Below are 70,139 nucleotides of genomic sequence, written 5' to 3' on the forward strand. Positions count from 1 at the left end.
TTTGCCCCATCTCTGAAATGGATATCGTAGCCTCCAATCTGCCCACCACGTAAGGTGGGCCTGGGATCTGATGAGATGAGGGAGGCTGCTTTTGGACTTCCAGTGGACACTAGTGGCCTGGTAGGAGCCAAAGTACTCTGTCTCTCCATTCTTCCTCATTTATTTGTGGAGTTATCCAACTCTGAAGGAACACAGGCCTGCTTTGCCCCCACCCCCACCCCCAGAACCCTCCTGCACAGCTGGTTGGTGGTGTTATGAGGGCTGGACAGCCTCACCTACTTGGCAATTGATAGCCGCTCTGCTGCTGGGGCAGGGATGCTCATTGGGGTGCTTTTACAAGTTATTGTCTGTATTGTCTATAATTCTGAAACCAGCTACAATTCTGCACCCAAGTCTGATGTAGGGGTTTTTCCTCAGACTAAGCAATTCTCTGACACCAGCTTGGGTGTCCTACAATTCAACATTGACATTATCTGCCTGGAGATAACGTCAGATTCCACAGCTTAAAGGTTCAATCTTACAAGCCTGCCTCTGCTTCTGGCCTCTTTAGATGCCAGTCACAAATTTAGGTTGTTACCTGTGTTTCTGACCAACTGGCTATAAGATCAGAGGTTCCAACAACCCCCTCCTTGAGTTTGATTAATTTGCTAGAGTGGCTCATGGAATTTACAGAAACATTTTACTGACTAGATTACTAGTTTATTATAAAAGGATAGAACTCAGGAACAGCCAGACAGGAGAGAAGCTTCGGGCAAGGTATTGGGAAAAGGTGCAGAGCTTCCCTGACCTTTCCGGATAGCACTACTCTCCCCTAATCTCCCTGTGTTCACTGACCTGGAAGCTCTCCAAAACCCACCCTTTGGGGTTTTAATGGAGGCTTCATTACTAGGCCAGAGTGACTAAATCAGCTACTGACGACTGAACTCAATCTTGAGCCTCCAGTCACAGGGTTGGCTGTTCTGGCAACCAGCCCCCAACCTTAGATGCATCCAAAAATCACCTCATTAACAAAAGACACCTTTATTGCTCTCTTCACAGGGAATTCCAAAAGGTTTTGGGAGCTCTGTGCCAAGATAAGGAGACAAATACCACATATATATTTCTTATTATGTCATGATAGCACATCATTTTATTAGAAGGGTGCACTAGACTTCCATCCTCTCATTGCAAATAGGAAAAGAACAATGTTCTGGATCTCTCTCTCCATCTAAGGTGCCAAGTGCCATGACAAGGTCTTCCTCAACATGGATCTGACATGGAATCTTTTCTCCAAAGGAAAACCTCCTCAAAACACAGCATCTGAGTACCTTTTGGTTGAAAAGTACCTATAGACAATGGAGTGTCAACCCAGGAGAGAGGAAAAGGAGGGGAAAATGGAGAGGTTGAGAGTGGGAGACACCTGAGAACCCATGTCTTACAACTAGGTTTTTGTACAAAGAGCCTTTAACATCCAGCCGAAAGCATGAGGGCTGGGAGTCCCTCAGGCAGACAGGGATAGGCACAAGATGGGTTCAGGCCATAAGGCAGACCAAGCAGCATGTGAGAGGAGTTGCTGGTGGGCTGAAGCCCAGACAATAGTGCAGGGAAGAAGAGCAGGAGAAAAAGAGGGGGAGGAACTGACATTTATTGAGTACCTGCTATAAACGAGGCTAAGCAAAAAGAAAATGACAGGTTGGGGAGAGGTCACTGCCACAGATGACTGTTGGCATATCCCCCATCTTCATCATCCTCCACAATCAATCTCTCAGGTTAGCCATGTCCCTGGGGCTGGGATTACTGGGAGCAAGTTCCTGCTGCCAGTGGCTCAGTCTCCTTGGGGAGGCAAGACCTAAGGAAATGACAAGTGAGCCACAGTAGCATATGCTCTGTCAGTGGATGCCAACTAGTGAATGTCAGGGACTGAGGGAGGGATTGCAAGGAAACCATTTCCTAAGGTTTGGGTAGGGTCGCCAGGGAGAAATCTGCTTGAACTTGAATGCTGGATAGCACACCAGTGGAAAGGAGGGATGAACCAATCTGGACAAGGAACAGTAAAAACAACACAGGTGGTGTGCTCAAGGGACCACGACTAGCAGTTTATTCTTCTATTACTTTGTATTTGGGGCCCTTTCACATACCTCACTCGGGAAATGACTCTGTTGTCCTCTATAAGCCCAGCTAAGCCCTGAAACAGATGGCCTTCAGTGAGTTCAACAGAATGAAATGAACTCCTATGTGTAAATCATTATTACATATTGCAGAGTATGTAGAAAAGTGTGAAATATAGTTCCTGACCTCAAGGGCAGGAAGGATTTTCCTTCTGTCAAATGGCCAATGAGTTTTGGGATGACTCTGCAGCAGTGATGTCTGATAAATGGAGAAGGCTCTGGGCAGCATGGACAAGTCTAAGGAAAACTGGATTAGCCATCTATCAAAAGATGCTCTGTTTGTGGGTGGTCCAAAGGTTTTCTGGTGACTCTGCAGTTTGCTTCCCAGAATTAGTTACCAGTCTCAGTCTTGTATCTTTCATATTCCTCCCAGTATACTCTTTCTCAAGCACAGAAGCCTAGATGCAGCCAAACACTAGTTCAGAAGCCAAAGCAATTGCAGATGTACCTATAACTCACACATGGCTGGGCCACTGAATAGCACCCCAATCAACTGTCTCAGGTTCTGCAATTAATCCTGGTAAGGAAGAGGCATCAGAACAAGAATGAGAGAACCAAAATAAGATAACACATGTGGGTAACTTCTAACCGAGTCAACCTTGGACAAAGGAAGTCTGAAAATCTTTATTTGGCCTAAGAGAAACAAAGCAACCTCATCCTGGCCCTTAAAGCACTAGTTAGGGCTTAGTGGGAGAAAGCATAGGTGAGCATCATCTGAAATAAACTGAAACATGAATCTATCTTGGGCATCCTCACAGTCTGATGATGTAGCTACTGCCATGATAGAGCAGATTAGTTTCAGAACTTTATAAGTTCATGGGCAGAGGTGGCAGATGCCTGTCAATCATGTCTCAAAAAGTGAGTCATGGGGATATAAAGCAGAAAACTAGCTACCTGGGTCAATCATAGGGCATAAGACTGAAGATTCTAGGTGGCTGGCACTCACTCTGGCATATTTGACCTCCTGCTTCCTCAGATGACTGAAGGTCAAATACATGGTAAGAAGATGTTCTCTACCTTGAGGTTCTGAGTTGGAAAAACTCTTTTCAAAGCAAAAACACACCAAAAGATGTTTGGAAATATTTTTAAAGAATAAATTCACATTCAGCCATAGAAAAGAATGAAATCTTGCCATCTGCAACATGGTGGATCTAGAGAGTGTTATGCTCAGTGCAGTAAGTCAGTCAGAGAAAGACAAATACCGTATGATTTCACTCATATGTGAATTTAAGAAACAAATGAGCAAAGGAAAAAAAGGAGACAAACCAGAAACAGACTCTTAACTATAGAGAACAATCTGATGGTTACCAGAGAGGAGGCAGGGAAAGGGTGAAACAGGTGATGGGGATTAAGGGGTAAGCTTGTGGTGATGATGCATAGAATTGTTGAATCATTATATTGTGCACCTGAAATGAATAAAACACTTTATGTTAACTATACTGGAATTAAAATGAAAACCTTAAAAAAAATAAAAATGATTTCACATGTCCTGACTCTGTAACAGAAGTTTACAGATCTTACTTCCAAGACAGGTAAACATGTTTGTTGCAGGCTGAGCCTAAAGTAAAGAACTGTACATCCTGGATCAGATTCCTCAAAACTACCAAGTAGTCCCCCAGAAAAGCTAAGAAATAGCACATAATCTTAAGACTCTTTATTTAAAGGGAAGATATCTGAGCCAGGCTGCCATAACCAAGCAGAAAGATGCTATTGAAACTTGGCAGTTTGACTGAAGACATTTGGTCTTGGATGTCATTGTCATTGTTTTTTAACTAAGCAGTCTGTACCTATACCTTTATGTTTAATTCAGAAAATACCATTTCATGAAATTTCCATTTCATGTAGAAGTGAGCACAACCCTTATGCATTAATACTCCCAAGGCAAAGGTAAATGGAGCTGCCCAGATAGGCCACAGAAAGGTGTCCCAAAGGACAATACCATATAAGGAATCTGGTTGTTGAGAAAGCGGATGACTGGTCTGCATTATCACTTTTAAAAAGAACTGAGCAATAACTTTCCAAGGTTGCTAAAGCTATCAGAAGCATTTGGATCTAAGAGAATATGGCAAAGCTATCTGAGTCGACACCAATTTTTATCTATTCTAAATGTTAAGATGTATTTTTGAATGTTAATTTAGAGATATTTGTACACCCCAAAAAAGTATCTGGTGAGCAGAGTTGGCCAAGAGAAAACAGATTAGCTAAGAGGCAGGTGGTGGTAGATCGTGAGTCTGTGTATACCTTAATAAAGTATCTTGCTCCCTCCGCAGTGTACAGAGCCTCCTAGGACAGATGTGTGACCAAGCTGTTGCAAGAATGTTTCAAACTCCCCAAGTCATACTGTCTGAAGGTAACTCTGGAGATAGAGCCCCTGCCCTTTAGTTCTTCCCCAAGGAAGAGTAAATATTTTCATGGTTTCTCCTTTATGCATTTTTAAGCCAATTAAGGACATTTTTTTTTTTAGCATTTATTGATTCCCCCCAAGATATTTCAACAGTCACATCCCTAGGGTTGCAACGGTTTTCAAGAGAGCATCATTTACTATAGCACCAGGTTGGACCAGAGAGTCAAAACCTCTGGGCTGTATTCCCACTTCTTTCTCTGACCTACTGAGTACTATTTCCTCCTTTGCCCATTTTTTTTTCATTCAAAAAACATTTACTCATTACCTACTATGTGCCAGGTTCAATTCTAGGTCCTGCATCTCCAGGACCAATGAGATATCAAGTTCCTCTCACAAAGCATACATTCTAACTAGGAGAACAAATAACTTCGGATAGACTGAGCACTAGAGAGAAAATAAGCAAAGTGACAGGATTCCAGTGATGGGGGTAGGATAGACAAGAGGGGATGAAGAGCCCTACTTTACCAGGAAAGAGCTCCAGGAGGGGTGACCAGTCAGTAGAGATCTGAGTGGTAAGCAAAAGATCTGAGGGAAAAGTTTTCCAGGTGAAGGGAACAAATACAAAGCCTCTGAGGTGGTAGAGTTGAAGGAATTGAAGGGTTGGGCAGCCAAACTGTAAGAAAGGGAGTGATGGATAGAGACAAGCAGGAGAGGCGACAGGGGCTGCAGAACCATGGGCTCTGCCTGTTGGAGGAACAACACCATATTGAGCCCAGAGCAGACATCATTGGGACCAAGCATATGAAGGACAATACAAAGAGGATGAGGAGGGGCCTCAGGGACTAAGACATAAAGCACAGCTTCAGGTCATCCTGGGGCCAAACATTACTGAGCTGATCAGTCCTTATGACCTCCTCTAGCCCAATCCCCTAGCACTGGAATCCCTGGCAATATCAGACTTACTCTACTTGGGCTGTTCCAGATATGGAACTCATGCCTCTCTGACAGCTACACTTAAGTTCTCCCAAAATCTGATTCCTTGTGAGTTTTACTCTTCTGCCTCCATATATCCTTCTAGGCTCTACCAACAGCTAATAACACCCCAAGAATTCCCTTCTCAGGCAAGTCAGACCAGTTTCCCTGTTACTCATCTGACTTTCTAAACTTTTTAACTTCTTATTATAGAAAATTTCAAATGTCCAAGGAAGCAAAGAGAATAGTATGATAAATCTCCATCTACCTACAACCAACTTCAACATCAATCAACTCATGACCAATTGTGCTTCCATCTATCATTTTGATTTCCTTCACCAACTTGGTCATGACATTTATCTCATAGGTGTGGTATGGCCAACCCAGAGTACTAGCAGCTGACTCCCTGGTGACATCCCATTTCTACTACTATAGCCTAACAGTCCTATTACATGTGTGGCAGCCACGCTGTTCCTTCATAATGTGAATTCAATCAACTCAAACTCTTCAACCAGAAATTGTGAAGAAGGGTTTTTGGAACTCAAGTGAAGGAATTTACATTACTCCCAATGATTTTCATCTTATCAGATTCAGCCCATTCCTTCTGGCTATCATGATCTTTTTTGGATCTAGATTCTAATATTTATTTACCATCCCTCCCAGCTTTTATGATTCCCCTAAAATTTTGGAAAGTAGTGAGTCATCTCTATCCCGAGTTTTAAAAAAAAGTATATGAAGTAGAATGAATGAATTAGAAAAAGAGCAGAGCCAAAATGGATCAGGAAAAAGCCTTTAGTTCAATTTCTTACTCTACAGATGAGAAAACTAAGGCTCAGAGAGTCTATTTATGGTTCAAGGCTACCCATTAGGTAAAAGCAAGACAAGCTAGAGGCTAGGCCTGATGCTCACTGCTCCCGCCAACCCCTACCACTGTTAAGATCTGAGGAGAGAAAATGTGGGTCATCACCAGCTAGGTTAGTGACAGGGGACTACTGCAAACTGATTTCTAGTCAACTGCCCATAATAACCCACTCATCTGGCAAACAGTTATCAGGTGTTGCTCTCTGCCAGGCCCCACTGACCTCAATGACTTTCCCAGTCTCTTCTACTGGGAAGAGATTAGGTTGCAAATCATTTTTCTCTGTTCTTACTTAATTCCTGCATTATGTAGAACTATGTTAGGAATGTCAAAAATGTTCATAAATAATAAAGGATTCACATCTATTAGAAATGAGAAATAGTTTGTTATTTAAAAAGCCACAAAACAGCTCATTTAGAGGAGACACTTAACAAAATATACATCTTAAATATTCAGCCCTCAAGAATCCTCCGTGCAATTGTTTCCATTTCTAAAACAGAGGACTGAATGGGTAATAATTATAGACACAATTCACACAGTAACTTGGGTAATACACAAAAAAACATCATGATGTTTTTCTGAGATTTCTCTTTGTGGTTCACTAATCACACACTGGGAAGGGCCCAAAGTTCAAATGTGTGCAGCCCAGGGGACCTCCCAACAAAGTGGCAGCACACTGGGGAGGAAAGGGGGTGTCTTTCCCTCAGAGGGAAGCTTGACAAAGAATCCAGCTTCTTATCCAGTCCGCTGCCACTATCAACTGTCAAACCATTTGCTCCTCTTTGCAAGAGGTGCTCCTTTTGAAGGTCTCAGTAATTTCTGCTTATATTGTTCGACCAGCTGGTTGAAGCGGATTTCAGTCTTATTTCCCTTAGCTTTCTTCCTAGGGGCCTATAAATGAAAGGTAAGGAAAAACAAGATAATCAATTTCAAGCATTGACTATCACCTCACGTTGACACCACTCAAGAGAGAAAATAACGAATCCTGTTTACCATAAGAGGTGGATTTCCAGAGAGTTACTCCTACCAAAACCCAAAAGGAATCATCCGCTGGCAAGAAACCGGACCAGGAATGCCTAAGAGAAGGGCCGAACTAAACCACTATGCAGGTGCTTCAGAGCTCTTGCTCTCAAATGCTCCTGCGAGTCTTCTCACAGGTGAGTCAGCCCAGAGTTTGCATCTTCTTGCTGGCCCTTTCCCTCAACAAGAATACTGCTTATGGGATTTCAGAAATAGAGCTCTATGATATAGTATGGTACGGGTCAGAGACACAGATTCCTTGAGTAGGAGAAGCTACTGCTTCTTTCATCCTTGCAACTTAAAAGAAAGGCATTAGGGAAGGGGAAAAGAAAGCTTGACCTCAAATGTTCAAGAATGTAGAACCACAATTTTCTACTAAAAGGAAATAGGGCTGCTTGGAAAAATGGCTAATGCCAGGACCAGGGAAGAATTATGTAAGATGAGGTGGGACATCTGGTTGTACCAGAAAGCAAGGACACCACCAAAGACAGGGTCAGATTGGAAGGACTCAGGAGCCATCCTGTAGGGCCTTCTGCTGGCCTAAGATGGGACAAGAATAATAACTGCGTTTGGTTGCAACACATCAAATATATAAAAACTCAGGAATCTGTAATACTAAAAAGATCTTACTGGTCACCATAGGAGGCTGGTAGGGTACCAACTCATTGCTCTGAAAACTGATAAACAAAAATGAAATCAAGCATTTATTCTGCCTTTTCTATACAAATGGTATTTCATTTGTATAGTTGACAAGGGAAGATTCTTTTCTTTAGAATTCTCCCAAAACAATGCAAAAGAACTGAAAAAAAGAACCAAAAAACAAAAAACCCAAAACCCTACAAAATCACCATTCTGTACCTTTTATTGAAATCATGGATCTAGATAGTAATCATCAATGGGTGCTAAAACCATTAAGTGAGAGGCTGATGGAAACTTCACAAATGGAAGACAGGTGGACAACCTTCAAGCCTGCAGATCTACCGATTAACCTGAACATCACTAAAAATGGGGCAACCAAATGTTATGGGCCTTAGGATGCTGACACAACAGAAAGCACCACCCATGAAATATTCTTGCCAAGAAAACTGAACTTGAGGGGCAACTGGCTAGCTCAGTGAGTGAAGCATGTGACTCTTGATCTCAAGGTTGTGAGTTCAAGCCCCACACTGGGTGTAGAGATTACTTAAAAATAAATAAAATCTTAAAGAAAAGGAAAAAGAAAAAAAAGAAAACTGGACTTGAATCTAATCAAGCCTATACATCTAATTACCAGTTTATAGGCAATACAGGGTATCACAGGCATCAATTAAATGACACCACAAGGCAGCAAGCAACTAAACTGAAAATGTAATGCATTCTAAAGGGCAAATGACTCAGTTTCTCCAACAAATTATCAGCATGGAAAAAGGGGGGGGGTGATGAAGCAGAGTGAGTATTATAGGGAAAAAAAAGATTTAAGAGATATAAAAACCAAATTAATGGGTGGACTCTGGATCTTAATTTGTACTAGCCCAACTACAAAAGAACATTTTTGAGTCAACTGGGGACATTTTAAAATGGGCTGCATATTAGATGATGTTAAAGGCTTCTTACTCATTTCATTAGATATAATAATGGCATAATGTACACATACTTTTAAGACCTAGTCAGTTAGGTCTAGTCAGTCTAGTCAGACCAGCATTCTGAGGTACTTTTCTGAGCAATAAACCATATTTTCATCTAAGGCATATTTACATCTGAAGCAGAATTTAGCTTACTATATATAATCTGGGCAGGGGGCAGTATGTATGAGGAATAGGTAAAATAAGATAATTGTTGAAGTAGAGAAACTAATATACAGGTTCTTTCTACTTTTATTTTACTTACCTATTTATTTATTCCTTATTTACTTTAAGATTTTTTTTTTTTGAGCAAGCTCCATGTCCAGTGTGGAGCCCAACCCAGGACTTGACCTCATGACCCTGAGATCAAGACCTGAGCTGAAATCAAGAGTCTGATGTTTCGGGGATCCCTGGGTGGCTCAGTGGTTTAGCGCCTGCCTTTGGCCCGGGACATGATCCTGGAGTCCCAGGATCCTGGAGTCCCAGGATCAAGTACCACGTCAGGTTCCCTGCATGGAGCCTACTTCTCCCTCTGCCTGTGTCCCTGCCTCTCTCTCTCTCTCATGAATAAATAAATAAAATCTTTAAAAGAAAAAAAAAAAGAGTCTGATGTTTCTATTTTTAAGTAATCTCTACACCCAACATGGGGCTCAAACCTAGGACTCCAAGATCAAGAGTTTCAAGCTCTACCAACTCAGCCAGCCAGGTGCCTCTATTTTTTTTTTTTAAGTTTATTTATTTTTAAAAATGACTTCTACACCCAACATGGGGCTCGAACTCATGATGCCAAGATCAAGAGTCACGTGCTGTTCTGAGTCAGCCAGGCGTCCTAGGTTTTCTCCACTTTTAGAACTGTATACCGCAACACCCTCTAAAAAGCTGTGGTTTGCATTAGCTGCAATCCAGAAGCCCTTCTTTTTGCTTAACTAATCAGGGCACAAAAGTGGCTGCCAGCTGTGGCAGAGCCCAGCCATCCCAAAGCCTCGTGCCCTACAGAACTCACCTGGTTGGAAGGTAATTTTTGCTTCTCTTGCTTCTGCGAGTTTATCTGGGGCTTTGGCTTTTTGGGAGGGAGAGACTTCACTCTGCCTTTGTCCCGCAGCCTGAAATAAGAGGTCAGGTAAAATGTCACTCTGAATTCTCCGGCTAACTGGCACCTCTGAGGCTGTCTCACCCACAAGATAAAATTCCTCTTCTCACACTGGCTCTTTCTTAGCCCAGGAGAAGTCATTCTAAAAAGGAATACTATAACAGAATACCCGAAGGTTCAACATTTATATACCTTTTAAAAAGTTTTGGCTTAAAACTTCAAGGGATTCTCAAAAACCTTCATTTGTTTCACAAATATTTTGTAAAGATTAACTTGTTGATAGCACTAATCTGCTGCCTCAAACAGGATCTGCAAGATAACCCTCAGTAGATAGGCCTCAGCTGACAGAGACAACCCTCTGGACTGGAGGGGGCTTTCAGGAGAAGAAAATGACACGAAAGCCGCCAGGAGGAGGATCCTCTGTGACCCCTCCGCTAGTGCTATTCCGGCCTCCAATTGTTCCAAGAGCCACATCTGTTGGTGTCAAGATGCCTGCACATTAGCTCTTTCTGGGGGACCAATGCAGTACTAAACATATCTTTCATCCAAACAACAGCCACAAAGAAGAAAAGGGCTAAGCAAAACCAAACCCTTGTAGAAGCAACCTGCTGTTCTATACCATTCTGCATCTCACCTAATTTTGGGGCCTCGGTGTGAGGGGAGCACCAGGACCTTTCTTCTTTTCTTTCCATCGGGCAGCTCCACCTGTTCCACTTCAGCCTTGGTCTGGAACCCTGTCCACGAAGTAGAATGCACCTTCCCCTTTTGCTCCAGGGGGGTCTTGCTTTGTTCCCGTTTGTGGTTTTGAGCTGCTTTCTGTTGCTGGTCTTTTCCAAGTGTTGGTTGTTCCTGCTGGGGCTCATCAGTTGCAGGCTTGGATTTCACTTTTTGCTGCATAAAATAAGACACTGCCATCTGTTTCTGGATGAGGTTTATCTGCTGGAAACACTCAGCAGAAAAGGAGCTTCATGGAGCTTAGTCAAAGAAGGAGAATTCTTCCCTTGAATAGTTACAAATTATAGGAAAATGAATACAAGTTCACAGGCCCTGACATGGTAGCAGACAGTTACCAGGCTGAGGGACACAAAACCACCACTTCCCTTTCCATATGCAGGAACAGAGGAAAGTATATGCATGCCCAAGACTCGAAGCCAGTAGGAAGAAAGAAAAAAGAAAAGCCAGTTGCATGGGGCAGCAATTACTAAACAAATGTGTGATGGGAATCCTAGAGGGAGAAGAAAGAAAAGAACAGACAAAATATTTGAAGAAATATGGGGTGAAGGCAGCCCGGGGGGCTCAGCAGTTTAGCACTGCCTTCAGCCCAGGGCGTGATTCTGGAGACCCGGGATCGAGTCTTGCATCGGGCTTCCTGCATGGAGACTGTTTCTCCCTCTGCCTGTGTCTCTGCCTCTCTCTCTCTCTCTCTCTCTCTCTCTGTGTGTGTGTGTGTGTGTGTGTGTGTGTGTGTCTCATGAATAAATAAATAAAATCTTTAAAAAAAAAAAAAAGAAAAAGAAAAGAAATATGGAGTGAGAATTTACCAATCTTAGTGACAGACACTAAACCACAAATGCAGGAAGCTCAGCCAAATACCAAACAGGATATATACCAAAAACAGGTATATCATACCAAACTGTAGAAAATCAAAGACAAAATGAAGATCTGGAAAGAAGGGGCGTGGGTTAGGCTAAAGAATACCTTATCTACAGAGAGACAAAGATAATATTACACTGAATTTCTCTTCAGGAGCCATGTAAGAAATAAGCGAACAGAGAAATACCTAAAGTTTTTGGGAAAAAAGACACCAACCTAGACTTTTGTATTCAATGTGATCATCCTTCAAAAGTGAAAGAGAAATAAAGACTTTCTCAGACAAACAAAATTAAAGGAATTTGTCACCAGGGGATGGGTCTTGCAAGAAAGGCTAAGTGAATTTCTGAGAAGGAAGAACGACATAGGTCAGAAACTCGAGTCTATATAAAGAAAGGAAGAACATTAGAGAAGGAATAAGTGAAATGAAGACTAGGAAAAGATGCTATGAGAAGGAAGGCACAGGGGAACCTGGGTGGCTCAGTGGTTGAGCATCTGTCTTTGGCTTAGGTCATGATCCTGGAGTCCTGGGGTTGAGTCCCGGATCAGGCTTCCCACAGGGACCCTGCTTCTCCCTCTGCCTGTGTCGCTACCTCTTTCTCTGTGTATCTTATAAATAAATAAATAAAATATTTTTAAAAAGAGAAGGAAGGCATAAAGTATGTTACGGATTTATATTGCACTGTAATGGAAGAAGAAACAGAAGATCCACATTAAATTAGTCTAATTATTGATACAACAAAGATTATTCTATGCCTGTAATATGCCTGTCTCAATTTCTAAGTAAGGGTACAGAGGGAAAGAATAGTGACTACCTTTGAGGACTCCTGGTCTAATGGAGGACAAGAGACACACAAATAACGCAAAGTGAAAAACTAGAGACCTTAAAGAAAGGTTCATGAAAGTATAAGTAATGGGGTCTTACCTCTTTTGAGAGAGGTGGGAAAATGCTTCTTGAGGAAGCACATTTGATCTGATTATGGAAACTGTAGAAGTATCCTTGAGTCAGGGGAAAGGGACACTTTTACACAGAAAGAGCAGTATGTACACAAGTATAAGCAACAAATAAAGCCATCTGAATAGTTTTTATTAAGCCACTAGTTTCAGAATCACTCTGAAGCAACAGCTTAAGGCTGTAAGTAAGTGTATTCCTAGAACAAAGCTGTCTCAAACAAGAACCAGATCCCAGATTTTCGTACTCAGAACCACTGTATTAACCACTGAAACTGCTCTTCTATTGGTCAGGCCCATGGTACACACCACAAAGAGTGCAGATGTTTGATATATAAGCAAATTAAGGTATATTATCAATGAAAGCAGTAGGAGTTATGGAATCAAGAATAACCCAGCCTTGGGACGCCTGGGTGGCTCAGTGGTTGAGCACCTGATTTTGGCTCAGGGCATGATCCTGGAGTCCCAGGATCGAGTCCCACATCAGGGTCCCTGCATGGAGCTTGCTTCTCCCTCTGCCTATGTCTCTGCCTCTCTCTTTGTCTCTCATGAATAAATAAATAAAATCTTAAAAAAAAAAAAAAAAAAAGAATACCTGGCCTTCTATATCTGAGGGCTAGAGGGGTAAGAGAAAGAGTGCTGACTATGTGCTGACCATGCACTGTTACCATTTAATCCTTATCAATCAGGTGAGGCAAATCCTGTTAATCCTATTGTACAAACTAAATTGAAGCTGAGAGGTACTAACTTGCCAAGGAACTCAGGGGTACAGCCTGAGTCTGAACAGGAGCATTTCCATTCCCATTCGTTCCTTTATACCACACTAGATTAAAAACAGTACTAAAACTATCAGGCATCATACTCCTGGAGCCATCTAAGAAGGAAGAATTATGGAAGAGAGAGCTGAAATTTACAATGTAAAACTTTCATCTGGGCCATTCCCTTTGACATGTACTGTCAACCAAACACTGTACTGGCATTGCTCATTGCTAGTAACGTCAGCCTGATTCTCCTCTTTCTTTTCCCCTCTGTGGAGCTATCACAAGACAGGCCAGCAGAGAAGATGGCCTGGAGAGTTCTAGGGAACTAAGAGTAAAGTGTAAAAACCTAATGAGATAGAGACCTACATCAAGGGTGCAGAACCACAAACTCAATAAAATAGGCGTTTAACATAGCCTGAAAAAAAAAATTGCTTTAACTGAAATATACACTTAAAAATAGCAAATTTCATGTTATGTGTATTTGACCACAATTTAAAAAAAAAAAAAAAACAAGCAAAAACAGAAAAACATTTCAGTTCTGTACCAGGCTGCGCTGAATCCTCAGTTCCTTTATTTTAAGTTTCCTTCGATCCTCCAACGAGAACTCCACTATTGGTCTCTGTGTCAGAAAGAGAATGTCATTCATTAGATTTCTTAATTTCTGAGAGCAATGAGCTGAGCTATCCCCCACCACTGCCCTCTCTCCTGCTCACTTACTCTACTCAAAGGTAAGGGGCCATTCTGCAAGCAGTCTATCCAATTTAGATTTCAAAACCTTCTGATCATCTTATCAGCTGAACCACTGCTTAATTCCCTCACTAACTGGCTCCTCTTTCCTACCACACATAAGTCAGAGGACACTGGACATAAAGCAGAGAAATGGTTTTCTGCAAAGGGCCCTCAGAGGAATAGGTCTCCCCACAGGATGAGGCTCACCTTCAGAGGCCCAAAGATCTCTGGATTGTTGTTGATATGGCGAAGGGCTGTCAGGGCATGCTCGTGCTCCTGGAACTCTGCAAAGGCATAGCCCAGGGACTGACCCTTAACTTTCCCATGCACTCCTTTGAGGTCTCGCATCACCCGACACTATGAGTAGAACAAGAGAAAGAAGGCATGATTACAGGATGAGAGCATGAACAGACTCACTGTGAGATCAGGTGGCTGGGACAGAATCCTCATCCACATCACTGCCACAACAGCCATATTATACTGGACTAACATTTACCAAGGTCTTATTAGCATACATCTACTGAAAGCACAAAGCCAATTAAATAGATACTTTCTGGCTTTCTAAGAGTTTACAGAGATCAACAAAAAACCTGTAAATAAGCATGTAGATGAAAATACCCCCCAATTAAAATAGCCAACTGTGGACAATACATACAAGTTCAAAAGTATATGGTACTTTAAATTGTGTAAGTTATCACTGAGGATGAAGCGCTGTCCATAGATCTCATCACTGAAGAAGCCACTCAGAAAGGAAATTACTGAAGAAGGAAAAGAGGCCTGATGGCTTTAGTTAAGAAAGGCACTGAGAGGGATCCCTGGGTGGCGCAGCGGTTTGGCGCCTGCCTTTGGCCCAGGGCGCGATCCTGGAGACCCGGGATCGAATCCCACATCAGGCTCCCGGCGCATGGAGCCTGCTTCTCCCTCTGCCTGTGTCTCTGCCTCTCTCTTTCTCTCTATATGACTATCATAAATAAATAAAATTAAAAAAAAAAAAAAAAAAGAAAGGCACTGAGGGGTGCCTGAGTGGCTCACTTGGTGAAGCATTTGACTCTTGATTTCAGCTCAGGTTATGATCTCAGGGTTGTGAGATCGAGCCCCATTCAGGCTCCCTGCTCATCAGAGAGTCTGCTTCTCTCCTTCTCCCTCTGCTCTCTCTCTTTCTCAAATAAATAAATAAATCTTTAAGAAAGACATTCAGGTATGGGGAAGGGCCTGCCTAACATATAGCCTAAGGATTACAGCTGAAGCTTCAGCTGGCTTTGCTCAGAGCTCGGATCTTCTCTGGCATGATTTGCCTTAAATCCATAAGCTGAATGTAATAGGTGTCCTGGGACATCAAAGATACCATACCATAGTAGCATATCTTGGAAAAAGCTGTGGTTCTCATGTAATCGAGAAATCTAGGTATTAAGGATACATGGATGCTGCATTTAGTATACTTCCAGTACCTACATTGTCCTAAGAACTGTGCCATGTACTACACGGAAGTTAAGAAAAGCTTAAAATGAGGTTCCTGTCCTGAAGAAGCTTACGATTTTGGTGAGATGCTATACCAACACGTATTAAAAAATTAAAGAGAAAATTCAAGGGGTGCCGGGGAGGTACAGTCAGTTGGTTAAGTGTCCTTTTGCATTCAGCTCAAGTCATGATCTCAGGATTGTGAGATCGAGTGCTGCATAGGGCTCTATGCTCAGTGTGGAGTCTGCTTGAGATTCTCTCTCTCCCTTTCCCTCTGCCCCTCCTGCTCATGCTCTCTCTTTCTCTCTCTCTCTCAAATAAATAAATAAATAAATAAATAAATAAATCACTCTTGAAAGAAAGAAAGGAAAAAAGAAAGACCCCTTAAAATGACAATAGTGGGATCAAAAAATAAAATAAAGAGAAAATTCAATGCAATGCAAATACAGTAAAACACATGAATTTCTCTGATGACAGGTTTTCAATGTACAAGCACTTATTAAATATTGTAGATGCTGATATGAGAAATTACACAACTGACCTCTATGCCAGTAACACTTTGAACAGTTTTACTAAGAGTGGTGTCAGATATGTGCTGATATGTTCACATTCTCTCATGTATTTCCCCAAATACCAATGCCATACATTTTGAAGAGATTTTCCAGGATTAGGAAAACAGTTTATAGTCATAAATCAGAGCAAAGTAGATTTCTAATATTGGCTGTGTTACTTATTCAATAAATATAGATTGAGAGATTACTATGTTCCAGGTACTCTGCCAAAGACTGGGAGCAATGAGATACCTGCTCTCAAAGAGCTCAGGAGAGCTGGTCAGGAGAAATGACTAGCAGACAACGACAGGACCATGTAATCATAAGTGCCAGGATGAAGATTTGCAGAGGGTGGGGCAGAGAAGGCTCTGTACTCTTATGGAGTCTCATCAAGTTTTGGTGCAAATCCAGTGTTTGTCTAATACAACCGCTGAAGACCCACATGACTCTTTGTGCTTACCACACAGCACCGAGGACTCTTTTCGTACAGTAAGAGTACTGTGAATGGAAGTAAAATATTCTTCTAAAGAGCAAACTAGACAGATTATTTTCTCTGCAAGAAAATTAACACTATAGCACCTGCTATGATGCTGAGCACACAGCAAGAATTCAAATTAATTCATGAGGACAGACATTTCCTCACATTGTGCTACAATCTGGACAGTGTGGGTGAAAGGCAGTTCTAAGAAGAGAAAACAAACAAATAAACATGAAAACTGCCAAACTCAGCCTCATCTGTTGACAATGCGCCCAGAAGAAATTCTGTCAATCTGCTAGCACCAAAGCCTGGAATAAATGCTCAATCTGACCCAGGACAAGTACCAAACTTCTAAGTGGACGGGGCCAGCTCTCACCTCCTTGAGGCGCACTCCCTTCTCCCCTCTGGTGGCATTCAGTAGAAGCTTCCGAAGTTCTTTGTCATCCACACCTTTTGGGAGGTTGTGCAGGCACAGCCTGGTCTGGGAGACGAAGATATTCTGGTCCTTGAGTTTCTGATGCTTTAGCAGCTCAAACTGAAAGAACAACAAATTGTTAACAAGACAATCTACCCTTTAAAAATGCAAAAATAAAAAAATAAAATAAAATAATTAAAATAAAAAATAAAAATGCAGGTTCATAATTCTCCAAAAGGAAAGAACTGTGGCCACCACCCCCACCCCCCCACCCTTCAATAACCACACATATGGACAAAAGAAGGGAAATCACCTATCTACCACCTTATGAGGCCTAGCATAGGGAAAGAAAGGTTCAAAGAGGTAAAATGGTGGGTAGGTGGTAAGATCTTGGGCTCTAGATTCAGACTAAACTGGAAATTCATCCTTAACTGGAGAAGTTACGTGAAATTTTTTAAGCCTCAGTTTTTCCCTCTACAAAGTGAAACTTTAGCTCAAAATACCAATCTCTTAGCACTAATGTAAGGCTGAAATAAGGTAATATACAAAAAAATCCCGAACTCAAAACCTGGCCCAAAGCAAATAATAAATAACACAGTGGTTAACATCTATGCCCAATCCTTGTCTGCCCACCAACTCAAACTAATTATCTAGTCCTTCCAAAAGGAAATGGAATTTATTTAAAGAATACTTGCTAGAATGTTGTCTCAACTCTGCCACCTTGAGGAAGAAGAATGTCCATGACCACAGAAACAAATTTTGCTTCACACACACAACAGAAACGAATTTTGCTTCTAGAGCATTGGCCTCAACTATGCTGCACAAAACACCAGTCCCAGGGCAACATTTGCTGAAGTGAGAGGATAATAGTCTTCTTCTGGTGTGTTTTTTAAAATCAGTTAGTTGAAAAAGTTTTAATTTTTTGTCTTTTACTAAGTCTTATTTCTGCTATTCCTTATTTAGTAAAGGACTAACAAATCACAAAATAAACAGATACTCTGGAAATGAATATTAAAGGGTTATTTGAAGAGACTTTCATACCTGAGTTCAACAGTATGATTTTTCTCCCAGGGAAAGCTCCACCTGCTGTGAATTATGCATATAATCTACAGAGCTTTTTGCTACAAAAATTTGTTCTAAGGGAAAATTAAATGTGTCATTATCATATTGTGATCAGAAAAGGGCATACAGTGCCCCCTAAATACCATGATTTCCAGAAGATCACTACCAAAAAACGTGAACCCAAGTCTAGAAACTGTACATAGGAAAAACACACTGCCTCTTAGTGTCATTATATTCTCATCTCTGTTCATCTTCTGTACGTTCAAGCTCCAAAGCTCATTCTTTTAATGGTCATGCCTCTTTATCATTCTAGGCTGCCTTAACTTTTTGAAAGTAGGCTACTTGGGCAAAAGTTAAAAATTACTAGGAATGAGGGGCACCTGGGTGGCTCAGTGGTTGAACATTTGCCTTTGGGTCAGGTCCTGCATCGGGCTCCCTGCTCATGTGGAGCCTGTTCTCCCTCTGCCTGTGTCTCTGCCTTTCTCTCTCTCTCATGAATAAATAAATAAAATATTTTTAAAAAATATTACTGGGAATGAATACTACTAAGCAGCAAAAAACTCAATGTTATCAGTTATCAGTGGAAACTCCCATGATGTGGAGTTTTCCTAAGATGATTTTATAATCTGGACATAACTCCCTACCACAAAAGGACATCTTAACTCTTCCTTCTAAAACCCACATCTACCCCTTCCCTATTAACTCCAGCTCATTCTGATCTTCCTTTCTTAGGTTACTCTGCCTTCATACTGATACCTAATTATATATAGCCTTAGCCTCTAAGTGTCTACTCCGTGATGTAGAAGCATACTATTTGGCAAACATTTACTGCTGAGCATTAGGAATTAAAGAATAAGACACAGTCCTTATAATGGCATACAACACTCATATAACATGATGTACAATGTTGGGTTATTTGCTGTTTCACCAGTGTGCTTCCCTGTAACAAGAGTGTAAGCAAGCAGGGTCTGTGATTGATGCTTGGCTCTCTGACAGGCACCTCCAGCATTCAATAGTTATTATTTATTGATTTATAATAAGTCATGCAGAACCTGAAGGCTGGTGCCTAATCTACCCACCCGTTCTCTTTTGGCCATATCAGCAGCACTCACACCCTCCGCAGCCTTAGTCCCAGCACGAATCACTGCAAAAAGAGGGAAAAAGGCCAAGACATCAGCAAGGGAATTTTCACTGAGCAACAAGAGGAATGTGATTTGAATGATGCAAGCTCTTTGTACAGGGCCCAGAGGACTATGCTGGCCAGGACATAGTGGCATTTGGGTAGGTCCAGAAATAGGCTACAGGGCTAAGTTCTCAGCTCTGAGCTGCTATCAAGGACTAAAACTGAACATTTTGTGAATTTGTTCCTCTTTTTCCTTCCCCACAAAAAGCTTCATGTATATGCCCAATGTCAGATGGAAAGGCCTAGAAAAAGTTCTGAAAATATGTACATTTTAGGTATTCCGGATACAAAAATGCTCCACCTATAACCTGCCCTTGGAATTTTGCTGTTACTCATGTATTTGGAGGCCAGTGCTAAGCAGTGAATTAAGCCAAACTGAAAACAGCCACCTGGCCATACAGAGGCCTACAGCCAAAAGCTAAAGGCCTTACATCACTAGTCCAGGCTGTGCAGCTGTGCAGTAGTAGGCTGACAAATACTGTATGACCTAGAGGAAGGGATTCTTCTGGGGTTTTTTTGTTGTTGTTCAGATTTTATTTATTTATTTGACAGAGAGAGGGAGCACAAGCAGGGGCAGTAGCAGGGGGAGAGGGAGAAGCAGGCTCTCCACTGAGCAGGGAGCCTAATGCGAGGCTCGATCCCAAGACCCCAGGATCACAACCCAAGCTGAAGGCAGACGCTTAACCAACCGAGCCACCCAGGTGCCCCTCTTCTGCTTTTTTTTTTTTTTTTCACTGAAGCTAATTTCTGATTACCTTTTTGACATTAAGGGAAAGGTACTGAGTGCAAATTTTAAATCTATGACTAATCAAGAGTAATTTTAGTCATAATTTTCAACTCCTTGAGAAAAACTATCAGAAATCATGACAAGCAAAGGTAATTTGAGCTTTTCCTCCCTCTTTGCCCTGCTAATCCTCCAACCTAAAGATCTCAAGGCAAACAAGCAGAAAAGAGAATGAGGGCAGCTCCAGTGGCGCAGCGGTTTAGCACCGCCTGCAGCCCAGGGCGTGATCCTGGAGACCCTGGATCGAATCCCACGTTGGGCTCCCTGCATGAAGCTTGCTTCTCCCTCTGCCTGTGTCTCTGCCTCTCTCTCTCTCTGTGACTCTATGAATAAATAAAGTAAAAAATCTTAAAAAAAGAAAAAAGAAAAGAGAATGAGACTGGTTAATCCAAAACCTGAGTGACGGTTTCCTAACAGAAAGCCATATTTGCTAAAGTGGAATAATGATGTAACACTGTTGAAGAACACATGTGGGTTTTTAATTTGAAACATGCCCCCAAACATACTGTTGCTGGTCACTGTCACAGAACAGGGCCTGCTAACTCAAAAGCCTGGTTCACATCTCCCTTCCACTACTCACAGCCTTCTCGGGCCAGGTAGAGGTTCCGCGTTCCAGTTGGCTTCTTCACCTTCTTGGTCTGGAGCTTTGCAGCCTCATCACGGGTCACTGCCAAATCGACCCTCAACTGCCGGCCATCCAGTTTAAGTCCACCACCCTGTAACAGATTGCAATTGTCTCTCTTAAAATTAGTTAAAAGGTTAAAGACTAAGTAAGTACCTGACAAGGAATGCCAAGGAAAGGGAAAACAGCAAACCCCAATTATGCGATGGAACCAACCCACAGGATGTCTTAGCCTAGGTGGCTGCAAGTGGATCACTTAGCCTAATATTTTAGAATAGCTGTGCAAAAGGCCATGTGTATACTTAGGGCAGTTAGCAGTAATTTATTTTATGGGAGTTGATTAGGCCCAAAGTAGGGCTAAAGTGAGGAAAATGGATCTATAAATAGCCAAATTTTTAAATTCTAAAGAAAGCTAATGAAATGATAGTGTTAACTCTACTTAAGAGAATTTAAGAGATAAATGGGCAACACAGGATACCTCAAAACAATATATACTTGGTTACAGAATATACAGAAAAATCCATCACCCCTACATTGTCTCTCATTTATTCCATTTCATAGATAACCTTAATCCCTTCTTGTCCCAACTTTCATGTCATCAGGCTACAATATGGGCTGACATACAGTGATCAATAAATATTAGATACATTATTACACCTGTTTCCACACTTATAAAATATGTATAATAATTGATCTTTTTTTTTTTAAGTAGGCTCCATGCTCAGCGTGGAGCCCAATGTAGGGTTTGAACTCATGACCCTGAGGTCAAGACCTGAGCTGAGGTCGAGTCAGACCCCTACCAACTAAGCCACCCAGGCACCCCAGAGGTATAACTGTAATTACCTTATATACCACTGTAGAACTGATATTAAGGATTAAATAATACATGTAAAGTTTAATGCCTAACACACACTAAGTGCTCAATAAGCATTAGCTTTATTATTATTACTATTATTATTATTATTATTATTATTATAGTATTGACAGTACTAATAAAGCTGTGTATAAACAGCAAATGCTGGCCTTAGGAGTCACTATCCCCTAAATTATGGGATAGAAGAAATGTTCTCCTTACCTCAGTCTCTGGAGAAGCAGCTTCAAGGCATTTCTGAGCTGCTTCTTGAGTCATGAACTGGGCAAATGCACAACCTACACAGAGAAACAAAATTAAGTGAGATGCCAAACTCCCATGGCCCACCAGGATGCCAAAGATGACACGACAAATGGTGCCAGCCTAATACAGAGTGGAAGAGCATGTCCTTTTGTTAGACGCTATGAGACATGCACTGCATCAAGTACAAAGGTTCCAAGACAGATAGGACATGTGCTTACAATGGAATTTTACTATTACTTCATCTTTTCCAATGCTTCTTAGAGCTTTAGTCTCACTAACTGCTCTCCTTAGTAACAAAAAGCCACAAGATATAGTAGAGAAATTCCACTTAAATCAGCATTTCTTAATGCTTGCCTTTTAGAAGGCTAAAAAATGAGGCAGGAACCCTGAAATTAATTACAGATCTCACTGTTATCAACTAATTAATCACATCATCTCACTGCCACTTAGGAGACATCAGATATGGGCAGACTGGTCTCTTGGAGTCAAAGTTCCTGGCCTCTATCACATGAATACAGCAGTGAACCAGAAAGCCAGAAGCTCAATTCTTGACTCATACTCTAGAATTTGCACAAACTCACCTATCGCTGGTTAGATGCAGAGCCAATCAACCCATCCTAATTTCTACTATTGATAAAAAGCAGTTTTTATCAGTAAAGAAAAAAAGTTCACTTTATAGTAGACTCCAAAAATGAAATACAAGTTTCATAATATTTTGTTAGTATCCCTTTATACAAATTTAAATATTCCCTCATATATGAAAAAAAATGTCATATTTCCTAGAGCTACTGGGGCATTGACTGAACTTTTGTCCTCTATGAGAATAAATGGCAGCAGACTAAGACAACACATGGTAGGCCAACCCAAGAGTCACCATCTAGGTGGGGTCTTCCCTGCCTCCTCCAGGCAGAGCGAAGTGCCCCATCTACTGGTCCTCCAATCACATCTCTTCTATTATAGCGCTGGTCAGGTGGTATCTTCCCAAATAGGACAAATGTCTCAGGAGTAAGGGCCATGTTTTTAGGCTGCTAGCACCTACTATAGTATCTGGCATTAATAGACACTCAAGAAGAAGAAACAAATGATACAAAAAGAAAGGAAGGAAGATTGAGAGGGAGGAATGTTTCTAATTGACAGATTAGCTTATTCATCCAATATGAAGAAAATAGGTACTTCTCTTTGAATGGGTAAGAATTATAACACTGGGTCAGTATTGACTTTAGTCTTAACACTTCCCTAAAAGTCCACAGATAATTTTTAGCTCTCCTAGACAGTGAAATGGCATGCTAACAGGGACAAATGATAGGAGGCAGCCAAGGCTGCATGAGAAAGCAAAAAAATTTATTAAGTGCTAGAAAAAAACAATGTATTTAAAAAATAATAATGAAAACTACACTTATTAAGATCATTAACTCTCAGCTAATATTAATAGGACAAGAAAGATTGAGAAAGTCAACTATTGACCACATTCTGAAAATACCAACCCAAAAGACTACTGTATCATAAAGAAACAAAAGATATCAAAGTAAAGCAATATTCTACATTACTAGGAACATTCTATGCAATTTTAGTTGCCCATTTTTAAAAAAATATACTGGAAATGAAGAAGGTCCAAGAAGTATAGTTGAATATTAGAGTTGAAGACACCTTCAGTGATTATTCCAGTTCAATCTACTCATTTCATAGATAAGAAATTGAAGCCTGCAGTGGTTAAACAATTTGCCAAAATCACCCAGCTGGTCTATGGCTTAGCTACAATTAGATCCCTAATCTCCAGGAAGCAGTTCAGCTTTCTTTCCATCATACTGCCCTACTTCTATCTTTTTGCCTAAGGAAAAACCGAAAATGATCAGGTCTCATCAATTTGGAAAGTAAAGTTCAGAATAGAGGTTCTTAACCCTTGAATAGAGTCCAGAGAGCCCACAAATCCTCAGAAGTGGCATTTTTCTGGAGAGAAGGTTCATAGCTTTTGCTAAATCTCGAAGCAAGAACCAGAATGAATTAAGAACTCACTGCTTAGGAGAATGATTGCAGTTGATGAAATGAAAGATTATGAATAGACTGAAAAGATGCTGCTCCCCTAACAACAGTATACTAGAATGAACTGGGGCCAATCCTTAAAAGTTCAAAAGAAATAGCTTTAGGGGAAAAAAAAAATCTAAGGCAGCAGTCCTGTTATATACCATTTTCCTTCTGACTGTTGCCACTGCAAAAAAACTTGTTAGCTTCCATCTCTAACAAAAGCAACTGAAAAAGATCCCAGTAATTTCAAGCAATGTGGAATGATTAATACCCATGAGATGCTATCACATTTGAAATTCAAAGAAGAACAACAAATGGAATTCATTACCCTAAAGTAAATAAGCAAGGGCTTAAAAAAAAAAGCTTAGACAAAATTGTGGCTGGCAGCACCATTAAAGATGCTGAGTTTGATATCTTGGAAGACAACCTCAGAATGTCCTTGGTGTTTCTCTGAATCATAGAAACCTGGGCTGGATGGACTGTAGACCCCTCAGAATGGCACACATTACGCTCTCAAGTAACCCAGTGTCCATGGCAACAATCTCTACCTTTTTAGGGCCTGACAAGCTGACAACAAATACCTTTAGAATGCTCTGTGTCTGGATGCAAGACAATACGGACATACTTAAGATCTCCAAATTGCTGGAGGAGCTCCCCAAGTTCGTCTTCCTCTGAGTCAAAAGACAGGTTTCTATGGAAGACAGGTCACAAGAAAAGTCAATTACAAAAGTGAGATCCTGTGTTCTAGTACAAGGTGAGACACCAAATGGAGTGGTATTCTTGCTCACAACCACCCTCTGTAGTTTAAGAATAGCACCCATAGATAGGGGAGGCCCCAGTGACCCCACCTCTGATGTGTGACTCTCCCCCATGGCTAGCATTAACTGGCCTTTCTATGTTAATCAGATTCTCTCCCCCAGAAAGTTAAAACTTAAACAGACATACATTAAGGCCAGAAGCTGTAGATGCAAATTCATTTCAAAATAGCAGGACCCCACCCAAAGGAAACTTCTAGGAAGTGGAAATCTGAAAATGTCCTGTATCTTGATCTGAGTGGTGGGTACATGGATATATATGTATGAAAAATTTCACTGAGCTGTACATTTAGATTAACGCACTTTACAGAATATATATTATACCTTAAAAATGAAAAAAAGAAAGGCAGTATTCTCAGAGAAAAGATCACAGCCTTCTACAGCTGAGCCCCAAAACATCCAGATTTTCATCTCCTTAAGGTTTGCTCTTCCCCTGCTTTGACCCAGTGAACCACTCAATGTTCACCCAACAAACCTGATTTCTCATTTAAATTGGCCAAAATTAGTTTCTCTTATTACAACCAAAAGATTCACAGCAGGCTAATGAGACAAGTCAAGAGTGTACATGTGTGTATCTGCCCGCCTCTCTCAATTACGCATTTTCCCCTCTGTGTTGCTGTGAAATCGAGGTTTCAATTTAAACTTTACAAAAGTCAGAAAATTCTTCAAAATAATAACTCAAAAGCAAACACAGTAAAGTTTACTAAGTGCAAAACAAGAAAAGCACTTATTCCTTTTCATGGAATTAAAAAATATTGGAAGTGGGCACCTGGGTGGCTCAGTTAGTGTCTGCCTTCGGTTCAGGTCATGATCCCAGGATCCTGGGATTCTCCAGCATGGGGCCCCTTGCTCAGTGGGGAGCCTGCTTCTTCCTCTGCCTCTGCCTGCTTTTGCCTCACCCTTTGCCTGCCGCTTTCTCTGCTTGTGCTCACTTTCTCTCTGTCAAATAAATAAAATCTTAAAAAAAGTTGGAAGATTTTGTTCTACTAAATTCCCATATACTGTAAAGATCCTTCATTTCCCCAGCTATTCACACCCTTCTAGGGTAAAAACAGTCCTCAATAAATATAATTTTTCTTCTCTACACTCAGTTAACCCCATAAACAATTCCATCTTACAAAGTAACTGAGACAAAAAAGATTTTCTGCAATAAGACATCCTAGCCACATTACTTCTTCTAATTGGTCTGTGTATAGTTTTTTGTCTTCCATCCTTTACTTTCCTAAGTTTTTTATTAATTAAAAGATGTGGAAACAGTAAGGAATGGTATCCTCGGTATTAAAATCACAGGCTCCTAAGTATAACATTTCCCCTTTCTTATTAGACAAAATCCTCTACAAATACAAAATTATTTATATGGCCATTCCAAATAACCAAGTAAAAACAACTATGAGAGACATGCCGTTAAGGCAGAAAATGGGCTATAGCATAGCTTGTGGAGGCTAAACTCACCTCTGTAAATAGCTATGATATGGGCATGTGTGCAGGTGTTCTTTGAGTAATAATTAAGGTTAATATCTTGTGTCTTTTTGCTCATTTAGGAAATTTCCTAAATTTCCTACAATAAGCATAAATTACTTATATAATAAAAACAATCTTAAAACACTCTACAGGAAAATAAAGTACACATCTTTAAAATAAGACCCAAATAGCCCTGGTAGGTTGGCACTTAAGAAAGGAAAAGAAGGCATGCCTGAGGTGTCCTGAAGATGTCCTGACTCTATAAAACAGCCAACTTACCACAGTCAGTAGGACTAAAATAGCAATGGCAACATGAGATAAAACCTATCTCCACTTGACTTCCTCCCTTAAATTTTCTTGGAAACCAATGGGATGCCTTATTTTATTCTCGACACTACTTTGAAAGTTAAGTTAGGTATGAAGACAGAAATTATCTGGGACAAGTGGTATCACCCCTCTACAGCACTTCTCCTAAAACAAAGGCAGGAAGCAAGATGTTTCTAATAAAGAACTGATTTGTTCCAAATGATGCTACCCCAGTTACAAAGAATGAAATGTAAATGAGGACAAAATCTGGAGACTCCCGCTCTTTATCTTCTGGGTGCAGTTCTGATTCTCCTATATTCTCACTGTTTGCTATGTTCCTAGGGCCAGATGTATTAATGATCCAATTTTCTGGCCTACCTACCAGAAATAGTACTAGAAAACAAAAAGAGTGGGGCACTTGTCTGGCTCAGTCCGTGGAGCATGCAACTCACAACTTGGGGCTCTGAATTTGAGCCCCACCCTGGGTGTAGAGCTTACTTAAAAATTAAATCTTTCAGAATGTCTGGGTGGCTCAGCAGCTGAGCACCTGCCTTTGGCCCAGGGCATGATCCTGGGGTCCCAGGATCGGGATCGAGTCCCACATGGGGTTCCCTGCTTCTCCTCTGCTTATGTCTCTGCCTCTCTCTGTGTCTCTCATGAATAAATAAAATCTTTAAAAAATAATAAATAAAAATAAAATCTTTCCAAAAATAAAGAGAGACAAAGAGAGAAGAAGGAAAAAAGGAGAAAAGGAAAACCTGTGAGGGCAACACAAACAGCACCTCTTGAGGTACAAAGGCATACCTGATAAAAACAGTTTTCCCTTCATTCACATCAGAGGGTAACTTCCTCTTCTTTTTCTTTGAGATTTGCATATCTAAAGTAAAAAGAAAAACAACAAAATGAAAAAGACTTAGTGCAACCCAAATGACAAGGGGCTAACTTAGATATATAAAAACCTTGCATAAACAAATAAGAAAAAACAAAATTAAAAGTGAACAAAGGATATACACCTAAATACAGGAAAAGACGCTCAAACTTATAAGAAAAACATAGCACCAGTAAAAAGATACTGTCTTTCATTCCAACAAATTGGCAACAACTTAATAAAAGAATGAAATCCAATGTGGTAAGGATATGGAAAGAAAGACATTCCTATATACTGTCAGGACAGTCTAAAGGTTTAGAACATTTGAGGAAAAAAAAAATAGACATTCACACACACAAACATAACTACTGGACCTGTATGTGTATGTGTACACCCCACATTTGGTTTTGCTTATAAAGGTATTAAATAGATACACAAGACACTTTTAACTTTGGTTGTCTCTGGGGAGGGGCCCTAAAGTGGCTGAGGACCTGGGTACAAGGAAGATTTACTGTTTGTTTTTAAAAATAGACCTATATGGCTCAGTAGTTGAGTGTCTGCCTTCGGCTCAGGGCATGATCCGGGCCGGGTCCGGGGATTGAGTCCTGCATCCGGCTCCCTGAGAGGAGCCTGCTTCTTCCCCTATGTCTATCTCTCTTTCTCTGTACCTCTCATGAATGAATAAATAAAATCTTAGGGGAAATAGAAAAAAAGACATATATGTTTATAGATATATAACAATTCTGAAAGAATATGAAAACAACAGCAGTGGTTACTTTGAGGGACCCTTAGGGGTCTGGTGAGGAACTTTTCTCTCTATATTACGCTCTACTGCACTATCTTTTTAAATTTTCTGCCATTATTATGTATTGGCCCAATAATTTTTTCAATGTAAAGAATGGTTAAGAGACAGATAAACCTGGTTATTGAATGCAAGGTCTCATAGTCCCCTCAGTACAGAAGCTTCTCTGATTCTAGGGTGTCTCCCATTCTCTCCTCATGGAAAAAACTATTTCCTCAGATTTTTTATATGGCCAAACTGACACACCAGACTTAACCTAAACAACCAGTTATTGACCATTCCTCATTCTGTAATGACCTGCCTCCCTCAATAAATGAGTTTACACCCAACATTCTTTATAAAGGTGGCAACTGGGTTTGATTACAGCTTTACAAAATGCCCCAAGAGGTCTTTATCCCTATCTCAATTCACAAGAGTTGTTTAAAATCCACTTGGTGTTAGAATATAATATCCTGCTTATCCAGTTATTCATTCACCTTGGATAAACAAGAGAGAAGTAGTGCCTCAGCATTAAGCCAGGTTTTAAATTCCCTGAGAATCTTAACCTTCAAATGCCATTCCAAACTAATTTTATTTTTTTTTTTATTTATTTTTTTTTTTTTATAAAAAAGTTTCTTTTTTTTTTTTTTTTTTTTTAATTTTTATTTATTTATGATAGTCAGAGAGAGAGAGAGAGAGAGAGAGAGAGAGAGGCAAAGACACAGGCAGAGGGAGAAGCAGGCTCCATGCACCGAGAGCCCGACGTGGGATTCGATCCCAGGTCTCCAGGATCGCGCCCTGGGCCAAAGGCAGGCGCCAAACCGCTGCGCCACCCAGGGATCCCTCCAAACTAATTTTAAAACAAAACAAAAACCTTTAGAAGGAATATAAGGGTATCCTTTTCAGCACTGAAACATGAATCTGACAGACCACTTTGGGGTCCTATTTAATGAGAGGTGTGCACTGAACTGATGCACATTTGTCAGTAACCGGTTTTAAATGTAAAAGTGTCTACAAAGATCCCCAGGCTAAATGTAAAATGTCTACAAAGATCCCCAGGCAAACCTTCATCCTCTTGCTCTTCACTGTTGGTGTCACTCTGAGCCAGTTCCTCTCCATCAATACTATCATCTCTCTCCTTCAGGCCGCTGTCTTCGTCAGAATGATCCTCCTCACTGCTCTCTGCAGGTGCAGCCCTCCTGACAGGTCTGCAATGGCACAGTTCAGAACTAAGGATCTGGGCTGCCAGAGGGGTCTATGCCCCTTCATCACACACATTACGTCTGCCGTGATGGGAGCAGGGAAGACCACTGCTCCTCCCAGAGATAATCCTAGATCTTCTTCTGTTGTCTCAGAACAAGCTGAGCTGCTTACCTCTTTTGAATCTGTGCAGGCTTGGTCACCCTTGATTCTTTATCCTCCTCCCCATCTTCTTCCTCTTCTGTATCATCCTCTTCTTCCTCTTCCTCTTCCATATCCTCTTCTTCCCTACCATTCTCTTTACTTAATTCCTGATGTTTAGGTTCAGGCCTCTTCTCACCTACACACAGAGATAAAGAGTCAAGAATTCATTTAGAATCCAAAACAAGGTTATTTGAACAGAGTAACTAAAACCCTAAGCTCCTAGTTCCTTGGGGCTAGGACTAGAACTTATAACTATAAAAAAATACATTTTACATAAATATATCATAAAATATAAAAAATTATATATATTTTTTTCTTACCACATGTAAGAGAAAGTATGAGGGAAAACCACAAAAAGAACAACAAAAACCCCTCATGACTGAGATTCCCTGGAAGCCTGCCCCATTCATCAGAAGCCTTAAGGTTAATCAGGCTCAGAATGAGAGAAGTAGCAACTGAGTGCCCACAGACAGCCTGCCATTGTGCACCACAGCCAGCACAATGCTTACTATGGTGCTCAGCCACAAACTTTCATCTCAGTGAGTTCTGTTCTCTGAGCTCCTGGTGGCTTCAAAGCCACTGCTTTCTAAAAAACAAACAAAAAACAAAACAACCCTCAAGTTTTAAGTTTCCCTATTATTTTTATTTTTAACTTATTTATTTGGGAGAGAGGGAGCATAAGCAGGGAGGAGGGGCAGGGGGAGAGGGAGAAACAGACTCTCTATTGAGCAGGGAAGCCAGATATCGGACTCAATCCCAGGACCCCAAGATCATGACCTGAGCCAAAGGCGGACACTTAACCAACAGAGGCACCCAGGTGCCCCAAAGTTTCCCTATTCTTTTTTTTTAAAGATTATTTATTTATTTATTTAGTCAGTCAGTCAGTCAGTTAGTCTTGAGAGACACAGAGAGGCACAGAGATATAGGCAGAGGGAGAAGCAGGCTCCATGAGGGGAGCCTGATGTGGGACTTGATCCCAGAACCCTGGGATCACAACATGAGGCAAAGGCAGATGTTCAACGACTGAGCCATCTAGAAACTGCCCCAGTTTCTCTATTCTTAATATTCAATCGCTATTAAGAAAAGTTGGGAAAGGACAGCCGTCAGGGGGACAATGAATTTAGGCCCTACTCCTTATTCACATTCACACTCAGGAGTGGGTTTAGACTCAAAAGATCCTATTTTGAGACCAGATCACCAGATGGTACAATATGAATCAACAAACAGCTCTGGGCTCATTTCTGAGCCTGCAAGAACTCAGTTTCTCTTAATCCTTAGTCTCATTCTTTCTGTTAATCTTGTGCTTTTGTATCTTTGACCCAATATTCTTACTGGGTTCCCTTACTAGCAGGTTCCCTTATAATTTTCCGTAGGATAGGGATGTTTCCATACTCACCTCAGGACATACAACCTCTTCTACCCAACACCACATCTTACCTGGGGCAGAGGCAGACTGTGTATTTTTATATTTATCCTTTGCCACAGCCCAATCCACAGCCACTGTACGCCCTGTCAGACAGAAAAGTATCATCAGAAAGGTCTTCCTCTTTTTAACATCTCTTGTAAACGACTTCTTATTCATCAAAGACAGTGACAAAACCAAAACAAACAAAAGAAACTGCCAATTCAGAGAACACTGGTTCCAAAATAAAGCTCAGAGTAGCCTGCCCCTTTTAACCCTTAAGCTCTTTATCAATTTAAATGTTGTTTTGCCTTTCTACACAGCCCCCACACCTAGGATAAGAGAAAGTAAAAAAGTAAAGAAAGAATGGAACAGTGTTTCCAGGTAGACAAGTTTCCAGTTAGACAAAGCAAGAGTTTTGCACAGAAGTTACAAAGTCTCCAAGCCAAGCCCTTCTTTACTACCTAGTAAATGAACACAGCCAGTTTAACAGCCCACCAGAGCTCAAGGGTGATCAAGACCAAGAGAGAGAAACCTGCAAAATCCACACATTCCCTGGACAGCAATCTGCATCTAACAATGATTATTTCAGGGATATATTTTCATTAAAGATTTAAGTACACACTCATCACCAAATAAGGAATAGCGAATAATGGCTTGCGTTCTTTCAAGTTTAACCCTAAGATCAAGCACTAGGAATATTTCACCAAACAGCTTCTATATTAGCAGTAAGACTCTCAACAATTCAAAACACCTTTTGAAAATGTAGAAAGTGGGTTACTGTGCTAATTCATCCAAACACCAGAAATACCTAGATGAATAGTATAGGTATATAAAACTTACCTTTTATCTCTTTCATGTTCATGCTTTTGAGAGCCTTTCCTGCTTCTAGAAGGTTTTTGAACTGGACGAAAGCAAAACCACGCATCTTTCCATCTGCGTGCAAACATACAAAGAAGTTAGAGGCAGCAGGTGGGCAGCTAACGAACACCAAGCAGGACATTACAAGATGACCCAAGTCCTGCCAACCAGTTAGCCCCTTGCCCAAAGCAGTAGCTTATGTACTCCTACTGAGTATACTCTGACTGAAGCTTGGGCAGAGCAATTTTCTTGAACTATAACTTATCTTCTAAAACTAGTTCTGATCTAATTAAAAATGCCACTGGGGGAATAATACTCTTTTTGAGTTTTTGCTAGGTGTCAAGCACTGTGCCTGATACTTTATGTACGTATATCATGTCATCTGGGGCTTATAAAGAGTATGACATGAACTTTGTATTTCTATTTTGCTTAAAAGATTTTATTTATTTGAGAGAGAGAGAGAGCATGCAAGCGTGCATGCATGTGCAGGGGGGACGGGGAGGACAGAGGGAGAGGGACAAGCAGACTCTGCACTAAGTGTGAGCCCCACATGGGACTCGATCCCACGACCCTAAGATCATGATCTAAGCTGAAATCAAGAGTAGATGCTCAACTGAGTGATCCACCCCGGTGCCCCTGTATTTCTATTTCAAATTGTGGTTAGTTCAAGGTGGAAATGGAAAAAGACCGCTACTTTAAATAATCTTAATCTAATCCACAACAAATGAAGGTTTACTGGTACCTGGCTTCCTGGGGATGTTTACTTCCAGGACAGCTCCATATTGACCAAATACTGTCTTCAAGTCATCTTCTGAACACTGATGCCAAAAGCGAAGAAAAGATATTATCACAGAAAATAACGTGAAATATCAACTGTTAAATCAATTCATTACAAAGAACTTGAATACTCTCACTCCTTTTTTTTACTCTTGAGACTAGGATATCAAACATTTCTAAACAGTAGACATCTTGCTTTGGATCTAAGAGACAAGATAGACATCAAAGAGCTCTTCCTCTCTTCCCTATCTCAGTAGTAGTGTCCCAAAAGGCAGGCATCTTCACACTTAATATCCTTAATTAATTGTTTATACAGGCCCATTTTCTGTATTCAACAATGCTAAGATTCATCCCCAGAAGGAAATATGTCCAATTATATAATCTTGGTGAGGATTTCCACCAATGAGCACCAACAGCCTGGAGAACAGGCAGTGTTTTCTCCATCACTCACCTTAAAGCTCAGGTTCCGAATAATTAATCTGGCTTTCTTATCTGCCACTTTGGGTTTTTTAGGCTTTGGTTCCTTCTTTGGGGGCTCTGAATTTTCTAAAAAATAAGAGGCAACAAAATAAGTCTGCGATCCAAAATCACCTACCTCTAGTCCCAGAACATCACAGGAAAGAAGCTACCAGCAAAAAAAAAAAAAAAGGCATTTCCCACAGGGTTAAATATGACAACATGCAGGACCATCAGATTTCCAAAGTCAGAATTAAATAAAAGACAAAAATGAGTAATAAAATACACTAGATGATTTTGGACATCAAAAAGAAATTTAAGGAAGCTTTAAATTTAGAAGCTATCCCCTTCCCCCCCCCCTTCCTTACCCTGAGGGAAAGTTACCTTCAGTTACTAGAAACTCACCATTTTCCCCCTTTTCCTTGGACTTATTCCTCTGTTTTTTCTTGGCAATAGTTACGTTGATCTTACAGCCTTCAAAAGTGGTGATCTCCTTGAGGGCCCTCTGAACATCTTCTAGCATAGAAAAAGTGACATAGCCAAAGCCTCGACATGCCTTACTCCCTGAAAAGTGAAGGGTGGGGGAGAATCATAAACCAAGAGCCCTAAACCAGTAAATTCTTTTTTTTTTTTTAAACCAGTAAATTCTCAAGGCCCTAAGTAGCAAATATACTGCCAGACCATCCTCTTATCAGTTTGCCAAAATTTTCAGGAGAGATAGAAACAAATTTGGCATCAGTGGCCCCTTCCCCACTTTGCTCAGAAATTGTTAGGCTTCCTCTTCTAATTTGGTGTCTTCACTGTTAGCTTCTCTTCTTCCTCCTTTCCTGATAATCTTGAGAATACTGGAGATCCATGATATCCATATATCCCCAAAGAATAACTCAACATCAAAGAGAATGGAACATTACCAGAGAAGGTGGGAAAGGTAAGTATGGTAACTTTGAAAACTGCAGTGTAATAATGCAGCAGATCAGAAATGAATGCCCGAGGCCCTGACAAAAGAACCTCAAAAACAATAAACATTGTTTTGGGAGCCTGCAGATACTATTACCATTTTTACCAAGCCTTAGCAATCAATATCAAATTTAACCTTTCCAAAGTAGCTATAAATCTCTTATCTCACTTCTAGAATACACTGAGGTAGGTAATATTCATCCTTTCCAAATGAATAATTCGAGATGGAGGAAACTAAGTGAACTAGTTAATGCACCAGAGTGTTAGTAGCTCAACTGATTCCTCATCACTAGCCCCCTGTTCTTTCCATGGGACTCCACCAATATAAAGGCCATAAAGAATATTAGGACCAAGCCTATTGATTAATAGTTGCAAATAAAAACTATAACCAACTTTTGCCCTTTTTTTTTTAAAGATTTGTTTATTTATTTATGATAGACAGAGAGAGAGAGAAAGAGGCAGAGACACAGGAGGAGGAAGAAGCAGGCTCCATGCCGGGAGCCCGACGTGGGACTCGATCCCAGGACTCCAGGATCACACCCTGGGCCAAAGGCAGGTGCTAAACCGCTGAGCCACCCAGGGATCCTCTGCCCTTTTTTTTGGTATGCTTTTATTGGTTTAACATTTTGTGTACTCAAATTTTTAAGTCATTTACTGCATCAGAAAGGAAAAAGATTGGGGCACCTAGGTGGCTCAGTCGGTTGGGCGTTTGCCTCCAGCTCAGGTCATGATCCCACAGTCCTGGAATTGAGTCCTGCACTGGTTCCTTGGCTTAGCTGGGGGTCTGCTTTTCTATCTCCCTCTTGCTTTCTTCTCCCTTTCCCCTTACACGCTCTCTCTCAAATAGATAAATAAATAAATAGATAAATAAATAAATTAATTTTTTAAAAAGGAAAAAAGACCAGGTAGTCTGCCTACTACCCAAAGAAACATGGCTCATATGCTTTGCTTCTTTTTCAACTACACTTGAACCTACTTCAGGATACAAGCCCTCAAACACAGGACGCCAATTCACATAAATAGTTAAAGCTGGTACTTTGCCCTAGGAAGGCATACTGTGATCTGGAGATCAAGGTCTTTTCTCTTGGGACTCCTCACGAAGGCCTGCCCACTCACTGTCAGAAGTCAGAAGAAAAATCAGGGCCCTTCCTGATCAGTACAACCAAAAACAAAGCAGCTGAAACGTGAATGCGTGAACGAGCTCAGCACCAAATAAAAACATGTATTCACAATAAATGCCATTCACTGTTTGTCTGCAAAAAGCACTCTCATTTTACTTGAATCCCCACAACATCCTGTGATATCATCCCCATCTTTAAGAGGTTAAGTGGCATGCCTTCAAGTCATCATAACTAAGACCTCATCCCACATCCCCTCCCTTCTTCCCATCCCAGTACAGCACTCTTTCCAACACATCCTGACTATCTGGACAGAAAAGTATACAATCATTTAAAAAGGGAATAAAAAAAGGGAATAGAGCCCCCCCCCTTTTTCCCCTAAGATTTAGACCACATACACAGGGTACAAGGTAAAATTACACCTCTGCTATATTCTGAGGACCCAAAAGACAATTCCCTTTCAATGCCTGTCCTTCCCTAGGACAGAACCACTAAACACTGGACAACAGTGTTTCTCCCAAGTAATGAATGTAACTTATAGTAGAACCCAGTACACATATATATTTTTCATATAAAACCAATGGAGTACCTGGCTGGCTCAGTCATGAAACATGAGAGTGTTGATCTGGGGGGTTGTAAGTCTGAGCCTCACACTAGGTGTACAAATTACTTAAAATTCTTGTCACGACCCACTCAAAACCCACTAACAAGTAATGATCTGCAGTTTAAGAAACAAGGCTGTAGAGTACTCTCATTCTCTCACTCACCTATATCTCTACTTAAAATGACAATGAACCAGGCTAGTGTTATGGCTTGTATAGCAATCAGAGCCATGTGGACAATCCCAACTTCAACCTCTGCTATTAATGAAATAGAAGCTAATGATGGAGGGATTACTAGCACACAGTTAACTTGCCTACTCACATATCACATATGCAGATACCATGGAGGGAAACAGGGTGTGGGGGGGTGTTGGGGGGGGTGCTACAGGATGCCAGTTCTTGCTAGCTGTTCTGCTGAAAGGCAAAGCAACAGCCACCTACAGAGAGAGCCTCTTGACTAGAAGGGAGCTAAATGGAACATCAGGTGCCTATCTCAAGTGTCCCTTGAAGTCTAGGTTAAGAGGAAGGAATGCTTCTACAATTAAAATCCTTACAATTCTTCCTCATTCCAATACATGCCAACCCTTTCACACAGTGATGCAATGAGCATCACACAGAATATGGGGAATATAGCAGTACTACACAAATCAATATCCCCAGGGGCTCAAACCAAAAACCTTGGGAGTCAGACTTGACTCCTCTTTTTTCATACCCCACATCTGATCCATCAGCAAATCCTCTCAGTTCTACCTTCAAAAATATCCATATCCCAATCACTTCTTACCACCTTCATTATTACCATCCTGGTCAACATCATAATTTCTCACCTAGATCATTGCAAAAGCCTACTTACTATCTGGTCTCCCTGCTTCTGTCCTATTATCCAACAGCAGCCTCAGAGAAACTTTTAAAATGTAAGCCAGATCATACTTACTGCTCCCTATCCAAAACTAGTAGTTTCTCATCTCAAAGTAAAAGTCAAAGTCCTTCCAATGGCCTATAGATCCTAGATGATCTGGTACCGTAGAATCTCATCTCCTAATTCTCTTACCTTCATTCACTCACTGTGGTCACCCTGTTCTCCTTGCTATTCCTCCAGTGTTCCTGAGCTTGCTGTTTCCTCCACCGAGACTCCTCCTGGAGAGACACAAGTTCACTCCCTCATCTTGGTCAGGCCTTCCCTGGCTGCTCTCTATATAACTGCCATTTCTCACTCCTCTACAACCCTCCTCTCGCACACTCATTTGCACAGACTCCTTATCCTTCCTGACTTATTTTTCTCCTTAGTATTTACCACCCGTATCACTATGTATCTTGCTTATTTATTGGCTGTCTTCCCCATCTTGAAGACGTAAGAGCAAGTTTTTTGGCTTGGTTTGATGCAAGGTTGCATCCTTAGGACCTACAACAGCGCCTAGTACAGAGTAGCCATTCAAAAAATATTTGAATGAATAAACGAGTAAATGGATAAGTGAGTAAATGAAGAGCATACTGGTTAGGAGCTCCGGGTCAAGTAACCAAAATCTGGATCCACTACTTACAAGCTATACGAACTTAAAGTTACCAAATTTAACCTAAGCCCCAGATTCCTGTCTGTAAAATGGGGTTAAGTCTCTCCACCCAACACGTCTGTTGAGAAAATTAAATGAGATTAACACGTGCGGAATTCAGCACCATGCCAGGCGATAGGCTGACTCTCAATAAGCCTTACTGACGTGTTATTAAACATTAACTATCTCCTTGTTATCGAATTAAGATCTTGCAAAGTGAGCGCGGGTAATAAATGGAAAGCGCTCTGTAACCCAAAGGCAATGCCTTGACTTTCAGAAACGGACCCCTACGGATTCATCCAGAACCGAGTCGGTTTAGAAAAGAAACGCAATCCCCAGCCCCTTCTCGGCAGAGCGGGTGCAGAATCCCAGGCTGGCTGAGGCCGGGAGGATGTCCCCGCCGGGATCCCGCTCCCGGGAGCCCCCCGCCCCTCGCCCCAGCCTCGGCAGCCCCGCCCCCTACCTTTCTCCGTCACCACGAAGCACTGCTTCAGCGGCCCCACCTGACTGAACAGCTCCTCCAGCTGCTCACTGCGGGCGGAGGGCGGGAGGCGGCTCACAAACAGGGTCAGCCCGGCCATGAGGCTGGGAAACGGGGGCGCGCGAACCGGCGAGCGAACCCGGCCCGCGCACACGCCGGGCAAGAAGCCGGTTCCGGCAAGCCAACCACGCCGAGCTGCCCGGAGGTTCCGGAAGTGCTCGTCATTCAAAAGAGTCCGGAGGAGGACGTGGTGGAAGGAGAAAAAAACGTTCCGGGATAGGAAACAAAACAAAACAAAACAAACGAAACGAAAAGAAAATAAGAAAAGAAAAGAAAAGAAAAGAAAAGAAAAGAAAAGAAAAGAAAAGAAAAGAAAAGAAAGAAAAAAGGAAAGAAAGGAGGAAGGAAGGGAGGAAGGAAGGAAGGAAGGACGGAAGGAAGGAAGGAAGGAGTGAGTTATGGCCGGGGGCGGAGCTTCTTAAGCGGGGCTCCACCTCTAGTCCAGTAGCGCCCCTCCGGACCCCTTCGCCGCCTACCCCCCACTGTGGGGAAACAGGCATTGCTAGTTCCTACCCAGTTTATTTTTACTTTGAGTGTGCTTAATTTATTATTTTTTAAATTCAATTTGCCAACATATAGCATAACACCCGGTGCTCCTCTCATCACGTGCCCTCCTTAATGCCCATCGCTCCGTTACCCCTTCCCCCCACCCTCTTCCCCTTCTGCAACCCTTCCTTTGTTTTAGAGTTAGAGGAGTCTCCCAGGGTTCGTCTTCCTCTCTAATTTTTCCCAGTTTCCCTCCTTTCCCTGATGGTCCCTTTCACTATTTCTTATATTTCGTATATGAGTGAAGCCATATGATGATTGTCCTCCAATTGACTTAGTCGCTCAGCATGATACCCTCCAGTTCCATCTACAGGGATGCAAATGGTAGGTATTCATCCTTTCTGATGGCTGAGTAATATTCCACTGTAGGTATAGACCACATCTTCTTTATCCAGTCATCTGTCAAAGGACATTGTGGATCCTTCCACAGTTTGGCTACTGTGCTGTGAGCATTGGGGTACAGGTGTCCCATTTGTTTAACTACATCTATATCTTTGGGGTAAATACCCACTCCCACCCAGTTAACTACAGCAAGCAGAGGAAGTTGTTTTTTGTTCGGGGGTCTCACCCAAGATCTGACATATAATTGGTATTTAATAAATTCTTTCTTCACTGTCACCACAGACTCCCAATTACATATATAAAATGCAACCAGAATGCACATAGATGCATACATCGTACACATCATTTTAACAATCCTCATATTTTCAGAGAATATGAGACATCTGTCACACTATAACAGATAGCTATAACTGTGCCTCTAACAGTTCACAGACAAATTGCAGCTACTAAAGCACGCACAGACAGAGATCACACACAATCATTCATTCAATAAGTATTTACTGAGCTCCTACTATGTACCAGGCACTAGGGATAAAATTGGTAAGCTAAAAAAAGACACTAGTCCCTACTCTCATGGAGAATGAAGTCTAGTGGGGGGTAGACAGACATTAATTTTAAAAACTTACAAAGAAATTGTAGCATGCACACTACAAGATACCATGAGAACATACCCAAAGCAAACATAACATACACACATAGAGACCCAGAACACAGGTCCTCCAAGAGACAGGAGAGAAACTTCCCTCAGGTCAGCTTATCAGACAGATCCAAGGCTGAGAGGGATCTCACCCCACCAGTAGATCTGGGTGCTCCCAGAACCTAGAAGGCAGAGACTACTTGCCATTCCATTGGGTTCAGGAACGGACCTGTGTGCAAGACTGCCACACCCTGCAGGGGTTGCAACTGAGAATGCACTTTTTAAATAATAACTTTTCAACAGTATAACCTGAACACATGGTAGGTAGAAAGTTCAAAAAGTGCAAAAGGTACAGTGAAAAGCAATTTCCCTTTCTCTTCAAACCCCATTTACTTTCAATACATTTTGGATGGATGGGATGACTGGTTGATAGTAATGGGGGGGGGGGAGCCTGAACACTTAACATCAGATTTATGAAGCCCTACCTCCAAGTAAATAATGTATGCTCAAAAGAAAATGCCAGTTATTCTTAAACACATAACTCAAGAGAGGAAGTTCTGAAATACAAAACAGATTTTTAAGGCTATGGGGTTAATCCTATCCCGGATAAACAGAGACCAATAGACAAAGGAAGTGGGATGTGTCATTTGAATGAAGTCGGTTTGGGATTCCACATTCCTCCCTCTTTTTTTTTTTTTTTTTTTTTTTTTTGCCTCCTCTCCTGCCTCTTCACCACTTTAGAAATCAAAATTCTATCTCCAAAGACTTAACTGCAAGCTTCAGGGCTCTAGCTATAGGGAGGCCTTCCCAGTGCTGGCTGCAGTGTTCAGAGGGAAAAGAATCCTAAGAAGGCTCTTCTCACCCCTCTTTGGGATGCCCCACAATTCTGTTTTAAGTACTTCTCACTCAGACCTTCCTTAAAGGACAAAACTGTCTGCCTATGCCCATCAGGGGGCAGCAGCCACCCACAATGTGGAGGACTTCTGTGCCTGTAGGGAAGGATAACCACACTGCTGACCCCATCTACACTTCCGGAGTTTCAGACCTGGCCCCCCATCTCAGTCTCCCAGCCTCAACCTCAGCCCAGTCCTCTCCTATCCATTCACATTAGGGACACCACGTGGTGCTTCAGTCAGGAATATTTGCTCATCCATCTACCCAGGACACATGCAGTGTTCTTTATTAAATAGCAGGAGTTGTGGTGCCCTGCACCACATCAGCAACGTGGCTTCCAGGGGAAATAAACTGTTGGCTTCTCCCTCATCCATCACTGTGCAGGAGCCTGGAAAGGAAGTAAGAGAGGCCTGGGCTGTGTGCTCTCTCCCAGCCAGCCTCCCAGGCACCATCCCTCTGGTTCCACTCCCCCTTACAAGCCAAACCTTCTTAGAATACCACTTCCTTCTTATTCTTGGCACTTCTCATAACCCATTAGTGCTACTGTAATTATTTATATGATTAATTCTTTTTTTTAAGATTTTATTTTTACATAATCTCTATACCCAAGTAGGGCTCAAACTTACAACCCCAAGGTCAAGAATCGCATACTTTGCCAACTGGGCCAGTCAGGCCCTCCTATATGATTAGATCAGCGTCTGCCTACCAACAAAGACCTTCACTTAATAAGTTCAGGGCTGGCGCCCACCTCGTTCACCTCTTTCCTCAGCACCTCATATATTGTAAGCATTCAATAAAATGTTTTAAAGAGAATGAATGAATGAATGAATGAATGAATGAATTTGTCTCTCAGTTCCCTGCAGGGACTCAGAATTGAAACTGAAGGGTGTATGCATTAGGATCTACCTGGGTTCCTCTGGGAAACCTGCTTGGGTGAGGGCTGAGGCACAGGACGAAAGGGAGAGCTTGTCACACCAAAGTCTTGGCCTCTTTATAAAGTCAAAGGGCTGAGGTAGCTCTTGCTGAGGAAAACCAAAGTGCTGGAGCTGGTGAATACTGAGCTGTAGTCCACCTCCCCAACCCCATCTCGTCAGCCCCATCCACAGCTTCCAGACAGTAAAGGAGTTTGTGAATGGGTGTCTGTGGAGGGGGAGGGGAGAAATGACAGACAGACCAACCGACAGACTGACTCGGCAGGGTATGTGGGGCTTGGACTGCTCTGCTGGAGCCTGTGTGCATGAACCTCAGGATCCCTGGTGGGGAGAGTGAATGAATGAGCCAGCTGGCAAGCATCAGAGTGAGGAAGAGGTGGCCAAAAGAAGTTGGGTGTGAGTAGAGGCAGATGGAAGGCTTGGTGAGGAAGAAAAAGAGCAATTTTTTCCAGGCAGCAAGCACCCCTTCCATGGTATAAAGCAGCTCCAATGTTGGGTACGCTACAGCCACAACGACACCAATGAGAAATGCCTGTAATTAGGAGGCTGGCAGCTCTCTGGGCCTCAGCCCAGAGTGACGATGCAGCAAGAATTTCTGAGCCAAGCTGAGCCAGGTGATGGAGGAGATACGGTCAAAAACCACTTTCATCCTATCCCTCAGCAGCGCCCGTCCCACCTGCTTCTCATGGTCTTCCCTACTATGACCCTCACTCTCCCCAAACATCACTGACTCTTCCTCCTTCTGAGGTCTGAGACCCTGCACATTCCTGTCAGGCAAGACAGATCTTCAGGTGCAAGGAGAGTGGTGCTTTCATTCTCCCACTGGCGCATGGGCCTGGTCTGGTGAGGGCCCACCCCTCCCGGCCTCCCTGCCTGCTTTCCTCTTGACTCCCCGGCCTCCCTTCTCAAATCCCCAGGAGTTGATTGGCAGAGTTGGAGACAAAACCACTCCTATTCCTGTTTTTCTACTTTGAGCCTGGTATGTTATGCCCCTATAGGTTTCCCTGTGATGTGTAAGACATCTGCCAGAGCACTGCCAGATTTTCATTTTCAAACCTCATCTATGACCCTGTTTTAGTGCCACTCTGAACTTACTGCATTTTAGCCAAGTGGCAAATGCACACTACAGAGCTCAGAGCCAAATGCTCTGGACGAGGGAGAGGTTACAGAGTGCCTGGTGTGCCTGGGTCTCTGCACTATCAGTTCTGCTTTGGTGGGTAGGATGGGGCCTTTCTTCAGGGAGGATCTACACCTATGGGAGATGAGTGCAGGATAAGAGGGTTGTTAAGTCCAACCTTTTGAAAAGGCCCTGTTGGTAGGTAGAGCAGATAGTGTCCTCTGAATTCCTCCGGGGAACATGGCAGGGAGATTGCTGGCGATCCCAGCTCAAAGCAATCAAGCCCTTGGCACGTGTATCAATGTTGCCATGAAGGACTTTACTACTAACTCATCGCTAGCCAGCTATCCACCCCAGCCTGCGGCCAGGCTCCTAGGGATGCAGACATTTCCACCAAAGACTATAGCATTCCCGCCTCACTTCTCAGGGCCTCTTTCATCTCTGACAAGCCACTTCCCAGAGAGTCAGAGTGTTTTCAAGGGGTCACTCCCAGGGCCCTTGCTCATCCCAGCTGTAGGACAAGGCTTCTTGCAGTCAGGAGTGAAGATCACTGGGGTCTAAGATGAAGCCATCCCACCCAAACACTGCTTGTCTTTCAGTTCTGATGGAACTGCTGCTATTGTTAACTCATCTAAACCTTTCCAAGAAGATCACACCTTTCTCTGAAAATATTTTATTGATAAATTAACTCTGAAAGCGCTCACCTCCCACCCAACTGCTGTAGAGTCTCCTCGATGGGCCATGGATCCTTCTATGGGGGACCCTTCTATGGGGAAGGACCCTGTGGAGGACAGGGAGTCTCACTCACACAGTAATGGGATTCCTGGGCATGGCAGAGGTGGGTGTGGGGACTGAAGCCAGTCTGAGGGTCCTCTGGAGGACAGCCCCTCTCACTCAGCACCAGAATGGGGAGTGGTGGTCAGGAGTGGAGCACCTTGGAACTTTATTGCTGGTGAATGCCAAGGAAAGTGGGACCCCTGCCAGCCTAGCATTGCAGCTGAGGGATCCGCACCTAGGGCTCCAGAGGAGGTGGCACTGACTCCCAATCAACAGAACCTGGCTGCTGACCCACCCACCCAGGGACCCCTGGATGGGGAAGGAAGCAGGGGGAGGTATCTGAGCCAGGCAGGATTGGGGAAGGGTTACAGTGTGCAGGTCTCGGGCAGAGCAGGCGTCAGGAGGGGGCATAGGCTGGGGCAGCCAGGGGGCTGCCTCTTCACAGGTCTATGGTGTCACTGCCCACACTCAGCTCATCGATCTGTCGGCAGGCGTCCAGGAACTGCTCCTGCAGCAAAGCCTCTGCGGCCTGCAGCTCAGGAGTGGGCTCTGGGGAGTCACGGGAGGGTGGGGACAGAGCCTGGTAGGAGCCTGAGCCCGGGAGGCTAGGGCTGCGCCCTGAGGGCCGCGGTGGACTGAGGACGCAGACCAGTGGACAGCGTGGAGGCCTGTCCGGGCTGGAGCACAGCAGCATGGACGAGCTGTCCCGCGAAAGTCCGCACAGTGAGCCAGAAGAGGCGCTGCTGCCTGCGGGCCAGGCCCCGGGAGAGGGGAGCTCCTGGGGCGCGGAGGAGCCAGGGGCCTCCTCAGACCTCCCACTGGGCCCAGCCCGCGTCTTCGCCCCCAGCGAGGTGGTGCGGTAGAGGCCGAGCCCAGGCAGGGCTTCCCCGAAGGCAGGGCCCTGGAAGAGGCCGGGCGTGAGCAGGGCCTCGCTGCAGAGGGCCTCCTCAATGCTGCGCCGCAGGTTGATTGGGGAGGGCGGGCGGAAGTCCACGGTGTAATCGCTGCAGGGGGAGGAGGCCGGAGAAGGGGCCGGGTTTCCCGCCGCCCCTTCGAAGCCCCGGCAGCCGCCTCCCTGGAGTAGGAGATCGGGGCCTGGCCCAGCCAGGGCGCACAGCTGCAGGAGCTCCGCGTCGCCGCGGGCGATGGCGCCACCCAGGGGCTCCTTGTCTGGAGGCCCGGTGACCCAGCCCCCGGGCAGCAGCGGGGCCGCGTGGCCCGGGGACAAGCGGAAGAGCTTGGCCCAGCAGCGCGGCGGCACACGGGGACTGCTGAGCGCCGGGTAGAGGCCCAGCAGCGCCAACGGGAGCGCGACGCCCACCTCGCCCAAGCGCAGGCCTAGCTGGAAGGCCCACCAGGGCCAGGGTCCCTCCAGGCCAGGCTGGCCGCCATAGCCCAAGGCGTGCAGCACCTCGTAGCCCTGCAGGGCTCCACTCAGCAGCCCGAAAGTGCCCGCCACCGGGGCCGTGCGGGCCGCGCGCCGCCAGGACTCGCGCGGGGCGAAGGGGCTGCGCGCCTGCGGGACGGGGGTGGCGCCCTTGAAACCAGACCCTCCCAGGGGCGCTCCGGCCCGCCGCCGCCGGCCCCCCCAGCAGGACAGCGCCAGCAGGAGCCCGGAGAGGAGCGCGGCGAGGAAGGCGTGCAGCCCGCGGGAGGCCAGCCGCAGGGGCCGCAGCGGGCGGTGGGCGGCGCTCCCCACGGCGGCGGCGGCCGCCAGCCCCAGCCCCAGGAGCAGCAGCGCGGCCAGCCCGGCGGGACACCGCGGCGGGCGCGGGCGGGCCAGCAGCAGGCAGGCCAGGCCCAGGCCGGCGGCCAGGCAGGGCAGCGGCAGGTCCTGCAGCAGCAGCCAGGCGAGCGGGGGCAGCCGGTCGCGGTGGCCGTAGGCGTCGTAGAAGAGCGGGAAGGCCCGCGTGGTCCCGGCCGAGAGCAGGAGCAGGTCCAGCAGCGCCAGGCAGGGGGCGCCGGGCGGGCAGCGCCAGGGCAAGAGGGCCAGGGCCAGCAGCGCCAGCAGGGCCACCAGGCCGAAAAGCGTGCCTACCCCGTACACGTGGGCCTCCCAGGCCAGCCCCCAGCGAGCTCTGGCCTCCGCCCAGTCGGCCTCCAGGGTCAGGAAGAAGAGGGGTAGCGGGGCCACAGGAGGCTGCCCCTCGGTTTCAGGCAGTCCTCCAATGCTGCAGGACCCTGACCGGCACTCTGGCTCCACCGAAGGCTTCCCAAGGCTGGCAGGAGAGGCTTCATCTAGGCCAGAGGTGGAGTTGGTGGGGTCTGTGGGCAAAGAACGTTTGCGTGAGGCAGTTGTGCAGCCCTCCCCTTGACTTCCCCACAGTCAGTAGCCTGTATGCCAGTCAGAGTCTTCATAACATCTAGGACACATTTGTCTTAAATATGGGATTCACCTGGTCTCTCAGCCCCTGGCCTTCTGCCGGCCTTCAAACTCCATCAAACTCCTCAGTAATTTCAGCTCTCATCCCTGGAGGCATCCCTGACCCACCCTTAGCTATCTGCTTTGTTCATTTCCCTTCATCGCTCGGAGGTTCTACTGAAGAGGGTTTTTTCTTAAGAGGCCACAGAATTTTACAACTGGAAGGAACTGGAGAAGGCCCCTCTAGTTCAATCCTCCCACCAGAAAGAAAGCTTCTTAAGAACAAAGATTTTTGCTCTGCTCACATCTGAATCTCCACGCCTAAAATGGTGCCTGGCTCAGAGGAGGCTCCAAGCAGATACTCGTTGAGTAAATGAATCCCCTTATTTTCCCAGTGAAAACACTGAGGCTCTACAGAGAGACAAAGTGACTTGTCCAAGGTTACAAGTTGACAGAGCTGCCACTAGAATCCAGCTCTGAGCATTGGTCTGAGACACTTCTCATGGTTCCAGACCTTTTTCATAATGCTAGTTTGCTTATCTCTTATTCTGTAACCCTGACTCCCAACTCCCACCTTGGTGCTAGGAGAAGCTTCCCCTGCCCTTTTTCATCTGCTACCCCTTGCTCCCTGTCTCTTTAGGTAAAGCCCTTCTGCATACATGCAGTGGGGGTAGAGGTAAGACACTACTGACCCCATATCTGAGGAGAACACAATCTTTCCTATTCACTGGCCTTCCTGTCTGCCACACCCCCAGCCTTTAGCTTACCCATGGCCATGGTACCCATGTTGACTCAGTCACTCAGTCATTTGTCTAAGGCGCATGCCCCTTTAGTTCTCAATTCACTGTACAGAAGGTGACATTGGAATGGACTCCCCTGGGTCTCAAGGCTACCCTTGAATTCCCAGGAAGGAACCACTGGGGAGAGTAAGATACCATCTTAGTGAGTGAGCCCCTCAAGTGCTCTAGGATTTGCTAACTTAGGCCCCCCGGCCCCATTCTGTGATCCAACACCTTCCTCACATCCCTCGGGGAAAGTAAAGTCAAAGGGCACTTGGGGTGGCTCAGTCAGCTGGGTGCCTGACTCTTGGTTTTGGCTTGGGTCATGATCTCGGGGTCATGGGATTGAGCTTCTTGCTCAGTGAGGAATCTACTTAAGACATCTCTCCCTCTGCCCCTCCTCCATGCATGCTTGCTCCCTCTCTCTCCCTCTCTCTCTTGAAAATAAATAAATGAATCTTTTTTAAAAAGGGGGGGGGGGTCAAGGAAGAGAGGATGAGGAGCAAGATCCCTAATTTACTTTCTTGGAGCCAGAAAAGAGCTAGAAAGAGATCCAAGGATTCTTCCCCTGGCCAGGCAGCAAAGGAAGATGTTTCAGGCTGAACCTCTCCCTACTCCACCTAGCAAGCTCAGCAGAACTGCAGCTGCAAACAAGTATGGAGGGAGGAAGATGGTGGTGAAGGATGGAGACACCCTGGGGAGGATGCGGAGGTGCACAGGAGGCAGATGTACAATGAGGAAGGGAGGGTCTCCTGACAGGCAGACTCCTGCCCCAACCGCCTGGCCATGCTCCCACCTTGCCTCAGCTGTACAATACAGGAAGACCCCAGGTGCATGCCCAGCCAGTGCCAGTTCACACTGGGAATGTGCAAAACAGCCATCCCAAGAACAAGGAAAAGGAGTGGGGGGGGTGCACAGAAAGGGGCTCTGGAGAGAGAGGGGGGAAGACAGAAATCAGACAACTGGGGAGAGCAGAGAGGAAGCAGCCAAAAATTTAAATATACACAGCTCGCTGCCTACTTCAAACAGCAGCATGTGCCCTGGTCCCTGTTCCATCACATTCCTCAAGTCTGAAATGGGAAGAGTACCTACTGCATAAGGCTGTTAGGAGGATAAATGGATGATGTGTCCAAAGCTCTTCAGAGAGCCTGGTGCATAATAAGCATTCGATATGTGATTGTTGTTGGTATCATCATTATCAGCTAATGTTTATCACCCATCAATCATCAGTTTGTGTTCATGTGAGCGTGACTATTCCTGGCCTCAAACTAGTTCTTGATTTAACCAACAAAAGTCTGTTGTCTCTTAGTACATCGTCAAATGAGTGAACATCAACACATTATTTCACTTTGTGAACCCTATTTAAAAAACATCATTTGGATGGACTAATCACCCCTGAACACCTAATGAAGACACACAGCCATGAGTTTAGTAAGGATCATTTGGCTGGGATGGCTTGTTGATCAGGAGTGGGTATCAATCTGACATTAGCAGCATCAAATATTTGTACCCCCTCCATCAACCTCATTTCTTTGTCCCCTCAGATGCTCTTGCCCAACCCACTTCTGCAAAGTGGATGAGTTTGCTTGGCTTTTCCCCCACTTTGGCGGGCTCTGCAGAAAGGCAATGGGACCGTGCCCAGGAGCTCCACAGCCTGAGCCAGACAGACTGCCACCCCTAACAGCCTCCTCTTTGCTCACTGAGCAGACAAGTTGCAGCTGTCAGAGATCTGGTCTACCTTACCTTCTTCCAGCTCCATTTCTTACCTGAGGGTCACAAGACACCTTATCTCTCACCTCTGTCCCCAAGCACTATGGCAACTAGAGCAAATTTTTAACATTTCTAAGCCAGAAAAAAAAAAAAAATTAAAACCAGAAAATAGACAAAGTATAGACCTCAGGCACAACTCAGGTCTTGGAGGGGGCAGTTCTGAAGTAGGAGCATTGCTTTCTGGGGGGAGGTAGGCATGCCCTGTGTACCCAGGGCTGGCCATGTTGTGAGTGGGAACAGGCAGAGAAGACCCAGCTTCTGCCTTGGAAGAATCCGCTTGACCTCATCCCATCTCCCTACTTGAGGCTTCCCCAGAAGGAGTCCTCAGTCTCCCCAAGAAGAGCCTAGATGATAGTGAGTTCCTAGGATCCCTCTCTTGAGCAGCCTTCCCTTACAAGGTGGTCCCACTCTGGGCCTGTGGCCCCTCTTGACCTCAGGGGCAAGAAAGGAGATAGGATGTCAATGTGAGTAATTGGTGAGGTCACAGCTGGCTGGGGAGGAGTCAGGGAGAGGGGCCTGCTAGATTTCTGGAAAGTCAGGCCTGATTATCTACCAGCTGCCCAGATCAAAGGCCTGGGAAGCCACTCTCCCAGTAGAAGTTATAGCCCATTCAGCTGCCTGGCCCCATTCCTCTCCCAACCCCCAGGGTTCCTCTAGGATCATGGAAGATTGATCCTCTTTGTCAGGGTAACAGATATTCGAAATATTTAACAACTGTAAATGCCACAGATGGCAGCCAATCGGAACAGACATCAGCCCTGGTGGTCAGGGAGTGGAGGGGAGTGCTCAGGGGGTGAAGGCCAGTGGGTACTTCTCAACTGGCTTCAAAGTCTTTCAATATGTTAATAACCTGCACAACTTCTCCTGGAGTATACCAGCTGAATACTAGCTCTGTCCAAGGTGAAGGGAACCTAATGCAAGAGAAGAGAAGCCCTAGAATCAAAGCTTAACCACACCTAGGTTAGAAAGACCCTAGAGGAGACACACAGAGCCTCACTTTGTCCCCTAAGTGCTTAACACTACTCCCTACACACGCTGCTGGCTTGAGCAAGGCCCTTGACCTCCCAAGAAGCCTCTGGCCCTCCTGGGTTTATCTGAGAGAAATAACCAGGAAGAGGCTGAGTTCCTGCAACCATCAGTGAGAGGGGGGAGGAGGTAAGGCAGCAAGCTGGGCTTCCTCTGATACTGTCCAGACTCATTAAACCTGCCTGGCCAGCACTGTCACCCAGGCTGACAGACCGCCAGCCAACATCCTTCCCCTGGGGCCACAGAGCCTGCCCCCTCCCACCCTACAGCAGACCCTGCCACTGCTACACACTAGGCTGGATGGGGAGGGATCAGCAGCGCCCCCCCTCCCCAATCCCCACAGGCCCAAGAGTGCAGCAAGTGATGGGGAGTGAGCCAGAGTCAGGTTCTGTGTTAAGTGTAGAACTGGAAGAAGCTAGAGGAGCTGGTTCCCACTGTGAAGTGGCTGAGAGGATTCACAGCAACAGGAAAGGCTTTGCAGAACTAAAGCTGGGCCTGGAGGTCCCTCTCCATGGCTCCCTGGGCCTCCCCTCCCACAGCCTCTCCTTGAGTGTGCACTCTGCCATGTGGGTTGTGATGTCCATCACATCTTGGGGCCAAGGGTGCGGTGCTCCAGGAGGAGGGTCTGGAAGTGTATTTGGGATGCAGGAAGAAAAAAACCACGATTAACAGCTACTCTTTAATAAACTTCTACTTCATGCCCAGCCTCTTGCCAAGAGCTTATGTTATCTGGAACCTTCACAATAACAAAATAGGTGCTATCATTAAACCCTAGATATATGAGAAAATTCAGGGTCAGAGAGGTTCAATAACTTGCCCAAGGTCACCCAGCCAGTTAGGAAGTGAGCTGGGATTCTGAACCAAGTCTCAAGATTCCAGAGCCCCTGCTCTTTCCTCTGCACCACCAGCTTGTCTATGTGCATATTCTGAAGTGTTCCCTTGAATAAGGGTGGCATCTGTCTCCTCACAGTCTTCTCTTCCACATCTTCCCATGAGGGGCCCAGCTCTGCTCAGGTTGACAACATGTCGTGTCATATCACACAGCAAAGGCGAGAGCCCCAAGGTTGGAGTAGGGGGTGGAGAGGCAGGCCAGGCAGGCTGGCGTGAAGGGTGGAGTTGGTACCGAGACTGTGGGAACCATGAAGGAGCTCCTGTATCTGACTGCCTCTGATACATCTGTCTACATCCTGCTCTGCCTGGGATGACAAAACTCCCAGAGGACCATTACTTAACTCTGTGTGGGACTATCCCCAGCAACACTGGTTCTCAGACCGTTAATATATATCTCCATGGTGACGAAGGAGAGAATGGTGATGATGACTATGATGACATTGAAATAAAAAAGTCCCAGAACGCAGATGAGTGGCTAGCATGCAGTAAGTGCTAAATAAATGTCATGTTCAAGTGAATTGGACACTTACCTATTGATGCTGTTGCCATCGTGGCAGAGTTTAGGGAAGCAGCTGGGTCCAACGGGCCTGAGCTTGGGAGCTTTCTCTCCAGGGGGAAGGGGGGTGGGGACAGAGTGGTGCCGAAGAACCCTGCAAAGGGAGCATGTAGGGTTCAAGTGCCATCCTACCAGCCAGCCTTGGCTTCTGGGACTTTGGAGAAAATCCTGTCCTTCCCCCAGAGCTTATGCTAAGGGAGCCAGTATATACCAAACAGGAATTGTAGCCACATGTACCCTTGGAGGTAAGCTACTAGGACCAAACCAAACTCCATATGGCAAACAGGGTATTTCCCCCATGGGAGCAGTGGCCCGTGTCCCAGGCCCTAGGAGAAGCAACAAAGAGTCAAAAAAAGGGGGGTGTGTGTTGCTGATTAGGCCCAAAGCACAGTGCCTGGCACGTAGAAGTATTCCCTAAGTGTTGGTTGCAATGAAATAAACACTCACCTGGAGAATCTGAAACCTGAGAGGCAGAGCTTGGGGATGGAGTTGGGCCTAAGGGGCTTGGGCCTGAGAGGTTCCGCAGTGGGGACAGAGTAGTGCCAAAGAACCCTGCAAAAGGAGCCCAGGCTGAAGCTTCCTCCTACCTGCCAGGCTTTGCAGCAGGGGCTCTCCTCCAGAAGGGGTGGGTACTCACCAAAGGGTCCCAGGCGCCCGGCAATCTCTGCCAGACTGGCCCGCAGGCTGGGCAGCAGGGGCAGCGTTCGATGCCCCAGTGTGGGGGCCGCACCTGCTCTCAGCGCCATGTCAAACTTCAGCTCCAGCTCGCTCTGGCGGAGCCTGGGAGCACTGGATGGAGGTGCCGTAGCGGTCAGAGCAGTGTTCCAGGTCACGGTGCCCATCCTGGGCTGATAGGGAGCAGTGGGCCGGTCAGTGGGCCCAGAGATGGGGGATGTGGACTCTGGAGACAGGGAGGAGGTCCAGGGAGTAGAGCTGCCTTCAGCAGATCCCCACTCTGGGGGGGAGTTCCCAAGGGAGCCCACAAGCAGTTCCCAAAAGGGATCAGTCCTCAGCCCACTGGCCACCTCTTCCTCAGGCTCCCGGCTGGGCCCAGAAGAGAGTGGCTGGGTCTCTGTGACAGGGAGCGCCCAGGCAGCAGCAGGTCCCCGAAGGTGGAATTTGAAGTTAAGTCCCAGGTTGAGAGACAGCATAGAGGCCTCACTCTGAGGTGGTGGGGTCAGAGTGGTGAGAGGGACACCTGTGACGGAGGAGGCAGGCTGGGGCCCCACTGGAACAGCAAGCAGGACCCAGCAGAACAGCCCCAGCCCCAGACAGCTATGCCCTGCCATGGCCCCACCTGGCCTCGGGTGGCCTCAGTGGGCAGGGGCTCAGTTCTTCAGCACCTTTTGAGCTTGAAGGTCCTGGAGAGAGGAGAGGTGCTATGAGCCCTGGCTGCCTGAGACCAGATGCCCCCTGAGAGAGGCTGCTGGTCACAGAGAAGAAGGTGGTGGGGGGCAGGATGCAAAGGGCTCTGCCCAAGGAGAGTTGGCAGCTACTTCCTCCATTCAGGCCCCAGAACAGATCTCTCTCCTGTGGGTTCCCTCCCCTCCCCCTAAAGCCCTGCTCCCCTACCAGACTGGGCTCTGATGGCAACCAGCTGCCCTCATCCTCACCTGATAGCTGATTCCCAGACTCAGATCCCTTTCCTCCCTCTCTCCTGTCCTCCGGTCCACCCTCAGATATTTATTGAGGCCTACTATGTGCCAAGCCCCCTTCTGCTAATACAATTGTGAACAAGCAAACCCTCACAGAGGAGTCTCAACCTGCTCCCACGCCCACCTGGGGCCCCAAGCTAAGGTGTTGGCACTGTCTCTCACTCAGAGCCCAGAGAACAGGGGGCCCTGGGAGGGGCAAAGCCCAGGGCTGGATGATCTGGCGAGCTGGGGAAGGCAGCCAGGCTCCCGCCAGAGAAGCAGGGGGCCCTGGTCTGGCAGAAGCGGTCCCTTCAGCCTGTCCCCTCTTTCGAGGGGCTTGGCCTGCTCCCTTTCCCTTAACCCTAGAAGTGTTTGGGGGAGGGGCAGCTTGGCCGGCTCTGGCTTCCTGGGGAAGATGGCCAGGCGGGCAAGCCGGGCAAGGGGCTGCTGCAGTGGAGTCCGACCTTCCCCCCAACACCCCCTCCACGCACACACATCTGGTGGGGGAAGGGGAGGGTAAGCCTGGGACACACGTGCGCCCGGCACCCTTACATCACACACATGGCCACACCTAGCTCCCGTGACACACTCACCCACTCACCCTGCACACACACGTGTACGCGCACACACACCCGATCCTGCCGAATGCCCTCCCTCTTACACGGGTTCAGACCCAAGCCCCGTGAGCTCCCAACCTTCCCTGTGTCTCCACGCACACACACACACACGCACGCACGCACAGTATGTACAGTCGCACAGAGAGGCACACACACCCCTACGCACACAGGCGCACACCCCGCACAGACATCACACACCCTCGTCCCTCACACACCCACCCTCCCACCCCTCGAAGGCTCGCTCGCCCGCTCGCCGGCGCCGGCTCTCCTCGCCCGCTCCCCCTGCCCGGCCCCGCCGACCTGCTCCTCCGGCTCCCTCCCGCAGGCGGGGCTCCGCTGCCAAGTCCCCCGAGGGCCGGAGGTCGCGGCGGCCCAGGCGCCCAGGCGGACCGCGCTGCGCCGAGGCTCGCGGGTCCTCCGGGTCGCGCCCGACGCCCCTCGGCACGTCCCGCCGACCGCGGCTACGCCGCCACGCTGCCCCCGGTGTGGCCCGGCCCGCGGCCCGCAGCGCTGTCCCCCGCGGCCCGCCCGGCCCGGCTCGCCGCCCCGCGCTCCCTCCCCGCGGCGCCGCCTCCTGGCTGCGAGCCCCGCTCCCCGGCAGAGCCGCCCGCGCCGGGCTCCGCGGCAGCCGCGCTCTGACCGCCCGCCCGCCCTCCTCCCGCCCTCCTCCCGCCCTCCTCCCGCCTGCCTCCCTCGCGCGCGCCCGCCCGCCCGCTCCCCTCCCCCGCCCCGCCCCCGCCCCCCGCCCCCCGCCCGGGCCGCCAGGCGGGCGCGCACCGCAGCGCCCAGCGCCGCCGCCTCTGCCCCGCGCCCCGACGCGCGCTCGCCCACCCCGCGCCGACGGCCGCGCTCTCCCCCGCGCCCACCGCACGCAGCCGCGCGCCCTGCTTCCCGGGAACCCTCGGCCGCGGGCCGGAGCCCCGCGCGCGCACACGCGTGCACACACACGCCCGCGCGCCCACGGCAGCCTGCCCCGGGACCGCACCCCAGGCAGGAACCACCCCTGCGCTTGCTACGCCGTGAGTGGAAGTGTGATGTCTGGCCAATCCTCACCGCAAGCCTGTGGGTGTCCCCATTTCATAGGTAGGTAAATTAAGGCTCAGAAAAGTATCGAAGTTGCCCATTACACAGATTCCGCAGCTTGGCAGTCTGTACTGTGTCTGCTGCCCTCTCCACAACCGGGTGGCTTTCAACAGTTGTACTGCTACACGGGAGCGCCTGCAACACTTGACAGGTGAACTGCAGAATGCCAATTGGTGCGTAACTTTTTTTTTTTTTTTTTTTTTTTTTGGCCAAAACTGATCTCTCAAAAATACTCAGAGTTTCAGAAATGTCTGCCAGGAAAAATGAATGGTGAGCCTAAGCTGCCTGTGAGAGGTGGATTATAAGGCGTTTCCAATGACAGAGGAGAAGAGAACAGCGAAACCAAAGAGTGTGCAGCTTCAAGAATATAAGAGAGCCCAGGCCAAGGCTAACCCAGTGTTAAAGATGACAAACGAGCAGGGTGGTCACTGTGGATACTTTATGGACCCTGTTAGGGTGTCCTAGTGACTGATTTAAGTAGTTCCAGCTCCTTTGTGTTATCTTCAGTCTCTAAATCCCTTCAACTGTTCCTCCAAAAATGCTAGTATTTAAAAGTATCAGGAGAACATAAAACAGGAGATTCCCTGTGCCACATAAAGTTGTCCCTCAAAATCAGACATCCTATTGTATGCCAAGCATTGTGCTAAATACTTTAGGAATATCCTCACTTACTCTTTTCATCACAAGCCACAGAGAGAAAAATTACTGTCACTGCATTATGGCCTTGGATGTGACTCTGGCCCCCTTTCAATTTCCCCCTCTCTTGCTGAGTTTTAAGGTTGGGGGGTGCTGCTCATTGAGTTACTGAGGGCAAGTTCTGTCTCAGTCAGAGAGCTCACAGAGTCATAAAGAGATGCCCTGGGTAGGTGCTCAGTGAATATCAGCTAAGTGAATAACAAATAATAATAATAATAATAATTCTGGGCTCCATGTGGGCAATGAGTTGTGCTTCAGAAAGGTGTCTAGGACTCACCCTTTTTTTTTTTTTTTTTAATCACAGAATTCCTTCAACCAGGCAACCAACTGACTTCCTCTCCAGGGAATGTCAATGATGAAGTCTGGTTTTATTCTGGGTCCCTAAACAAAACATTGCAAAGGGCATTCCCTGGATGCACCCTCTGGGATTACTATAGGATCCCTCTTCCAGTAGGGAATTCCCCCAAATCCATTAGGGGCTTCCTGAAGGCTACATACTGGGATCCAGCCTCTGGTTTTCTCTCATATACTTAGTAAAAGTTATCCTGCTAGAGACATTTCCCTTGAATCCTCCTCATAGAAAGGTTCATTTCCTGCTAATCGTGTTCACTTAAAGACTTCTAAATGGAAAGACAGAAATAAACATACCCCAGTACATTAAAACAGCAATCTTCCATGACCAAGTAGGGTTATTCCCAGGAATTATATTTTTAAAAATATATTGAAAAGGGAAGTTAGGGTTCTGGGTTAAGATGGTGATTAAATGCATATATCTAATTTCAGTCCCTCCCAAAACTCCACTAAAACTTCAATAAAGAGATTTTTAAATCACGAGATAAATCCTCAGGGATGGAAAGAACAGGAAAACAGACAACAGCCACAGAATTTTTGAAGCAGGATGGCAGACAGCCATGTGGTTACTGACTTATCAGCCCTGAGGAAAAAGACATCTCAGCTGGCAGTGGGGAAAATGGAGAGCCAATTTGATTTACATTCCAAGGTTCTCAGAAGACACAGAAACTGGCAAGCTAAGGTCCCTCTGGAGCTGTGGAATAGGTTTGCTAAAGTAAGGGCCAGGATGAAAAGCAGTTAGATCCCTGGACCTTCCCTAACTCCAAGCCAGTGGGCTTCAAGTCCCTTGCCTATCCCAGCCAGGGTCTGGAAGATTTTCTCTGAAGGAAGGTAAGATAGAGGGTATATGGATTGGAGAAGCTTTGAACGCCGTTGTGAACCGAGATGCCATACTGAAAATACTGGAAACCAGGAGATTAAGTGACCAGAGGCCCCTAGCCTTCTCCGACTGTTGGGTTCCCAAAGAGCTGGGAGTAGGACCTTTGCTCTTTAGGCAGGAAACTGGAAGACTCTACACTGGGGTATTTCACTAGCCCGAGGAAAGACCTAAAGATACTGACATAGAGGTTTCCTTCCAAACAACCCAACTAGATCACCCTACGGTGGTGAATCCAGCCTGTGAATTGGCTCAGGGTTTTTGACTAGCCCTCTCACCCTCCACAACCTTAATCATGGCCAAAGATTACCAGACATCCAGGAAATTTTCAACGCAAATTGAGAAAACAAACAATAAGAAAAGTCACTTGCAGGAAACAGTTTATACAGAGAGAGAAGCAAGTGTTTAAAAAGGGGGGGGGCATTGTTAATATTAGAGAGATAAGACAGTGCATCCATAAAACAAGAGCAAGATGCTATACAAAGGGACAACCAGAACATAGCAACAGCAAGAATTAATGTCTTGAAAAATAAAATCATGACAGCAGAAACAAAACATCAATAGAAAGATGGGAAAATAAAGCTGATTAAATCCCCTAGGAAAGGGGATCCCTGGGTGGCGCAGCAGTTTGGCGCCTGCCTTTGGCCCAGGGCACGATCCTGGAGACCCGGGATCGAATCCCACGTCGGGCTCCTGGTGCATGGGGCCTGCTTCTCCCTCTGCCTATGTCTCTGCCTCTCTCTCTTTCTCTCTCTCTCTGTGACTATCATAAATAAATTAAAAAAAAATTTTTTTTTAAAAATCCCCTAGGAAATAAAGCAACCATACTAACAAAATATAGAAGACAAAAGATAAAAACATTTGAGGACAGCTGCATGAGTTCAACACTAAATTAAAAGAAGCTCCAATAAGAAAGAACCAAAGAAAAGAAAGAAAGGAAGGAAGAAAGAAAAGAAAAAGAAAGAAAGAAGAAAGAAAGAAAGAAAGAAAGAAAGAAAGAAAGAAAGAAAGAAAGAAAGAAATCCTCACTGAACTAATTTGAGGAAATTTTCCAGAACAGAAGGACATGAGTTGTCAGATCATTAAAAGCGTGTCCACTAGGACCCAGCACTTTAGATGACAACAAACTCACATCAAGGCAAATTAAAGAAAAGTGTCTAGAATTTTCCAAAACCAAGTAACATACAAAGGATTAGGTACCAGAAAGGCTTTGGATTTCTCAACAGCAACAACAGAAGTCAAAAGCAATGCTTTCAAAATGCTGAAGAAAATGTACTTTCAAACTAGAATTCATACCCGTCCAAGCTATCAGGTCAAAAGATAGGATATATCCATTTCCAGATGTATAAAATTTCAAAATATCTACCTCCCTTGCACAGTTTCTGGAAAAGCTACTAGAGAGAGTATTTTAGCAAAACCAGGAAGTAAACCAAGAAAGCCGAAAACGTGGGGTGCCAAACAGAGGAGATCCACAGGAGAGAGGCAAAAGGGCTGCCTTGGAAGACAGTGAAGGGGGACCCCAAGATGTCAGCTGTGCACCATGTGTAGAGGGATGCCACTTCAGATTGGAGCCTGGGGACTAAGTCAGAAGACACACTGACAGCTGTCATCACCAAGATTTTTGATGCCAGTGTACCTCCTTTGGAACTGCAGGTTGGAATTGTCTAGTGAGCCTGCCCCAATTCTTACATGTACTTGACCTTGTCTTGACCACTTGCAATGAAGCTACTGTCCTCCCCTCTGGGCCCCTCTGCCTGCTAGGGAGGTGTTCCCCTTTGCCATATTCCTGGGAGGAGATAGGAACGAGCTCGGAAGCAGAGAGCATAGAGCTCCGAGGGACGGTGGACACCCCAGCCTCACTGCAGTGGGCTCTGAATTTCCTAGGACTCCCTTGTGACCTTGCTCACAGACATTTCCAGAAAAGGTTCTTGTAAATTTTCAGAGTGGCTAAAGCTACCCAAGAGCCAGGGGCTCTGCTCAGCCAGCATCCCTTCTCCAGGAAGTCTCCGCCAAGTATGAGACCATCCTTTTCTTTCTCAGTTAGATTATCCTTGCTCCTCAGCCTTGTTTGGGAAGGCACACAAATGGGGTGAAACCTTACATAGAAGCTCTGTGGGGCAGTCCTCCCTGGGGAGGTCAGGGCATCCTCCCAGCATCCAGAAGGCCAGTGCCTGCAGGTGATGAAGAAAAATGGAAGTGGGCCGGAAGCAGAGTAGTAAGGGGAAGGAGGCCTGAGGAACAGACATGGGGACCAAGGAGCCCTACCTTGCTCTGATCTCCTGTCCTTTGTCCTTCCTGCTGCTGGCTCCTAGGGTGGGGGGCGCTGGGGTAGACTAGCCAAGGGTCCCTCCAGTGAATCCTTGCATTTCATCTCTTTGTGTCTTTAGTTCTCGGGGATTAGGGTGGATAGGGCAGAGGTCAGGGAGGTCTTTGGCACAGGTTATTTTGTAATTAAAAAAAAAAACAAAAAACTCGCTTTAATCTTTTGACAATGACAGCTGTTCCCAAGTGTCTGCTTGGTGGGTTTCTATCTCCCTGGTTCTGCAGTCCTTAGACTTAAGTCAAACCTTATCATTTTCCAGCATATCAGATTCCTCATTTGTAAATTGGGGGTAATAATCATCCTCGCTTCACAGACTTACTGAGACCACTAAATGAATTAGGATGTATGAAGTGCTTTGAACACAGAAATACCATAAAAGTGTTTACTACCATGTTACTATGTTATGGTTCCAGGTGTGACAAATAAAGCGCTGCAGGGGAATAGAGGAGGTGGTGAAGTTGGGGGGCAGTGGACAGAAGTGATTGGTGGGGGCAAGGGGAACAGGAGCATGGTGGGGACAAGTGGGGGACAAGAGTGGCTAGGGGAAGAGGATTCCTACCAGAGGCTAGGCTACAAGGTACCGGCTAGCAGCAGGTAGAGGGAAAGAGGTTGGGGCTGGTAGGAGCTGCGATGCCATCTGCAAGGTTGATCTGTTTAAGTTTTATAGGGCAGAGCGGGCCCCAGGGAAAAGTGTCCTGGTTCTCACATCCCTGTAAAAAAGCACACGCCCTGCTTAGAGCTGAGGTCCCCTACTCTGGACCACCCAGCCACAAGATGGGGGGACAGGTCCAAGGCTACTGGCGGCTCGGGGGCTCTGTTACAAGCTCCTCCTCCCAGACAAATGCGTTGGAGCAAACCCAGCTGGGCTTTGGTTTTAGACAGCTTGAAGGCTTCCCACAAGTGTCCTGAGAACTCAGCTGTTTCCCCGCAGCAGGGGAGTGGATACCCACAAGCCTGAGCTGCTTCTGCCCATGACCCTCCCCTCCCCATCCCTCTCAGGGCTCAGAGAACAGAGAGGAGCAGCCAGAGGGGCCTGCAGGGCTGATGGACCACAACAACAGAGCTGCTACGTTGGCACCCCTGTGAGGCCTAGTCAGGGTGTCAACGGAGGGGGCACCCCCCTTCCACCAGAGGAGAAGCCGGCTGCCTCAGCACAGGTTCCATTCCCCTAGTTCTCCTTGGTGGGCCTCCCTCCTCCCTACCACCAAAGCAATCTTTGCTCCTCATCTCAGCCTTCCTCCTTGTTTCCTGAGACTCGATGCCTTGGTTATGTAAATGGTAGGATCACTAAATGGCAGCATTGATGCTGGGGACACTTAAATCTACCCCACCTCCCAGAGGGCCTGGGCCGGGCAGGGAATGAAGGAGGGGACCTTCTGGACACTGAGTGGGGAGTTCACTATTGGGATGCAGGCTGTGGGTACCCTGGCTGTGTTCTACATGTTTCTGCACTCTGCACCCTGCTCCCTCTGCAAGCTTAGCCCTTGATCAGCTGCCCATAGGAGGAAAACTGGAAGAACTCCTCTGTAAAACCTTTCCAAGAAGGGCGCAGGCGAAGAGGGCAAACCAGAAATCCTACTGCTTCCAGCTATTGGAGCAGATTGCTCAAAACACACTTCTTGTTTTACAAGGTTTGAAATAAGCTATTCATCACACTCTATCCCCGATTCTGAAATCCTAACCATGTGTCTGAAGCAGTCTTACTTGGGAACCAGGAGACCTGTGTTCCAGTCCTGTCTTGGGCAGAGCCATGAAGAATGTTCCACCCCTTCTCTCAGGGCCTGACCACTGCTGATAGGAGGGTGAAGTCATGTCTGCAAGGGCAATGACAGGAAAAGCTTGGAAGGTGGGGCCACTGGGAGATTGAAGGCAGGCAGGAGCTTGGAAGGTGATATGGAGAACCAGAGGTGAGGAAAGCCTGCTTCCTCCCAGCCCCCTAGGGAAGACTGTGCTCCTCCCTGAAGGACTAGACTCTGCCAAGAGCAGGAAAGTGTCCTCACAGCCAGTGTGTGGGGAGGTGGGGCAGGGGTGGGGGGTAGTGTTGGTAGGATGGGGGGGAGAGCAGATAATGATACATTGTAAGAACTCAAAAATATGGAATCATTGAATGGATGATGAAGAAGAAGGGGATGGAGGTGGATCCTCTAGAACCATGCTGTTCAGTGTGCTCCATTGACAAGCCCTCGTCACAGCCTCCCCTGGCCATGGCCCCTGGTGCTGAGTGAACTCAGGTGACGGGCTGGTTCAGAGAAGGAAGCCTAGGTAAGGGGGATGGGAGCAGACCCTCCAGCAGGCCTTCTTGATCCTTCTGAGAATCTGGGACATTCTGCTCCCTCTGCCCAGAAGAACTACAGACACACCACCTTGCACACACAGGAGGAGGCGGTCATAGATCCTCCAGAGCCCATCCCTGAACCCTAGTCCACAAATATGATCTCTCCTTCTATTTCAACGTTGCCCAGGTACCTTTTCTTCTGTCCCACACCAGGGCCCTGAGGACTGAGACACAACCCCTGCCTCAGGCCAGATCAGGATGCAAACCCCAGGGACTTGGAGCCAAAGCAGAGGGCTTCCAGGAGGGAGGGGCTCATTTCCAGTCTGAGGAGGCAGCCTTGGGATCGAGGCCAGCCAAAGGATCTGGAGCTGACCAGGCTCTTCACTTTACAGTGGGAACCCATGCCCACCTCAGAGGAATGGTGAGAGATAATATTGATGGTGTTTAGCATGGAGTAGACTGAGGCTCATGGTAAATGTGCTGTAAATATCCCCTTAGTTATGGAGGAAGTGAGCATCCTAGCTGGATCCTAGAATGTTGAATAATGGCCCTCCAAACATGTCCACATCCTAATCTCTAGAATCTGTGAATATGTTACCTTTCACGGCAAAGGGGACCTTGCAAGTGTGACTGTGGTAAGAGTTTGAGGTGGGGAGATTATCCTTGTGGGTCACTATAATCATTAGAGTTCTTATAAGAGGGAGGTAGAAGGGTCAGAGTTAGAGCAGATGTGAAAATGGAAGCAGAGGTCAGAGAGACCGGGAGATTAGAAGATGCTAAGCTGCTGGCTTTGAAGATGGAGGAAGTTGCCACCAGCTGAAAAATTCAGGCGGCCTCTAGAATTCTGCTGGACAAGATAAAGGATTGTCCTCTTCAGCCTCCAGAAGGGGCACAGACTGGAAGATCTAGTTTAGATTTCCAACCTCCAGAAATGTAAGATAATCAATGTGTGTTGCTTTAAGCTGCTGTTGTTTGTGGTAATTTGTTACAGCAGCAACAGTAAACTAATACACTAAAGCCTTGCCAGGAGAGGCCCGAGCCCCCAGGGGCAAAGCTGTGGTGCAGGAGGGAGTTTGGAGGGGGATTTTGCAGCGGGGCAGGGCAAGGAGTGAGCCTGTGATGAGAGAGGGCGGGCATGGAGTGCTCAGCCCGTGACCTCACCCTTGGCCAGCCACAGCTGCCCTGGCATCCGGACGCCTGTCAGCCCGGGGTTACATGCCTCACTGGGCCAGAAAGGGATCCCTGTGTAGCCAGGCCCCAGGCAAGGGTGGGGGTGTGGCAAAGAAGGCTGGTGCCAGGGGAGGGAGCCCAATCAGCCCTGGGGCTGTAGAGGCCACACGAGTGGAGGGAGGAGGCGAGCAGGGGCTGGCGAGGTGCCCTGTCACCCAGGGCCCCACCAGCTCTATCCTGCTCTACTTCTCTCCTGAGGGGCATGAGCATTCCTTTCCTCTCCTCTTTTTCCTTTCTGTGCCCCTGGGCTCTCTTGGGATCCCCTAAGAGAGAGGGAGGGGTAGGGAATTTGGGGCTAGAGAGCAAATGGTTGGATCACAATTGGCTCAGTGGTCGAGTAACTGGGTGGGCAGCCTGAGGCAAATCACTTTGCCTCTCTGAGCCTGCTTTCTCTTCCGGAAATGAGGCTGATAGTAAGTCCCTACTACATGGGGCTGTATTAAATGACATAATGCACGAAACACAGTGCCCCACATAGAGTAAACCCGATCTGTGCATCCTCTGCTTGCAGTACTCAGCGGCGTACAGTATGTGTGTTCTACAATTTTATTCAATCTATTCAACAGGTATTTCAGAGCAACACTGTTTTCCATGATGAAGACATCACAAAGGAAAACAGACCATATACACATAAGCAGAGAGTATGTTTGTGATGTGTTCTGGAAAACAACAAAACAGGAAAAGTGCTAGGGATAGAGATAGGGATGGACAGCTAGGCCTGCTGTTTTGGACATGGGGTCAGGGAAGGTCTGTCTAACCAGGTGCTCCTGGAGCAGAGACCTGAGGGCAGTGCAGGAGTGAGCCACGTGGATCTCCGGGGGAAGCAGAGGGAACAGGCCTGGTGGGAGCATTTGAGGACAGCAAGGAGGCCGACGTGGCTAGAACAGAACTGGTGGGGAGAAACGGATGGAAAACAAGGTCTGACATAGGGTGGCTGGATCGTGAAGGGCCTTGTAGGCCACAGTAAAGACTGGATTTTACTTTTACCCCAGGGAAGCCACTGGAGGGTTTTGAGAAGAGGCAGGATGTGCTCTGGCCTCCATTTTAAAAGAGTGACCCTGGCAGTTATGTTGAGAAGACTCTGTAGGGAAGCCCCAACATTTGGGGCTAGATGCTCCCTACAGGAGCCGATGCAAACAAGGGGTGGTTAGGACCACCTTTGCTGGGGGAGACGCTAAAAGAAGCGTCAATGATGTATTACAGAAGCTCGCCAACAGGATTTGCTGATGGATTTATCGTGAATGTGAGAGAAAGAGGAGTCAAGGCGGGGGCTCCATGATTTTTTGTTTTCGTTTTTTTCTCAGCAGCCAGAAGAAGGGAATTGCTATTTTTTGAAATGGGGTAGATTGAAGGAGGACCAGGTGTGGGATGATGGCGGGGAAGTTTGATGGTTAATTTTATGTGCCTACCTGACTGGGCCATGGGGTGCCCAGATAGTCAAACATTATTCTGGGTGTGTCTGAGGGTGTTTCTGGGTGAGATTAACATTTGAATCTGTAGGATGAGTAAAGCAGATTCCCTTCCCCAGTGTGAGTGGGCCTCATCCAATCTATTGAAGGTCTGAATAGAACAGAAAGGCTGAGTAAGAGAGAATTTGCTCTCTTTGCCGGACTGTCTTCGAGCTGTGACATTGGTCTTCTTCCGCTTTTGGACATAGGCTCCGACTGGATTGCTCTCCTGGCTCTTAGGTATGTATAGGTAAATGTTTATGGTTATGTTCAGCATGAGATCCTATTTCATGTCCTGATGGACATGTGGAGCAACCAGGTAAACGAGACCACAATGGAGTGAGAGTACATTAGATATTTGAACTGAATTTGAATCCTCCAAATCTATCCCTTGACTCAGTGGAAGCCAGCCTTTTTTATACAACTGTTGAAACAGAATCTATTCCTGCACCGTCCTGGGCTCCAGCTTCGTCCTTCTTGGACAGCTTGTCTGTCTTTGGTTTCCCTAGGAAGTCCACACAACCTCCAACTCTGTGGTCCTCCAACAGAGGGGAATCTCCGTGCAAGGTCAGGGGAACCCTGAGCAGAGGGGTGCCCCATGCAGGTGAGGCAAAGGTAGCCGTGCTGCAAAGGGCAGGGCCATCTCCGGCTCTCTTCACCCCTGCCTAATGTTCCTGGTCCCCTAATAGGCCTCACCCCAACCCCCTCACCCCAGCTTCCCTGAGGGACCATGCCCATCACCAGGAGGCAAAGTGGAACGGAAGGGAGGAGGTCTGGGCAGGCCCTGCTTCCTGAGCTCACCTCTTATCATCTGGTGACTTGGGAAGTCACTATCTGGCACTCATTTTCTCCGTCCGTAATAAAAGAATTTGTACTACTACCACCTTGTGGGATTGCTGAGGATACCACGCACCTACCACAGTGACTGGTGCTTGGTTAAATAAATGGCTGCGGAAAGCAGGTCTTTTAGACTCCTTTCCCCACCCCACCCAGCTTCTCTCCTTTCTGAGAGATTATTTTACTCCCGTCCTCCTCCTGTCCTTCAGACGCCAAATTTTACTGTGGACACGGGCAACCAGGGAATGGTTGCCAAGGGCAGGGCTTTCAGAAAGGCTGCCTGTTGCCTAGGAAACTGCCCCGCTCCAGGGTCCCGGGGTCTCCCAGGTCGACAGGTCCTGGCGCCACCTGCTGGATGCAGTGCCACACTGCTCCTAAGGTACCCGGACCTGGGATTTCTGACTTCCCCAGGCATAGAACGCTCTCTGCCCCTGCTCCTCTCCCCCAGCATCTCCACCATAAAAAGTGCTTTCCTCCTGGGACACCTGGGTGGCTCCGGGAACCCCTGGGTGTCTCAGTGGTTGGGCATCTGCCCCGACCTGCCCTTGGTCACCCTGAGATGATCCTGCCCTGAAAGATGAAGGGTGGAGTGGACCTCGTGTGCAGGGTCAAAAGACAGGAAGCTGTTGAGATACCTGGAGTGGAGGTGGGGGTGAGATAATTTTCTTTCCCTAATGAGGATCACAAGTAGAGAAACTAAGGCACCCAGAGAGGGAAAGGCTGGACTCTACCTGTCCCAGGCTAATACAGCACCCTGTTACCTACACGCATCCCCTCCGACTCTAGCTGGGTTAGGGGGTGCAGAGCTAGGAGCCAGACACCTAGCTCTCAGCCCAGAGACTACTGTTCCCAATGGTCTTAAGAGGGGATGGAGCGGGAGGCTGGGACCAAGGTCTCTTGGGTGCCTGACCCTGCCTATCTTCCCTCTGGAACTGAAGCAGAAGGAAAGTAAAGGAGGCTGGTGAAGGTGATTCTCTCACCCTGTAGATGAGGGGCCCTGTCCTAAGGACAACAGGTATGGGGAGCAGGGTTTTGGAGCTGGGCCTGGTAGGTGTTGCCAGGGGCTGCATGCTCTGACCCTGGCCCTACCTCTGAACAGATGTCCTGCTCAGCTGGAGGTGGAGGACCGCTGGGGGTGGGGTGACATGCACAAAATTGCCCCCTAATAAGGGGGGAGCTATGTATAAAGTGGGAGTGAGGCATGGACCCAGAGAGGTTGGCGTCAGAGTCTGGCCCTTACAAGCCAGGAGGAATCCTGAAGGAATAAAAAGCTTAGTGTGAGGGTGGAGGAAGGAGCTGCCTCTCCCTCCTCTCCCTGTGGCTGGCTCCTCTTCCTCTCTAGACCCCACTCCCGGATGTAAGGAGGTGGCATGGAGGGGGAACTGAGGGTGGCTGAGTCGTACACAGCTGGGGTGCTGACCCCGTTCCGGGCTGGCTGCCCACCCATTTCCTGATCAGCACTGGAACCACAGAAGCTCAAAGAGCCTTCAGAGGGCCAGTCTTGCCCCTCCTGAGCTACTGGGTCAAGCCACCTGAGAGCCGCTGCTCTCCGCCTGCAGATGTGGGGGGAAAGGTGGGGCCAGAATTGAGCGCTACCCACCACTCCTCCATCTGTCCTCCAGGGTGGGCTGGTCACGGCCCTACTGCTGCCGGCCAGCTCTCGGGCTCCTTTCACCAGGGTCGCTGGGCCTCCGCCAGCTGCTGCTTCTCCCCTGGCTGGGACAGGTACCTGCAGCTCTACCTGGTCTGTGGCTTCCGTGTGCTGGTCGTGGAGAGTGCCCGTACTGGAGCCTGGGGCAGGCTGCCTGCATGCTGGTGTCACTGTGGGAGACCGGGACACTGGCTGCCCACCTGCTGGTGGTGCATGCCCTCTCTCTGTGTGGCTAAAACCCTACACAGGTGCTGCTGCTTATGAGCCAGGACCTGGAGTGACACAGCAATGTGGCCTGCTGCCTGCACATCCGCATCTTCCACAGCCTGGCAATGGGCAGCCTGGACTGCACGGAGCTAGGTGAGCGTGCCAGGGTGAGGGTGGGGAGTGCCTAAGCCACACCAACCAGGCTGGACTCCAGGTGAACACATTCTGCTGATCACGGGGTCTGTGATCTGCATCTGCCCCAAATGTGGCTCTGGACTACCTCTGGATCTGATGTGGCCATCCTCCCTAAAGCGACTATCCCTTTGTCCCACCTGGGCCTACAGTGGCTGAATTCTATAACCTTGAGCGAGTGAGTCTGGGCCAGCCTGGCATGCGTTCATCTCCAGCCTCCATTCCTTTGCAGAAGAGGAGGGCCAATAGGACATGCCAAGACTAATTTACTGACCACTCATAACCTTCCTTCCGTACATTCTTTCATGTAACCTCACAATGAGGCCATGAGGTGGGTGCTGTGTGGTCTGAAACTCTTAATGGCACGCGCTTTGACAAATCTCAGAATCATATTAACTGGATTCATAGGTTTCTTCAACAGTGATTCTCAAACTTGGGTATGTGTCAGAATCACCTGGGCCTGAGGGATAGCTCATAGGCCCAGACCCTGTCCTACTTCAGTGATTCTGGTTTTCTGGATTTGTTTTTAGCTCTCCAGGGGGGTTTGGATACATACCAAAATTTCAGGACCATTGTGCTTAAACTTCCTCAAGAAGCACCAAACTAAAGCTAACATACCTCAAGTAACAGGAAGGTCATTGTTACAAGGTAACCTGTTCTCCTGGTCAGTTCTAATCGCCCAGTTAGATCTACTGCAAAAGAAAAATTCTCCCTTTGAACCATGTACACCCTTGCTGCCAAGTGACACTGTATTTCTCTAAAAACCCTTAGATCTTTCCCATCTCAATTGCTGGTCAAGCTGATTCCTGTATGGTTTTCGCAAACCAACATGCAAGACAAACAATGAAACATGGCCTCATTTTGGTCCATCCCCCATGCATCCTTCTTCCACCCAGCTCAGTCTCTTTGGACTCTTAGGGGCTCACTGAGGCCACAGACTCCAGGGTGCGAGGCCTTTGGGAACTCTCAGTTGACCCATCACTTTGCAACACTCTTGGAGGGGTCATTGAACCAGCTCTGAACCCAAACAACAGTCCTGCCCTCCAGGTCTTTCTTTCTCATCCCTCAAGGCTGGAAGATGCCTCAGTGAGAGTCAGGGGAATGTTTCCAGCTATTCCCTAACCACCCACTAGGGTTTAGTTTCTATACCCTCTCCTCATTCCTGTCACTAGAGCATTCAGGCCATCTTCTTTGCTTCCACTCCTGAGTGGTGCCTGTACCTTGGTGGCACAGCTGCATGCCCAATGCCCAATTATAACAGAGGCACAGAAAGGCAATGTGAGCACCCCAGGACCCCCAACCCTGAGAATATTCAGCAGCGCACATGTAAGTGCTGTCCCCACAAGGAGGGCTTTGAGTCTGGGACACGGGTCCTGAGCTGCATATGAACAGTGGGAGCTAAGCCTCTCTACCTGGTACCCACACATGTGTCTCAGCTGATGAGGCCACAGGCTCTGGGCCTGGTGATCAGGGTTATAGCCATGCCCCACTTCCACCTCTGGTATCACAAGGCTGCAGTGGGGACTTTGGGGCAGTCACCAGTGCGGCTTCCGATGGTAGTCTTCTACAACCACAATGGTTCCTCTGCCACACCGTCTGCCTGCATGAGCATGCCAATGTAGGCACAGGCCTGGGAGACACCCCCCCAACATGTGGCCCACTTGTGCCAGTACCCCCTAGAATACCACAACGCCCTCCTCACCTTCCTGGGGATGCTGGGCCTGGTGACCCCCAGCACCTAGCCCAGCTCTGACAGGAGCTCTGCGCTCCAGCTTATCACCAGGATAGGTGCCAACTGCCCAGCAGACAAGGGGCAGAGACAGGATGGCAGAGGTATTGAGACCTCTTGATTTATTCAGATTATTTAATATACAATGACGTAACTGTGACCCCAAAGTGTGCAAAGTTAAAGCCTTCGACTGCAGCTGAGAGGAGAGGGCAGGAATGGTACACCCAGGGATGGCGGTGAGTCAGGAATGATGGGCAGCCTCCTCCCCAGGGCCAGGGGCAGGGGCAGGGGGAGTGGCCTGAGGAGCAGGGCCCGGGGAGCCCAGGGCCAGGGGAAGGGGGCAGAGACCTCCCTCTGGCCTAGGTCAGGAGCCCAGAAGTGCCACATGGCTGAGGGGGCGACAGCCCAGGAAGGGGCCAGAGGCAGGGCCAGGAGAGCACCATTTCTGGGATGGAGGTTAGGGAGGGAGGTGCCCTACAGAAGCCAGGAGGGGCCACCTGCCCCAGGGGTGGGCGCCAGGCCGGAGCAGGCTGCAGCGAGAAAGACCTGAGGCAGGCACAGGGCCTGAGAGCCCAGGCTGGCTAGGCTCAGGGGGACTGAAGAAGGGGGAACCCGGGGTGGGGGGTTGCCCCCAGGGCAGCTGAGCCCCAGGAGCAGTCCTGACTCTGCAGGGGATGGCCAGGAGGGGCCACAGACCCTCAGGGGTGCCCCTCCTCTCACCCTGGAAAGGAACTGGGGAATCCGTAGTGCAAATCTATGGACCACTCAGTTATGGAGGGAGGCTGTGCTCAAAGGGGCACCCTGCGGCGCACCCCCTCCACTGCCCTGGCTTCCACCTCCATCCTCAGTACAGCCGCTTCTCGTAACTGTGGGGACAAGGCAAGAGGGAAGCCAAGAGTGAGTGTCTGGACCTGCTCCCTTCCCAGATCCCCTCGCCCTTAGGCCTTGGGATGCCAGGGCATCCCCACATGGGGTGCAAGAGGGGGAAAGAGCAGGCCCCGTGCCTCTGTCTTCCCCAGGCCATGGCTCCTGAGAGAACCATGCCAGGTGCAGAGATAGCCATGCTCCCTCTGGCCACAGCCACAGCTGAGTAGGCTGTGCCCAATGCTAGGGGTGGAGATGCAGTTAAAGAAGACACAGTCCATCCTCACAGAGCAAGCTCAGACCAAGCTGAACCTCTGCTGCCATGTCTCCACCCCAATCCTGCACACACACTGGCCGAGGCCCCTTGTCAGTCCAAGACAGGGAGACCTCAGGCCTGCGGTCGGGGACATCTCTCTGCACCCCAGAAGGGACCGTTTCCACTGGACGAGGGGCCGCTGTTGGCTGCCCCCAGCTCGGTGCCAGTCCTGGGGTCCGCATCCCATGATTACACCCCAGTGCCACCCCCGACCCAACGGCCCCCGCCCCCAGCCCAGGTCCCACCCAGACTGCCCCTGCTCTACTCTACGCTTGGCCCGGGCAGCGCAGTTACTTACACGGCAGAAAGGTATAGCTATGGGAGGATGGGGCAGAAAGAGACACAGGTTAGATGCCCGCCTATGCCTGGGGGGACAGGCCCTCTCGACCAGGGCGGGGACGCATGCCTGCAACTACTGCTGCCAACTAGCACTGCCCCGCCCAACGGTCGCCCCAGCGCTGGCCCTGGCATCTGTCTCTCTGCCCTTTTCCCCGCCAGAGGGCTCATGCCCCGAGCCTCCACCTCCTGCCTGACGCTGCCACCAGCAAGAGCCCAGCACCTCCAGCCCCTGCCACCAGCCACCAAGCTTCTGAGCAAGCAAGGGACTGGGAGCCCAGGAGGGGCTAGCAGCCACATCTCCCATGCCCTGCTCGGGGAGCTGCCCGAGGGGAGGGGAGGGACCTGCCTGCATGGGGGCCAAATGGCAGGGTCTAAGGGTGGGCTAGGCCCTGTAGGGCAGGGTGATGGGGTCATCCTGCGGAAGCATCCATTCCTGGTGCAGAGGGTCCACGGGTTCCCTGAAACCTCGCCTTAGCCTCTGAACCATGGCCCCACCTGCCCAACCCAAGTGCCAGCCAGCTGGGGCAAGGAGGCCACCACACTTACGAGTGCAGGCCATGGACGCCACCCTCAATCTGGGCCGACATGGTCCGCTTCTCGAACTTGAGCTCTCCTGAGTACATCATGGACCTGCAGGCAGGTCAGTGGAGCACATTAGGGACATGGAGGACAGAGGGGAAGCAGGGTCTTCCCCTCACTTGTGCCCCCCACCCCCACCCCAGTCACAGCACTCACCGCAGGACAGACAGGCTACGGGCACCGATATCCTGGCAGCCATGCTGGATACCTGCTATGAGGTAGGGCACGAACTTCTGAATGGAGCCTTTGTCCTGGATGGAGCCCGAAACACCCTGTGCGATCTTCACTTTATCCCCCTCACTGCATGGAGGGCAAAGAGATTGAGCCAAGCAGCCCATGGCTCGGGGGAGCCCACGCCACCTCTTGAGGGTACCAGCACAGGGGATACCACCCAGGAGCCCCCCATCCCCCAAGCTGCCACTCCCTGGCCGCAGTGTAAAAAAGCATGGGTTCGGAGTCAGATGGCCCAGGCACTATCCCATGTCTGCTACTTGTACCCTGTGCCTCAGTTTCCAGAACTATCATATGGAGAGTAGGCACCATCTTGGGAAATCAAAGGCTGTGTGGATGCTGAAGGGTTGTGGGCTGGTCTGCCCGGGGCTGGGGTTCA

The 70,139-nt window shown here is 47.1% G+C and overlaps 3 protein-coding genes across 6 annotated transcripts in view; all 3 read right to left on the reverse strand.

The window, feature by feature from the left end:
- Window positions 1-6,685: 6,685 nt before the first annotated feature.
- RBM28 (RNA binding motif protein 28) lies at window positions 6,686-37,840 on the reverse strand. 2 transcript variants are annotated; one of them, XM_041728294.1, is made up of 20 exons: window positions 37,575-37,700; window positions 36,613-36,698; window positions 33,290-33,448; window positions 32,880-32,974; window positions 32,394-32,469; window positions 31,634-31,726; window positions 30,826-30,897; window positions 29,359-29,524; window positions 29,050-29,192; window positions 27,140-27,212; window positions 24,335-24,444; window positions 21,693-21,766; window positions 20,576-20,711; window positions 19,108-19,172; window positions 16,928-17,086; window positions 14,272-14,421; window positions 13,880-13,954; window positions 10,668-10,924; window positions 9,947-10,046; window positions 6,686-7,213 (listed from the first exon to the last, which is right to left on the reverse strand). In XM_041728294.1, exons 3-20 carry the CDS (start codon window positions 33,405-33,407, stop codon window positions 7,079-7,081), a joined length of 2,097 nt encoding a protein of 698 aa, XP_041584228.1. In that variant the 5' UTR covers window positions 33,408-33,448; window positions 36,613-36,698; window positions 37,575-37,700; the 3' UTR covers window positions 6,686-7,078. The 2 variants fall into 2 exon arrangements, with proteins under 2 accessions (XP_041584228.1, XP_041584227.1); XM_041728293.1 differs by lacking the exon at window positions 36,613-36,698 and having other exon boundaries at window positions 37,575-37,840.
- A 4,937-nt stretch (window positions 37,841-42,777) lies between these two features.
- On the reverse strand, window positions 42,778-53,115 carry PRRT4 (proline rich transmembrane protein 4). Of its 2 annotated transcripts, XM_041727311.1 has the most exons (5): window positions 52,833-53,115; window positions 50,919-51,642; window positions 50,729-50,833; window positions 50,256-50,375; window positions 42,778-45,162 (listed from the first exon to the last, which is right to left on the reverse strand). In XM_041727311.1, exons 2-5 carry the CDS (start codon window positions 51,568-51,570, stop codon window positions 43,337-43,339), a joined length of 2,703 nt encoding a protein of 900 aa, XP_041583245.1. In that variant the 5' UTR covers window positions 51,571-51,642; window positions 52,833-53,115; the 3' UTR covers window positions 42,778-43,336. The 2 variants fall into 2 exon arrangements, with proteins under 2 accessions (XP_041583245.1, XP_041583244.1); XM_041727310.1 differs by having other exon boundaries at window positions 50,919-53,115.
- A 14,421-nt stretch (window positions 53,116-67,536) lies between these two features.
- The window catches only part of IMPDH1 (inosine monophosphate dehydrogenase 1), a 16,555-nt gene continuing 13,952 nt past the window's right edge, over window positions 67,537-70,139 (reverse strand). For both annotated transcript variants that reach the window (XM_041728221.1, XM_041728222.1), the window contains exons 13-15: window positions 69,686-69,829; window positions 69,497-69,580; window positions 67,537-68,297 (exon numbers count right to left, since the gene is read on the reverse strand). In XM_041728221.1, coding sequence (XP_041584155.1) covers window positions 68,276-68,297; window positions 69,497-69,580; window positions 69,686-69,829 — 250 coding nt within the window. In that variant the 3' untranslated portion in view covers window positions 67,537-68,275. The remainder of the gene's footprint in view (window positions 68,298-69,496; window positions 69,581-69,685; window positions 69,830-70,139) is intronic.

This window comes from Vulpes lagopus, chromosome 13 (genome assembly GCF_018345385.1).
Source record: "Vulpes lagopus strain Blue_001 chromosome 13, ASM1834538v1, whole genome shotgun sequence".
NCBI lineage: Eukaryota > Metazoa > Chordata > Mammalia > Carnivora > Canidae > Vulpes > Vulpes lagopus.

Coding starts and splice junctions, on each gene's coding strand:
- RBM28 (XM_041728293.1), bottom strand. CDS start 37,692: ATGGCCGGGCTGACCCTGTTTGTGAGCCGCCTCCCGCCCTCCGCCCGC. Junction 29,193..29,358: donor CCTGCACAGATTCAAAAGAG/GTAAGCAGCTCA, acceptor GTGCCATTGCAG/ACCTGTCAGGAGGGCTGCAC. Junction 13,955..14,271: donor AGATCTTTGGGCCTCTGAAG/GTGAGCCTCATC, acceptor TTTCTGACACAG/AGACCAATAGTGGAGTTCTC.
- PRRT4 (XM_041727311.1), bottom strand. CDS start 51,570: ATGGCAGGGCATAGCTGTCTGGGGCTGGGGCTGTTCTGCTGGGTCCTG. Junction 50,376..50,728: donor TCAGGTTTCAGATTCTCCAG/GTGAGTGTTTAT, acceptor CTCCCTTTGCAG/GGTTCTTCGGCACCACTCTG. Junction 45,163..50,255: donor GATGGCAACAGCATCAATAG/GTAAGTGTCCAA, acceptor CTTTGCCCACAG/ACCCCACCAACTCCACCTCT.